General features: G+C 56.0%; 3 protein-coding genes across 5 annotated transcripts in view; 1 reads left to right on the forward strand and 2 right to left on the reverse strand.

The window, feature by feature from the left end:
- The window catches only part of IL17REL (interleukin 17 receptor E like), a 21798-nt gene extending 3111 nt beyond the window's left edge, over window positions 1–18687 (forward strand). Inside the window, exons 2-15 of one of the 3 annotated variants that reach the window (XM_009217544.4) lie at window positions 1913–1940; window positions 10411–10560; window positions 10780–10889; window positions 11051–11165; window positions 11418–11462; window positions 11687–11826; window positions 12024–12095; window positions 12170–12224; window positions 13230–13402; window positions 13470–13514; window positions 13789–13846; window positions 14063–14226; window positions 14467–14547; window positions 14742–18687. In XM_009217544.4, the coding sequence (XP_009215808.1) occupies window positions 1913–1940; window positions 10411–10560; window positions 10780–10889; window positions 11051–11165; window positions 11418–11462; window positions 11687–11826; window positions 12024–12095; window positions 12170–12224; window positions 13230–13402; window positions 13470–13514; window positions 13789–13846; window positions 14063–14226; window positions 14467–14547; window positions 14742–14936 (1431 nt within the window). In that variant the 3' untranslated portion in view covers window positions 14937–18687. The other 2 variants (XM_017945427.3, XM_031656171.1) reach the window with 2 other exon arrangements.
- A 27644-nt stretch (window positions 18688–46331) lies between these two features.
- PIM3 (Pim-3 proto-oncogene, serine/threonine kinase) lies at window positions 46332–49883 on the reverse strand. The gene is given in 7 exon segments (XM_031656172.1): window positions 46332–47480; window positions 47555–47661; window positions 47663–47726; window positions 48578–48947; window positions 49017–49067; window positions 49152–49261; window positions 49348–49883. Coding segments are annotated over 7 exon segments (975 nt in total). The 5' UTR covers window positions 49433–49883; the 3' UTR covers window positions 46332–47292.
- Window positions 49884–51015: 1132 nt separating this feature from the next.
- On the reverse strand, window positions 51016–60194 carry LOC116270716 (protein disulfide isomerase CRELD2). Its single transcript, XM_031656173.1, has 10 exons — window positions 59912–60194; window positions 59428–59510; window positions 58905–59015; window positions 58497–58588; window positions 56997–57173; window positions 56086–56181; window positions 54309–54392; window positions 53317–53412; window positions 52176–52343; window positions 51016–52009 (listed from the first exon to the last, which is right to left on the reverse strand). Exons 1-10 carry the CDS (start codon window positions 60038–60040, stop codon window positions 51915–51917), a joined length of 1131 nt encoding a protein of 376 aa, XP_031512033.1. The 5' UTR covers window positions 60041–60194; the 3' UTR covers window positions 51016–51914.
- Window positions 60195–60948: the final 754 nt, after the last annotated feature.

Raw genomic sequence — 60948 nt, forward strand, 5'->3', positions numbered from 1 at the left:
TGAGCCCCCAGGGATTCTTTCTCTCCTGGAGTTGGAGGCGGGGAGTCCAGGCCACCGTGGGCACCCAGAGGGGCTTCAGGGCACCTGGTGGGAGACAGGGAGGGCCGGGGACCCACGCCACTGCCCCCCTGCAGTTCCGCACAGGTGGCCTCACTGGGCCTCCCAGCGCTGCCTCTGCCGCTCCCTTTGTGCCAGGGCCGGTCTGGGCTGCCATCGCCTGCCCACCTGAGGCCTGCTCGGATCATGTTCCCCAGAGGCTGCCCCAGGTGAGCCTGGCCCCTTTTGCCTGGGCAGAGCCCTCAGCAGCCTGGGGTCGGCTCCGCCAGCCCCTCGTTTGAGGCCCTGCTCCCCACCAGGGGCCGAGGCGGGGTTTCCATCAGGACGCTGAGTCCAGCCTGTACTCCGCCCAAGGGCAGCGCATTTCGTGCCCATGGCGGGCGGAGGAGGGTCACGCATGGCAGTCTCTGGGGATTTACCGGGGTGGTCGGCAAATGGGTGGAGACAGTGGGGTGAGAACGAAGACTCGGAGGCCATCTGCAGGGTGGGGTCCTGGCCTGGACCCTGGAACAGAAAACAGCTCACTAGGAGCACGCACTAGGCTGAGTGTCACTCACTGCCGCCGATTCCACACTAGACTGAGTGTCACTCACTGCCGCCCACCCATGTGGCTCCCCAGGTTTTGCAAATGCCCTGGAAACTGTTGAGATGAGGGAATCCTGGGTAAACTCTCTGTAAATCTAAACGTATTCCAAAATAAAAAATATTTAGAAAGAGGTGTAGCCACCGGTAATACCCGCTCCACAATTCAAGGAACAGAAGTGGGCCGAGTTTTATTTTTCCATGCTCCACCTGGGCTAGGAGCAGAAGTCCAGGTCTCCATCTGGAGCTCCCCCCACCCCCACCCCAACCCGGACAGCCTGGGCTTCCCCATCCCGTCAGTAGAGGGTCAGCTTTTTTCAAGAATGGAGCGGCTGTGTTGACCACGGGATGCACAGTCCAGCGCCCCAGCTCAGTGGCCGCCCCAGGGGGCCTGGACTCTGGGGGTCCTGCCCTGCTTTGAGGGTGCCAGTGCCACCCTGTGCTCCCTCAGCTCCCACGCCTTTAGTGCTGGGGTGCCGGGCACCTCCTGCCTCACCCACGGGCTGTCTGGGAGCAGCCTGTCCCACAGGACCCTTCTGCCCCCAGGAAACTGGCCACAAGTCCTCGTGCCCCTCTTTGGGCACCCTTGGTCAGGTTGGGCTGGGGATGATAACAAATCAGGAGTGCAGCTTGGACCCCGACCATCCAGGGCCTGTTCACCGCACTGCACGCCTCCACCCCCCACCACCAGCTCAGCCTCACTTCCTTCCAAGTCCATGAAATTGACCTCTACGAGGCCCCCCAAGCACCCCTTGGATTTATAACCTGAACCCCCCACACTCTCCGGACCCCTCTTGCTCCTCTTGTTCCCTCTGTTATTTTCCCACCTCTTTATTTTAGTTGCATAAAATATAAGTTACTGATTTCCCAGTTTCAAATTGTTCTGTTTCCCCCTTCTCGGAATGTGAGCTCCCGGAGAGGCAGGGATGGTTCAGTTTTCCTCTGTTCACGAGTCCCAGCACCTAAGCAAGCCTGGCGCATAGTAGGTGCTCTCCCAAGCAAGCCTGGCACATAGTAGGTGCTCTGCTAGTGTCCACTTAACAAACGCACAAGTGGTTGGGGGACCTGGGGCCTGAGGGTCCACAGAGATTCAGACCACACTGTTTACTAAGTGACCGCCACATGCCAGCCTTGGGCCAGGCCCCTGACACTGAGGAGGAGCCGGGATTGAGGGCAGCCCAGGACCCCCAGGAGTGAGGGACAGGGCAGGAGCAGGACGGGCTGGGGAGGGGGTGCCCTCAGTCACTCACCCCTCTCACTGTTCTGTCCCTAGGGCTTTACCTGCAGGAGCCACAGGAACCGTGAGTACATCTCAGCCCTGGGGGTTGCTCAGGGCCTGGACTCCCCACCCCAGGCCACCAGGGCCGCTTTGTCCACCGTGGCAGGCAGGTCTGTCCTGCACTGTCCCCAGCAGCTGGGGTTCCCTTCTGGGCAGGGCAAACCACCATCACTCATCGATGTGTGTGTGACCCTGGCCACACCCAGGCAAGGCCGCCCCGGCTCCTGGCCAGAGGTGGGCCTGCCAGAGAGTCCCACGTCTCCACTTAACACACAATGCCTCTGCCTCGTTGCGTTCCAAACCCGCGGCCCGGTTGACAGCCCAGCAGCAGCAGGTGGAAAACCCCATCTCTTCTAGCAAAGCTTTTTCCCTGTGTAAAGTGATCCCTACTGGGCCTTTAACAACTACCTTGATTTTCTTTGTAAACAGCGTATCTGGCCGGGCGCGGTGGCTCAAGCCTGTAATCCCAGCACTTTGGGAGGCCGAGACGGGCGGATCACGAGGTCAGGAGATCGAGACCATCCTGGCTAACACGGTGAAACCCCGTCTCTACTAAGAAATACAAAAAATTAGCCGGGCGCGGTGGCTGGCACCTGTAGTCTCAGCTACTCGGGAGGCTGAGGCCGGAGAATGGCGTGAACCCGGGAGGCGGAGCTTGCAGTGAGCTGAGATCCGACCACTGCACTCCAGCCTGGGCTACAAAGCGAGACTCCGTCTAAAAAAAAAAAAAAAAACAAAAAAACAGCGTATCTATTTATAAAAGGGCTCTGAGTGATGCAGATGCTATAAGGAAGAAAGTTAAAGCTCAACGAAAAGCCTCCATATAGAAATAAGCAGTACTTACCTAGACCAACATTGCTCTGGACATTTTGGTTTGTTTGTTTTTTTTTCTTATTTTTGATTTTTATAAGCATAGACATGAGGTCTTTCTATCTTTGGTTGGTCAACCAAACCCAGGCTATTCCCAAATTCCTGGGCTCAAGCCATCCTCCTGCCTCAGTCTCCCAAAGTGCTGGGATTATGGGCATGAGCCACCGTGCCTGGCCTGTTCTAGACATTTGTGTAGCCAAATATACAGATATTTGCAGGATAAACAGATAAAAATTATTCTATAGAAATGAAATTACCTTATGTCATTTAAAGTATTTTATTTATTTTTACTTGAATTTAACAGAAAAATAGATGGCTAAACTTTAATTAAATGTTTCTTTGCCTCAAGGACCTCTAAGTTTAGGGGAGGAGATTAGACCAGCCTGGTCCCAGCGCAAGGATGAAATGCTAATTCACAAAGTGGACGATATTAACAAACAAACAACAAACGCAAAGCATGGCCAACGCGGTGGTCACACCTGTAATCTCAGCACTGTGGGAGGCCGAGGCAGGCGGATCACCTGACGTCAGGAGTTCGAGACCAGCCTGGCCAACACGGTGAAACCCTGTCTCTACTAAGAATACAAAAAAAAAGGCCGGGCGTGGTGGCTCACGCCTGTAATTCCAGCACTTTGGGAGGCCGAGGTGGGTGGATCACGAGGTCAAGAGATAGAGACCATCCTGGCTAACATGGTGAAACCCCATCTCTACTAAAAATACAAAAAAAATTAGCCGGGCGTGGTGGCTGGCACCTGTAGTCTCAGCTACTCGGGAGGCTGAGGCAGGAGAATGGCGTGAACCTGGGAGGCGGAGCTTGCAGTGAGCCGAGATTGCACCACTGCACTCCAGCCTGGGCGACAGAGTGAGACTCCATCTCAAAAACAAAACAAAACAAAACAAAAAAAGCTGAGCATGGTAGCACTTGCCTGTAATCCCAGCAACCTGGGAGGCTGAGGCAAGAGAATCACTTGAACCCAGGAGGCAGAGGTTGCAGTGAGCCGAGATTGTGCCACTGCACTCCAGCCTGGGCAATAGAGTGAGACTCTGCCTCAAAAAAAATAAATAAGTAAAAAAATACAATCCTGTTTAGTATTTCTAATAGATTTCCTATTGAGTCTCCTTTTTTAAATAGCTGATCACATATTCTGCAGCTAATGACAGCTTGTAAACCTATGCATTGGGTGGAGGGTGCAGATCTTGTGGAATTGGTTCAGATCTCCAGGGCAATGTTGAAAGAGGGAATTCCTGTCTGAGTCTTGATATTAATGGTATATTAATGGTAATGATTCCGAAGGTTTACTGCTCAGTGTTAAGTTTATTGGATGTTTGCACTAGATGTCCCTGATCTAGACAAAGAGGTACCTTTCTTTTCCTAGCTTGCTAAGCATTCTTTTATCATGAATAGGTATTGAATTTTATGTAAAATGTCTGCATCTATGAAAATTATCATATAGGTTTTTTACTTTAACCTCCCCCACCTTTTTTTTTTTTTTTCTTTTTTTGAGACAGAGTCTCGCTCTGTTGCCCATGCTGAAGTGCAGTGGTGCAATCTGGGCTCACTGCAACCTCTGCCTCCCAGGTTCAAGCAATTCTCCTGTCTCAGCCTCCTGAGTAGCTGGGATTACAGACATGTGCCAACATGCCTGGCTAACTTTTTTTGTATTTTTAGTAGAGACGGAGTTTCACCGTGTTGGCCAGTCTGGTCTCGATCTCTTGACCTCGTGTTCCGCCCACCTTGGCCTCCCAAAGTGCTGGGATTACAGGCGTGAGGCACCGCGCCCGGCCCCAATCTGCTCTTAAAAATCACCCATTGCATTTTAATTCTGTCGCGGTGGTTTTGTTTCTAGGAATTCCGTTTCTCTCAAGTGTGCCCGGTCCTTCGTCACAGCCTTTCCCACTGCCTGTATTTTCAAGCCTGTTTTTTCTTCTGCTTGGCCTGTGGCTGGTCACTGGAGGACACCGTGGGCCCAGCCTCTCTGCAGCGTCACTCCAGGCTCTCTGCTTCCTGGAGTGCTTGTTTACCTTCAGTGGCTCAAAGTCCCAGGATGGAGGGCCTTCCGGGGGGTTGGATTCCCATTGTTGCTGGGTGGCGCCAGGAGCAGTGCCTGACTGTCCGGCCGTTTAAACCAGATTCACAGATTGAGGTTTCATGGGTCTTCCTGGTGGGCCCAGCCTGGGCTGTGAATCTGTACTCGGTTTTGGGCTTTTGGGGAGCGTTCTACTCCCCGCTACTCCACTCAGCGACTCTGGAACTTTCTTTCTACTCCCCGCTACTCCACTCAGTGACTCTGGGCTTTGGGGAGAGGATCGGTCCAATTCTCGCTAACCCAGGTCAAGGCCCAGCTCAACCTGGGGAAGTTCTCCCTCACCATGTGCTGGAGCCTCCCCACAAAGCCCTCAGCTCCCACTGGGTTAGAAACCCTCCATCCCCCATCCCTGTAAAGCAACCTCCTACGCCCCACTTTCCTCAGCCCCCCATCCTGATACGTTTCGCAGCTCTCATACCTTTCTAGGAAGTTTTTTAAAAAAGTATTTTTTTTCTCCAGCCTAATTAGTACTTTTCAGCAGTTGAGTCGGTGTAAATGGCCTGGTCTCCCATATTAGGGAAGTGTAGTCCCAGCGTGTTTTAATTTTTATTTTTGTTATACTGTATTCTTTTTTTTAATTTTTCGACAGGTGTGGGGAACAAGGTTTTGCTTTGTTGCCCGGGCTGGAGTGCAGTGGCGCAATCTCGGCTCATTGCAACCTCCGCCTCCCGGGTTCAAGGGATTCTCCTGCATCAGCCTCTCCAGTAGCTGGGATTACAGGCTCCCAGCACCACTGTGCCCAGCTAATCATTGTATTTTTAGTAGACATGGGGTTTCACCATGTTGGCCAGGCTGGTCTCAAACTCCTGACCTGAAGTGATCCGCCTGCCTCGACCTCCCAAAGTGCTGGGATTACAGACGTGAGCCACCATGCCCAGCCCAGGTGTTTTTAAACACACACAGTTGTCCTCAGCCTCCTCCTCTGTCAACACCAGTTTGAATTCCCAATTCCCCACTGTGTTTCCCATTCTCCGCGCTCGCCGGTCCTTTCCGTAACCGATTTGTTCCTGTTGAGCTCCCTTCTCCTTCCTGGAGGAAGCACATCTGTCAGGCACTCTTTTGGTAAGTCTCTGGGTGTTATTTATGTGCCTTATTTTGGATGAGGCAAAACATTTATTTCTAAGAGTTTATGATGAATTGTAGTTTCACAGCTTTTTCCACACAGTAACAATGAATTCTGTTTTGTACCACACTAATCTTGTGTGTTTCTGCTTTACTCACCCTTCCTTCCACACAGCCTCCTCTTCATTTTGTCAGCTTAGTTGGGACAAGAGCCTGTTCTTATTTTTGTACATTTTATTTCTCAATGAGCAGCTTCTCCTCCTGCACCCGTTTCACTAACTCTGTACATGTCCTCATTTTCCGTGCTCAACGTGAGTCCTTCTCCTCTGTGGCTTTACCATTTTTTTTTTTTTTTTAACTTTCTGGTTTTGATTCCTTTCTTGGTTGTCTGGAATAAGTCTTTGTCTTTTTTCTGGAAAGGGTCAAAAGATGCAGATTTCTCATTTCTTGCATAAAGGAGGTTGTCTTTTTTTTTTTTTTTTGAGATGGAGTCTCACTCTGTCACCCAGGCTGGAGTGCTGTGGTGTGCTCTGTGCTCACTGCAACCTCTGCCTCCCTTCCTCTCCTACCTCAGCCTCCTGAGTAGCTAGGACTACAGGTGCGTACCACCATCCCCAGCAAATTTTTGTATTTTTAGTAGAGACAGGGTTTCGCCATGTTGGCCAGGCTGGTCTCGAACCCCTGACCTCTGGTGATCTGCCTGCCTCGGCCTCCCAAAGTGCTGGCATTAAAGGGGAGTTGTTGGCCGAACACACACGGATGACAACATAGACACCGAGTTCTAAGGCACAGTCATTTCTCTGAAGATTGCTGCATACCAAGCCCCAGGGAAGATCCTCCAAGGGAAGGAAACACCAGCCTTGGGGACGAAGCTCTCCTCACTCCCCTCAGTCCCCGCCCCACTCCCTAGCACAGCCTGGCTTTTTATCCCCAAACCATCCGGCTTTATTTTATTTCTAAATTTTCAATTTATAGCTATTCTTTGCTAGTATATAGAAATACAGTGGTTGGGAGGCTGAGGCAAGTGGATCACTTGAGGTCAGGAGTTCAAGACCAGTCTGGCCAACATGGCGAAATCCCGTCTCCACTACAAATTAAAAAATTAGTTGGGTGTGGTGGTAGGCATCTGTAGTCCTAGCTACTCGGGAGGCTAAGACACGAGAATCACTTGAACCTGGGAAGCAGAGGTTGCAGTGAGGCGAGATCACACCACTGCATTCCAGCCTGGGCGACAGAGTGAGGCCCTGTCTCAAAAAAACACAAAACATGGCCGGGCGCGGTGGCTCAAGCCTGTAATCCCAGCACTTTGGGAGGCCGAGACGGGTTGATCACGAGGTCAGGAGATCAAGACCATCCTGGCTAACACGGTGAAACCCCATCTCTACTAAAAATACAAAAAAATTAGCCGGGCGTGCTGATGGGCACCTGTAGTTCCATCTACTCGGAAGGCTGAGGCAGGAGAATGGCGTGAATCCGGGAGGCAGGGGAGCTTGCAGTGAGTGGAGATCGCGCCACGGCACTCCAGCCTGGGCGACAGAGCGAGACTCCGTCTCAAAAACAAAAACAAAAACAAAAAAACACAAAACACAAAACAGAAAAACAAAAAGGAAATAGTGGATTTTTGTATACTGATCTTGTATCCTGCAACTTTGCTAAACTTATTTATTAATTGCAGTGCCTTTTTTGTAGATACTAGCGTTTTCTACAGAGACAATCATGTCATCTACAAAAGAACACAACTTTACTTCTTCATTTCCAAGCAAGAAGCCTATTTCTTTTCCTGCCCCATTGCATGGAGTAGGGTCTCCCCTGCAGTATTGAGTCGAAGTGAGAAGAGCAGGGATCCTTGTCTTGTTTTTGATCTGGGGGGCAGGGAAATAATCTATTCTTTCACTATGAAATGTGATGTTAGATATAGGTTTTTCACAGATTGTGTTTATCAGTTTAAGGAAATTTCATTCCCTGTTTGCTGAGATTTTTATTTAAATCAGGAATGGATGGTGAACTTCGTCAAAAAATTTTTCTGTGACTATTGAGATAATCATAAGTGATTTTTAAAATTTTGTTGATTGGGTGCAGTGGCCTCTCAAAGTGCTGGGATTACAGGCGTGAGCCACCGTGCCCAGCCTTTTTTTTTTTTTTTTTTTGAGATGGAGTCTCGCTCTGTCACCAGGCTGGAGTGCAGTGATGCGATCTCGGCTCACTGCAACCTCCGCCTCCTGGGTTCAAGTGATTCTTCAGCCTCAGCCTACTGAGTAGCTGGGATTACAGGCGCCCGCCACCACACCCGGCTAATTTTTGTATTTTTAGTAGAGACGGGGTTTCACCATGTTGCCAAGGCTGGTCTCGAACTCCTGATCTCAGGTGATCCGCCCGCCTCGGCCTCCCGAAGTGCTGGGATTGCAGGTGTGAGCCCTGCCCGGCCACTCCCTCAAATTCCCTGGGGTGGTTCTTTCTCCACCTCTGGGTGTTCCCTCACATGCGTGTGTTCATGAATACTCCACTGAGTATTATTAGCAAAGTGGATGCTCCCCAGAGTTCTCTCTCTGCATTATCCTCTCCCCTCTCATACTCGGTCCTGAAGGCCCTGGCTGCCCAGACCCTCCATCCCAGTTCCTCCTCTCAGGGAGTGTGCCAAGCTCCACTTGGGACTTCACCCCCACCACTGCCTGGAAACACTTCCCAGACAGTGGCACATTCCCAGAGCTCACTGTGACTGTTTCCTGTCTCCCAGGACTCGCTGGCCCTGACTTCCTCATGCCCACTGTCTTGAAACCATTGCTCATGGATTTTGCCTTGGTTTCCCGCTATCTCAGGCAGGAGGGTAAATCAGATTGCTGTGAGTCTCTCTGGTCTGCAGTGGGAATTTGCAAGAGTTGGATTTCTGGCTGGGCGTAGTGGCTCACACCTGTAATCCCAGCACTTTGGGAGGCCGAGGCGGGCGGATCACCTGGGTCAGGACTTTGAGACCAGCCTGGCCAGCATACTGAAACCCTGTCTCTACTAAAAATACAAAAATTAGCCGGGCGTGGTGGTGCATGCCTGTAATCCCAGCTACTTGGTAGGCTGAGGCAGGAGAATTGCTTGAACCCAGGAGGCAGAGGTTGCAGTGAGCCGAGATCACGCCACTGTGCTCCAACGTGGGCATCAGAGCGGAACTCCGTCTCGGAAAAAAAAAAAAAAAGAGAAAGAGTTGGATTTCTTACCCATAGGATGTTCGGACCTCTTCGTTCCCATTGCCCCTTTGAGGCACAGAGTTACTGGGTGGAAGGTCTCAGCTGTCAGTTGTCTAGGTTCTTGCCGTGTTGAACAAAGAACTGAACAAAACACACAAGTAAAGCAACAAAAAATAACGGAGTAAAGAGGGCACAGATTTACTGAAGAGAAAGAGCACTCCACAGAGTGGGAGCAGCCTCAAGCAAGCGGCCAAGGACCCCGATTGCAATGTACCCCAAGGTTTTCATAAAGCTAAAAGAATTTGGTAACACCCCTAGCTGCCCTGTGGAGGTTTCCAGTGGGTTACACCCTGTGAAGGATGAGTCTGCAACAATCAGAGACTGAAGTGGAGTCTCATTATCACAGGAGGGAGGCTGTGGCCTGTGTGCTGCCTAATCTTGCCTGGAACTGGCTGCACCTGCTGTTCTTTTGCTTATCCCTTCGTTCCTGGTTACCCTCATTCCTTCCTCTCCTGCCTCAGCAGGGTGCCGTGTTCAGTGTGGGCTCCGCTGAGCAGCAGCTGCCCTGTCTCACCAACAGCATGAGGTCCCATGCCTCAGTGGCCAGGCCTTCTATAAAGAGGGTGGCAGTCCTCCTGTGGAATGCCGGGTTGCCAGGCTCTGTGGCTCAAGTGAAGTTCTGCTCTGAGTCCCACCTGCAAACCTGGCTGAGCAAAGGCAGCAAAATTGCTGAGCCCCTGGTGCCCCAAATGATACCCCAGCTCCCCGTTGCGCAGGTCTGATGCGGCTGCCTGGAATGGTGTTTGGTCTCCGAGCAAAAGGCCCTGGAGGCAAACCCTCCCTGCAAGGATGTGGCCACTTCCCTGTGGACAGAGGTCTGGGCTGCAGCAACTTTGCGGTCGCCTCCCAGGTGTCCCAGCAAGCCCGTGTTGGCCTTTTCTGCTGTTCGTCTTTGAGCAGAGGCGACAGAGCTTGCCGGCAAGTCAAGGTGGGCTCCCTGCCCCCTTGCTGGCCAGGTGGGGCAGCAGCTTCTACTGCTCTGATGCAGACTGGTGTGCAGCCTGCCCCACTGCCCTGGGCCCACTGCTGGGGTCCCACAGACATTTCAGAGTGTGTCTCGGGGTGGGCTCACTACATGCCAGAGGGCTTGCTCCCCACTTGGCTTGGGGCAAGATAGTAAAGACCCCCCAGCAAAGACTGTGCAGTCCCAGGGCTCTCTCGCCCTTCACAGAACCAACCACAAAGCCTTTCCAAGCACCAGGGAACTCGAGGCCTCACACGCCTTCTCTATCCCCAGGGAACATTTTTAACAGCTTCTGCCGGCCACGCCCTGTGTCCATGTCCAGGTCAGTCCTGGAGGCCCTGACGTCTTACACTGCCATGCAATGTATCCCCTCTGACGGCTGCTCATTGTTCCTGCGTGTACGCGCCTCCATCACCCTGCATGGTGAGAGGTGGCCTCGAGGGTGGGAGTAACACCCACAGGTCCAGCAGTGGGCCCAGGTGCCTTTTATTCCCATCAAACCCTGGGCAGCCTGGTGAGGGAGCGGGGCGCTGCTAACCGCACTTCACAGAGAGAAGGCAGAGGAACAGGGTCCCACGGCCCCGTCTGGAGCCAGGGGCAGCCCTACTCTGACGTGCCCTGCTGGGCCCTTCCTCCACCCAGAGCACCTGCGGGGCCTGGAGGCCTGCACCGTGAGCCTGGACACCCAGGAGACGCAGTGTCAGAGCGTGTGGGTGGCCAGGGTCTCCCACCGGCAGCAGATGGGGCAGCAGGTGAGGCCAGGGCAGGGCTCTGCCACCCACGTCCCGAAGACTGGGCACCGCTCCTCCTGGGCGCCATCCCTCGCTCTGAGCTCCAGCCACGCAAATGGAGCTGGCCAGCTGGGGAGGGCAGTGCCTCTGAGTCCACGCAGCTCACACCTGCACCTGCTCAGCTCCAGGTGTACTTTGGCTGCTTTGCGGTGAGCGTGGCCCAGCACCTCTATGTCACCCTGAGGACCATCCCTCATTTCTGCGGGGTCCAGCTGGATCAGAAGCACCTCGTGGAAGGTAGGGTCCCCAGGGCCCCCCTGGGCACAGCTGCCGTTCAGCCTCCAGGGCCTGGCTTGGGGTGGGACTTCCCAGGGCAGGGGCCTGGCCCTCACACTGGACAGATCCCCGCAAGGCCTTTGGCTTAATTCGAGGTCGCATGGCGGAGGCACAGCGCGGGGTGGGGGCAGGGGGGGCGGAGGGGGCGGGTGGAGGAGGATTGCCCCCAGGGCAGGGCAGCCCGCACCCCGCCATTGCCTCTGCGCTTTGCAGACTGCGGAGAGGAGGACGTCGGGAGGAACGTACCTGACTGCCTCGGTGAGTTCCCTCCTTCGACGCCCAGGCGAAGACCCCTGGACGCTGCGACAGGCTTCCTCTCCCCGGGGTCTTCTGCACCGTTTGGGAAATCCTGAGGGGCCCTCGGGTGGGCGGCTGCCAAACGCCTGAACCAAACAGGAGCCGCCACGTCGGGGCTCTCGGGACAGAGCCCCGTGTCGGTGACCCCTGGTCCCAGCGCGGCCCCGACTTGCGGCCTCCTGCAGCCGGGAAGCTCAGCTACTGGGTGGACCGGAGGCGCAAGGCGATTCTGGTGCAGGTGCCCAGGGCCTCTGGGAGCCCCGACTACTACGTGCGGCTCTGCCACAAGCGGTTCACCTGCGAGGACGTGGGCGCCCCGGTGCAAGTGAGCGCCTGCGCCCTGCGCCCTGGTCAACCTTAGGCCCCGCCCACCTCCCGTCCCCGCCCCGGTCAGGCCTAGGCCCCGCCCACCTCCCGTCCCCGCCCACCTCCCGTCCCCGCCCCGTCAGGCCCAGGCCCCGCCCACCTCGGACCACCCCCGCCCTCCCGCGCAGCCCCTCAACCGCCCTTTCTGGGTTGCAGGTGACCGCCAACAACGTCTCCCGGGTCGTCTCCTTGCCCTACAGCCAGGAGTTGCCGTGCCTGTGCCTGGAGGTGTGGCCTGTACTTGGGGCGGGTGGGGGAACACAGGGGTGGGCGGGCTGCGCTGACCCCAACCCCTCCCACAGGGCTGGTCTGCGACCCCTGACGCGGTGCGGATCCAGATCTGCCCCTTTGAAAACGGCAAGTGTCCTGCGATGCCAAGGGGCGGGAGGGTGGGAATGGCTGCGGCCAGGCTGATCCCACCATGAGGACTGACGTGGGGGGATGAGATAAGGGGCAGGCCCAGCCTAAATCCCTGGGCCTGTCACCAAGGGAACCTGTGCACAGATGTGGATGTGCACGTGTGTGTGTGTGTGTGTGTGTGTGTGTGCTCACGTGGCCCAGCTCACCTGGGAAAATCAAGGCTGTCAAGAGGGGCTGTCTGAGGGGCACAAGAGAGATGCCCAGGCCGGCGCGGTGGTTCACGCCTGTAATCCCAGCACTTTGGGAGGCTGAGGCGGGCGGATCACGAGGTCAGGATATCAAGACCATCCTGGCTAACACGATGAAACCCCGTCTCTACTAAAAATACAAAAAATTAGCCGGGCGTGGTGGGGGGCGCCCGTAGTCCCAGCTACTCGGGAGGCTGAGGCAGGAGAATGGCGTGAACCAGGGAGGCGGAGCTTGCAAGTGAGCTGAGATCACGCCACTGCACTCCAGCCTGGGGGACAGAGTGAGACTCCGTCTGAAAAAAATAAGAGAGATGCCCTGCTCTCGGTTCTGCTCAGCGACATTGCACACACACATGCACATGTACCCATGCACATGCACGCCCATACACATGCACACACACGCACACGCACACCCATGCACAGGCAGGCACACCCATGCATATACACACCCACACCATGACACGCACCCATGCACATACACACCCATACACATGCACACACATACACACGAATACACCCATGCACAGGCAGGCACACACACCCATGCCCATGGACACGCACCCATGCACAGGCACACACATAGGCGCACACACCCATGCACACACATGCACAGACTTGGGACAGGGCTCAGCAACCCATAGGAGGACTGCTCTGGACCCTGGCCCAGTGGTCACTTGAGTGGGTGATAGACCCCATTGGCCTGGCAGCAAGAGTAGGGGCCAACTGACCTGTGTTTGGGGGAGGGTTCCTGTAGACACTGAGGCACTGGAGGTGCTGTGGGACACGGTCTACTACCACCCAAGGAGCCAGACACTGAGCTGGGAGCCCACCTGCCCTGTGAGTGGCCATGTGAGCCTGTGCTGGCGCCCGGGGCCCGGGGCCAGCTGTCGTAAGCTGCAGCGATCCAGCCAGCTGGTGCATCGCAGAGTGAGTGCCTGCTCGGCAGGGATGGGGGTGGGCATGGATGCCACAGCCTGACCCCAGCCCTCCTCAGGTGCAGTACCCGCTGGTGGACACCCAACCCCAGCTCTGCCTGAAGGTGAGGGGCTGCCACAGCCTGCCAGTGCCCTATTTGGGGAGGGGCCAGGGGGCATCAGGACAGGAAGTGGGGCAGGGGCCCTTGCCCAGCCCTGGAGCCCACCCTCCCAGCCGTCCCTCAGAGCCCCCTTCTGGTCTGACAGTGGGTGAGCTAAGGGCCTAAGGAGGGGATCTGGGCCAGAGCACCCTGAAGCTGACCCAGCCTGTCTCTGTCCCTGCCCTGTCCCTGCCCTGCACACACTCCACCCTCCTGCACCCCTCACCCCACTTTGCAGTTCTCCACCAGTTGGGGGTCCTGGGTGCGGTGCCCTTTTGAACAGCGTCGCTTCCCAAGTAAGTTCTCCATGGGGCCTGCACAGCGTGGACGCAGCACAGAACATCCTTTATGTCACTCTGTGTTGGTCGGGGAGGTGGGATAACGGTGCTGGGCCAGTGAGGGACCAGGTGGGTTGGGGGAGGTACAGTGGGCAGGCACTGGGCCCTCTGGGGAAGGAAGGGAGGCAGTGGGGTGCTGGGCCAGATGGGAGTCTCACCCTTCACTCCCCACAGCCTGGAAAATGACCATCCAGCCTTCGCCCATGAAGGGCTACCTCCGGGCCACCTTCTTCTCGTCCAGCCCCGCCCACTTCCAGGTGCACCTGTGTCACAGGAGGAAGTCACAGCTCCCTGCCTGCCAACCCGCACTCCAGGCCAACCCGCTCCCTCCAGCCTCAGTGAGCCGAGAGAGGGGCTCCATCCTGGGGAAGTGTGGGGGGGGACAGCAGGACCCCATCACTTCCCTGTAGTGGTCTCTGCCCCACCTGGGCCCTGAGCCCACCCAGGGTCTAGCCTACCTGGCAGGGAGGGGTAGGGGGCCAGCCCTGCTTTGTGCTGAGAGGATGTGGGAGAAGGACAGGGTTTAGCCTGATCTGCCCTTCCTCCCACTGCCTGTGACCTGCCCTCCCCCATCCCAGGGTGACCCCGCAGCCGCCCCTGCCTTTGCCTTCCTGGACCTTCCCAGGGAGGAGGCCTGTGCCCCAGGCATCTGCATCCAGGTGGGTGTTGCTGCTGTGCCCAGCCCCTACCCATCTCCTCCACTGCAGGACCTCAGTTCACACCCCCCACTTCCCATCCCCATCCTCGGGGGAAGCAGGAGGCCGTGTTGATGGAGCTCAGTTCACACCCCCCCTTCCCATCATCCTTGGGGGAAGCAGGGGGCCGTGTTGACGTAGCTGCCTTGTGCCTGCAGGGCTGGAGGACCGATGTACACTTCTCCGTCCCCCAGCAGCTCTGCAACCTCCGCTCCAGCGGGTGCCCAGCTCTCAGGGGCCACAGGAGGCTAAGGACTAGACCCAGGCACTCCCGGCCTCCCACAGTGGGCTGGGTATGGCGTGCACTGAACAGAAGACTGGGTGGGGGAGACGGGGAGACCACCCAGCCCTGAGACAGGTCAGGCTTCCGTGCCAAACCCAGGCCTGTGCCCACCACTGCCCTCCAGCCTCGCAGTTCCCTCCACCACATACCGCTGGGCCTCCCGCACACCCTCTCTGGTCTCACTCTGTCACTGGCCTTGCCTCCTCCTCCCTGGGGGTCCACGTTCCCTGATCGGAGCTCTGGTTCCAACCACCAGCGACTTGGGATGTCCCTTTGCCAACGAGCCACTGAGGCCCAGGCTCCCAGGACCCAGGGTACATCAGGACAGGACTCTGCCCAGTGGACAGAACTAAGCACGTGTGTCCGGGTGTGGTCAGGAGCGTGGCTCTGCCTTGGAGTCCAGGAAGGGTCAGAGCTGGCACTCCCACCTGCACCCTCCCTGTGAGCTCAAGAGCTTGCCTAGCTTCAGGTGGGGTGAATCGCAAGAGCCACAGAGGTGGGAGGGGTGGGAGGGGGTGGACAGGACAGCCAGGCACCCAGGGCCTCTGGAGACCCTTTCCAGGGAGCACCATTGGGCAGGCAGGGGTCTCTGGAATGTGTCCTCAGCTCAGCCGAGCCACAGCCATTTCAGGGCAGCCTCTGGCCTGCTGCCCACAGGACATGCCCAGGGCCATGGCAGGACCCGCAGACCTTCAGCTCCCCCTTCTCCCAGCAATACATTTTGGCCAAGCCTGGGTCCCCCTCCCCAGCAAAGGTCACCTCCAGCAGCTCACAGACGAAAGGGGCAAAGGACACCTGCTGGTCAGGTGTCCCTGGGGCTGGCACCTGCCACTGTGGAGTGCCCATGCTATGCTGGGCAAGTCCACGGCCCTAGGGACAGGCCTGGAGGCAGCAGGAGGACTGGGCCTGGCTCAGGTGGGGGGATCTGGGGGTAACACACACTGCTTTTGGGGCCAGGGTGGGCTCCTCCTTCACTTGTCTGCTGAGCCTCCCTGGAGACAGGAGGCTGCTGTCCACAGCCACTGACCCCCAGGACTGGGCAGCCCCCTCCCCTTCCCTCACATTGTCTCAGCCTCGCACAGTGGGGGCAGGGCTGGGAGGGGGTGCCCCAGCCAGTACCACCTCCACATCTCTCTCCAGTTGCACCCACCCCCATGGGATGGCAGCCTGAGGCCAGGAATCTCCTCAAGAACAAGTAGGTGCCAGGGACACATTGCTGGGGGGCAGGAGGCCAAGGCACAGCCTCGGACAGCTGAGCCAGGCCCCCCTCAGAGTGTGGGGTGGTTTCACCTGACTGTGGGGCCCAGGCACCTGCTGGCTGTCCTAGGGCTATAGCTCCATGGGGCCCTCAGGGGCTCTGGGTCACAAAAAAGACCTTCAACCCTGTCCTGAGTCCCCTGGGAATAGCAGGAGCCGGGTGGGCTACCCCTTCCCTGAATGGCCCAGGTGCTGGACCCCAGCCTCCCTCTCAGATAATTCATGGTCATGGCCACTGTCCCTGGCCCTGAAGACAAGGCCCTGGCAGCTGCCCAGAGCTTCCCCAGTGCTCTGGAGTGCAGGGTGCAACCCCACCCTTCCTGTAGCTGACCAAGCCCGAGGTGGTCAAGGATCACCTGTTTCTGCCCGGGGTACCCCACACTGGCTGGAGTCCACCTCCCCTATCTGTGCATCCTTGGGTGCTGAGCTTCACTGGGGCACCCGCCCCACTTGGACCCCTCCAGAGGGTCTCAGCTTCCCTAGATCCCAGCCCCACTCACCCAGCAAGGGTCAGTCACTTCCTGTGGTCTCAGAGGCCACGTGCCTGGGGGCCACCTGCTGGGATGTGTGGTTCTGAGACGTTCCAAGTGGCACATCCAGACCCCAGCCAGGGGTCCCTAGCAGTGGCCTGTGCAGTGGGCCGTGAGGTTGGCCCTCGAAGACCTCTTGTGTGGGTCACATAGGCTCCCTGGCTTCCCCGCTGAGCCGCCCTCTGGAGCCTGGACGTCTCACCTGAGTGCTGTGCAGGGCTGCGTGCCCGGCCTGTCCTGGCGGTGGTCGCACCCCATCTGCAGATGCACTCCCACCGCAGTCTGGGCCCAGGCTGCCGTCTTCCAGCCTGCCATGGGCCCTGGGCCTTCTTTCCCTTCTTGCAATGGAGGCTGCTCTGCCCCACAGACTGGAGAGGGGACTGCAGAGCGAGCAAGTCCCCTCCACTCAGTAAACGCTGGTCCAGGGGTAGCTGTTAGAATGGAGCTTGGGCCTGGCTGGATGGTGACGGCATCAGGGACAAGTCTGGACTGTGGGCGTCGTGGAGCCATCCCCATGAGGCTGGACCCGAGAGTACCCCAAAGGCGTGGGAGGCCACACCCCATTGGGCATGTCGGGGGCAGGGAGCACCTTGGGACTCAGGGGAGGGGCAGGGTCTCTGGGAGTGGATTTGGGGTCAGCTAAGGTCAGTGTCACATGGTGTGACCAGACATCCTCATCCAAGTGTCCCCATAAAGGAGCAGTGGTGGGGACACCCTGGGGATGCAGAGGTCAGGCCAGGTCAGGGGCTTGAGAAGCTGGGTTTGGGCACAAGGGGCAGGGAGGCCAGTGGGGGCATGGAGAGGGTGTCCCTCCCTAACCTGGACATCGGGGGCATGGGGGGATGCAGGCTGCCACTTGCCCAGGTGCCCCTCCCTAATGTGGAGGAGGTAAGGGGCACAGTGGGGGTGGGGGGCTCAGCACAGGCTGCCACTCTGCTCTCTCTGTGTCTCCTCTGGATACCCCTGTCCACCCCCAGCCAGAAGACCAGTGTCCCAGCTCAGCAGGGCAGTCCCCACCCGAGGTTCCTGCTCCTACCTCCTGGACCACCCAGGGGTGCTCCCTGTGGTGCACAAAGACCCCTGCTCTGACCCGGGGCTACTCCGGGAATCCTGGCCAGTGTGGAGGTGGAGCTAGGGAGGATTTGCCAGAGCAGGGTCACGGAGCTGAGCTCCTGCCTGACTGGGTGTGGGCTCCCTCAAGCCTTCCACAGATGGGGGAAACTGAGTCTTCTGGGACTCTTAAGAGGCTGTGTTCAGATCTCAGCTGTCCTACTGTCCCTCCTAGACAAGGGAGGCACCTGCTGGAGGATACACGCATGCTGCCACCAGGTGGCAGTGGCTCTCAGTGCCGGTGCTGAACCGGGTCAGGCGCCCCAGCACCCAACACGGAGCGCCCATAGCCCAGTGCACTCACTGCCTCCTCGGCCAGGGTCGCTGCCCTCCCTCCACCACCACCGCCGGAAACCCACCCCCACACCTGCCAGGAGAAAAGTGCTGAGCACCCCGGGCCCCAGAAATGGGGGGTGCAGTAGGGGCGGGCGGGAGCAGCTGCACGAGGGTGCACAGCCCTGCTCACATCTGGGCCACAGTGTTAACACGGGTGAGCCTTGGACACCCGCCTTCCTCATTCACTCATCATGCACAGCTGAGCAGGCCCGGGACCCTGGGCACCGACCCAGCACTGGGAACAAACAACATTGGCAAAGATCCTGGGCCCTGCAGCTGGGGGACCAAGTCTGGGGCTGCCTGGCACTAAGGAGGGTCTTGGGTCAGAATGTCAGTGCTGACACCAGGACAGTCCCGGGCAAACTGGGATCATGGAGCTGACCTTTGCATGGGAGAGACAACCAGAGCCAGGTGGCATATGTGAGCGAGGGGGCGTGGCTGGTGCCAGTGTGGGGTAAAGAATGAGGCTGGGAGGGCGATTGGGAGTGTGGGGAGCTGCAATCTAAAATAGGGTGGGGCTGGGCGTGGTGACTCCTGCCTGTAATCTCAGCACTTTGGGAAACTGAGGCAGGTGGATCACTTGAGGTCAGGAGTTTGAGACCGGCCTGGCCAACATGGGGAAACCCCATCTCTACTAAAAATACAAAAATTAACCAGGCATTGTGGTGGGTGCCTGTAATCCCAGCTACTCAGGAGACTGAGGCAGGAGAATCGCTTGAACCCGGAAGGCAGAGGTTGCAGTGAGCTGAAATCACACCATTGCACTCCAGCCTGGGCGACTGAATGAGACTCCACCTCAAAAATAATAAACTAAAAATTAAAATGAAATAAAATAGGGTGAGGCCAGGCACAGTGTTGCACACTTGTAATCCCAGCACTTTGGGAGGCCAAGGCAGGAGGATTGTTTGAGCCTGGGAGATTGAGGTTGCAGTGAGCCATGATTGCACCACTGCACTCCAGCCTGGGTGACAGAGCAAGACACTATTTCAATAGATAAATAAAATATAAAATTTCAAAAATAGGGTGGTCCCTGGGAGGCTCAGACAAGGTAAAGTGTGAACAGAGACTGCAGAGGCAGGGCCTTTGCGTTGCCCGGCTCTAACAGGTCCCTGACTGCTTTGCGGAAGAGCAGCGAGAGTGAGCTTGTGGAGGGCAGGCAGGTGGGGAGAAGTGCAGACGCCGAGGCCATCGGGGTGTCCTGGCACATAGGTGTGAATAAAAGAGACCAACGTTTTGGCCTCAGCTCCTGGTGGACAAATTTGTGTGCACAAATTTGTGGAAAAATTCTTTGTGGACAAAGGATAGAAAAAGTCATCCATCTGCTCACTGAAATAAATGCATATCTGATTTCTTCCTTTGGAAAGGCTAATCAGAAACTCAAAAGCATGCAACTGTTTGTCACTTATCTATCCATGACTCAGAAGTCCCCTCCCCAATTTGAGCTGTCCCACTTTTCCAGACAGAACCAATGTACGTTACATATATTGATGTCTCATGTCTCCTTAAAATGTATAAAACCAAGCTGTGCCCAGACCACCTTGGGCACGTGGCATCAGGACCTAATGAGGCTGTGTCACGGGCTCACGTCCTCAACCTTGGCAGAATAAACTTCCTGAATTGACCCACACTTGTCTCAGATATTTGGGGGTCACAGATACATCTTTATATATTTTATGTCCATTAACACAGATTTATAATTACTGTTTTATGAATTGGTCTTTCAAATCATATAGAAAAAAACAGGAGTTACAAACCAAAACTATCATAATCCTTGATTTTATATTTTCTTGTGTAGTTTACCTATACTACTGCCTTCTGGTCTCCAAGGCTTCTGATGAGAAATCTGCTAAAAATCTTATTGAGGCTCCTTTGTACGAGACCAGTTGCTTCTCTCTTGCTGCTTTCTTTGTCTTTGTTGTTTTCTGACAGTTTGACAACAGTGTTTCTCACTGTGGATCTCTGAGTTTATCCGGTTTGCAGTTTGTTGAGATTCTGGGATATGTAGATTCATTTATTTCATCAAATTTGGGGAGTTTGGGGATACTATTCCTTCAAATAATTTTTCTTCCCTTTTTTATTTCTCTTCTCCTTTCGGGACTCCCATGATGTGTATGTTGGTACACTTGATGGTGTCTCAGGTCCCTTGGGTTATTCCATTTTTCTGCATCATTTTTCTTTCTGCTCTTCAGAGTGGATAATTCCAATCACCTTGTCTTCAGGTTCCATGGTCCTTTCTTCTATGTGCACAAATCTGACATTGAACCCCTTGAGTGAACTCTTCACGTCTTTCTTTTCTTTTTTGAAACAGTCTCACTATGTTGCCCAGGCTGCAGTGCAGTGGCATGAATGTGACTCACTGCAGCCTTGGCTTCCTGGGCTCAAGCAATCTTCCCACCTCAGCTTCCCAAGTAGCTGGGACTATAGGCATGCACCACCACACCTGGCTAATTAAGAAAAATACTTTTTTTTGTAAAGACAAGGTCTCACTATGTTGCCCAGGCTGGTCTTGAACTCCTGGGGTCAGCATCCCAAAGTGTTGGCATTACAGGTGTGAGCCACCATGCCCAGCTGAATTCTTCGTTTCTGCTATTTTGTTTTTCAGCTCTATATTGTCCACTTGGTTCCCTTTTATAATTTATGTATCTTATTGAGATTGCCTCGTTTCATGCCTTATTCTTCTGATTTTCTTTAGCTCCATGTCCATATTTCCCTTTAGCCTATTGAATATAAATACACACACACACACACACACACACACACACACATATATATATATATAGAGAGAGAGAGAGATGGAGTCTTGCTCTGTCACCCAGGCTGGAGTGCATTAGCGTGATCTCAGGTCACTGCAACCTCCGCCTCCCAGGTTCAAGCAATTCTCCTGCCTCAGCCTCCTGAGTACCTGGGATTACAGGTGTGCGCTACCACATCCGGCTAATTTTTGTATTTTTAGTAGAGACAGGGTTTCTCTGTGTTGGCCAGGCTGGTCTGGAACGCCTGACCTCAGGTGATCTGCCCTCCTCGGCCTCCCAAAATGCTGGGATTATAGGCATAAGCCACCACACCAGGACTGCTTATTGAATATTTTTAAGATAGTTGATGTAACATTTTTGTCTAGTACTTCCAATGTCTGGACAGCTTCAGAGATGACTTCTATAAAATTACCTTTTTTTTCCTGTGATGGGTCATACTTTCCTGTTTCTTTGTATGCTTTGTAATTTTGTGTTGGAACTGGACATTTCAAGTATTATAAGGTGTGTCTGAGTCCACTTGTGTTGCCAAAGGAGCACCAGAGGCTGGGTAATTTATAGAGAGGTTTCCTTTGTTCCTGGTTCTGCAGGCTGTACAGGAAGCATGGCACCAGCACCTGCTTCTGGCAAGAGCCTCAGGCTGCTTTTACTCCCGGTGGAAGGTGAAAGGGAGGTGGCACATCACATGGTGAGAGAGACACAGAAACAAGGAGTGAGGTTCCAGGGTCTTTTTAACAAGCAGATCTCAGAGGAGCTGCTAGAGGGAAAACTTACTCTACCATGAGGACAGTGCCAAACCATTCACGAGGAGTTCACCCCATGACTCAAATACCTCCCACCAGACCCTGCCTCCAACAGTGGGGATCCAATTTCCACATGGGATTTGGAGGACAAATATCCAAGCTATATAAATGTGGTTAACTCTGAAAATCAGATTCTTCCTCCTCAAAAATTGCTGTTGAGGGCTACAATTGTCTTTTTTTTTTTTCTTTTTGAGATGGAGTCTCACTCTGTTGTCCAGGCTGGACTGCAGTGGTCCAGTCTCAGCTCACTGCCACTTCCGCCTCCTGGTTTCAAGCAATTCTCCTGCCTCAACCTCCCAGTAGCTGGGATGGCAGGCACCCGCCACCAGGCCTGGCTAATATTTTCATATTTTTAATAGAGACAGGGTTTCACCATGTTGGCCAGGCTGCTTTCAAACTCCTGACCTCAAGTGATCCACCTCCCTCAGCCTCCCAAACAGCTACGATCACAGGTGTGAGCCACTATGCCCAGCCAATTATCTTTTTTTTTTTTTTGGAAGACAGAGTCTCACTCTGTTACCCAGGCTACAGTGCAGTGGTGCAATCTCAGCTCACTGCAACCTCCACCTCCTGGGTTCAAGCAATTCTCCTGCCTCAGCCTCCCAACTAGCTGGGACTACAGCTCCTGCCACTATGTCAGGCTAATATTTTTGTATTTTTAGTAGAAACGGGGTTTCATTATGTTGGCCAGGCTGGTCTTGAACTCTGGACCACAGGTGATGAGCCCGCCTCAGCCTCCCAAAGTGCTGGGATTACAGGTGTGAGCCATGGTGCCTGGAAATATGTTTAGTGACTTTTCCAAACTATGTTTGCAAAATCTGTATCCCTTCTTATGAGTAGTCATTTAAGTTTATTTCATTATCTCTGCAGTCAGCCAGTGATCTAATAAGAGATTTTCTTAAATGTCAAAAAGAAGTATATCTCTTTACATCTTTATACAGGCCACATTAAGGAACTAAAAAAAAAGAGAGAACTAAAATAACCCAACTCTAGCAGGAAGAAGAGAATAATAAAGATTAGTGTGGGCTGAGTGCAGTGGCTCGTGCCATAATCCCAGCACTTTGAGAGGCTGAGGTGGAAGGATCACTTGAGGCCAGGAGTTTGAGAACACCCTGAGCAGCATAGCAAGATATTGGTTCTACAAAAAATTAGAATTAAAAAATTAGCTAGGCATGGTGGCATGTGCCTGTAGTCTTAGCTATTCAGGAGACTGGGGCAGAAGGATTGGTTGAGCCCAGGAGTTTGAAGTTACAGTGAGCTATGATCATGCCATTGCACTCCAGCCTGGATGACAGAACAAGACCCTGTGTCCAAAAAAAAAAAAAAAAAATGTGTGTATATATATATATAGTGGAGATTAATGACATATAATGACATGGAGAATAAAAAAATAGAGAATATCAACAAAAGCAAAATTAGTACTTGAAAATATCAACAAAATTGACAAACTGTTAGATTGACAAAGAATAAAACAAGACTAAAATCACTAAGATCACAAATGAACTGGAAACATTACTACTCATTTTACAGAAATAAAAAGGATTACAAAAGAATGCTATAAGCAACAAATTGGATAGCCTAGATGAAATGAACAAATTCTTAAATGCACACATACACCAAAACTGACTCAAGAAATACAAAATCTAAATAGACCTATAACAAAGAGATTGAATCAATCATCAAAAACCTTCTAACAAAGCAAGGCTCAGGAGCCAAGAGCTTCACTGGTGAACTATACCAAACATTTAAAGTAGAATTAAAGTAGAATTATCAAACTATTCCAAACAATTGAGGAGGAACAAACACTTCCTAACTCATTTTGTAAGGCCAGCATTACCCTGATATTAAAGCCAGAATGGCACTACAAGAAATAACATTACAGACCAATGTCTCTTATGAACATAGATGCAAAAATTATCAACAGAATACTAGCAAACTGAATTCAGCAGTGTATTAAATGGATATATGCCATGACCAAGTGGGATTTATTCCAGGAATGCAAGGTTGGTTGAACATGCAGAAATCAATGCGATTCAGCACATTTATAGAATGAAGAGAAAAAAAACACATAATTTCCTCAATTAATGCAGAAAAAGCACTTCACAAAATCCAACACTCATTATATAAATGCTCAGTAAACTAGGAATAGAAGGGAACTTTCTCAACATGACAAAGTCCATATATGAAAAGGCCACAGCTAACATTATATTCAATGGTGAAGGGCTGAAAACTTTCCCCCTAAGATCAGGAACAAGACAAGGATCCCCACTTTCAACACTTCTATCTAACATAGTACTGAATATTTTAGCCAGAGCAATTAAACAAACAAAAAAGCATTCAAATCAGAAAAGAATTAAAATTATCTCTATTTGTAGGTGACACGATGTTATATGCAGAACATCTTAAATAATTCACAAAGAAAAACACTTTCAGAGCTAACAAACTAGGCAAAGATGCAAGGCACACAAAACCAATACACAAAAATTAGTTGCATCTGTATACAATATCAATGAACAATCCCAAATGGAAACTAAGAAAATAATTCCATTGGCCGGGCGCAGTGGCTCAAGCCTGTAATCCCAGCACTTTGGAAGGCCGAGACAGGTGGATCATGAGGTCAGGAGATCGAGACTATCCTGGCTAACACGGTGAAACCCCGTCTCTACTAAAAAATACAAAAAAACTAGCTGGGCAAGGTGGTGGGCACCTGTAGTCCCAGCTACTCGGGAGGCTGAGGCAGGAGAATGGCGTGAACCTGGGAGGCGGAGCTTGCAGTGAGCCGAGATTGGGCCACTGCACTCCAGCCTGGGTGACAGAGCGAGACTCCGTCTCAAAAAAAAAAAAAAAAAAAAAAAAGAAAACCCTATCCTAAAATTCACCTGGAATCTCAAGGGACCTGAATGGCCAAAATAATTCTGAAAAACAGCAAAGTTGGATTCATACTTCCTGATTTCAAAACTTACTACAAAGCTACAGTAATCAAAACTGTATAGTATTGGCATAAGGATAGACATGGAATAGAATTAAGAGTTAAACTCTCACATATGATCAACTGATTCCCAACAGGGGGAAAAGGCCATTCAATGGGGGAAAGGACAGCGTCTTCAACAAATGGTGCTGAGAAAATGTTAACCACATGCAAAAGAATGAACTTGGACCCTGACCTTAACCCATATTCAAAAAGTAACTCCAAATGGATTAAACATTAAACTTAAGAGCTAAAACTACAAAAACTTTTGGAAGAAAAGACAGGAGAAAATATTGGATTTGGCAGTGTTTTCTTTCCTTTTCTTTTTTTCTTTCTTTTTCTTTTTCTTTCTCCCCCTTCCCTCCCCTCCCTCCCTTCCTTTTCTCTTTCTCTCTCTGAGACAGAGTCTCACTCTATTGCCCAGGAGTACACTGGCATGATGTAGGTTCACTGCATCCTTCACCTCCCAGGTTTAAAGTGATTCTTCTGCCCCAGCCTCCCGAGTAGGTGGGACTACAGGCACATGCCACAGTTTTGTATTTTTCAGTAGAGATGGGGTTTCACCATGTCCGCCAGGCAGGTCTTAAATTCCTGACCTCAGGTGTTCCACCCACCTCGGCCTGCCAAAGTGCTGGGATTACAGGCATGAGCCACCGTACCCAGCTAGCAATGTTTTCTTAAACATAATGCTGAAGGCTGGGCACGGTGGCTCATGCCTGTAATCCCAGCACTTCGGGAGGATGAGGCGAGTGGATCACCAGGTCAGGAGTTTGAGACCAGCCTGACCAACATGGAGAAACCCTGTCTCTACTAAAAATACCAAATTAGGCGGATGTGGTGGTGTATGCCTGTAATCCCAGCTACTCGGGAGGCTGAGGCAGAAAAACTGCTTGGCCCCAGGAGCCAAAGGTTGTGGTGAGCCGAGATCGCGCCATGGCACCCTAGTCTGGGCAACAAGTGCAAAACTCTGTCAAAAAAAAAAAACACCAAAAAACAAAACAAAACAAAAAAACGCTGAAAGCACAAACAACAAACGAAAAAATAGATAAATTGGATTTCATGAAAATTAACAACTTTTGCCGGGCGCGGTGGCTCACGCCTGTAATCCCAGCACTTTGGGAGGCCGAGGCGGGCGGATCACAAGGTCAGGAGATGGAGACCATGGTGAAACCCCGTCTCTACTAAAAATAGAAAAAATGAGCCGGGCGCAGTGGCGGGCGCCTGTAGTCCCAGCTACTCGGGAGGCTGAGGCAGGAGAATGGCGTGAACCCGGGAGGTGGAGCTTGCAGTGAGCCGAGATTGCGCCACTGCACTCCAGCCTGGGCGACAGAGCAAGACTCCGTCTCAAAAAAAAAAAAAAAAAAAAGAAAATTAACAACTTTTGTGCATGAAAGGACACTATCAAGTGAGTGAAAAGACAAAAGACAACCCACTGAGTGGGAGAAAATATTTGCAGATCACATCTCTGATAAGGGTCTAGTATCTGGAACATATAAAGAATTTCAACAACTCAACAACAAAAAGACACACAACCCAACGAAAAACTGGACTTGAACAGACATTCCTCTGGAGAAGATACACAAATGGCCAATAAGCACATGAAAGCGCTCTCAACATCGTTAGTCATTAGGACCGCAAATCAAAACCACAGTGAGATTCCACTTCACATCCATTAGGACGGCTATTACTAAAATAATAATGTGGGCTGGGCACGGTCGCTCACGCCTGTAATCCCAGCACTTTGGGAGGCCGAGGTGGGTGGATCACTTAAGGTCAGGAGTTCGAGACCAGCCTGACCAACATGGTGAAACCCCGTCTCTCCAGGGGAGCGGGGCCGCGGGTGGCAGCCGGCGAGAAGGGGCGCCCGGGTGGTGGGGACGGGCTGCGGGGAGGACGGAGAGGGCGTTCCGGGCGCGCGGCAAGAGGCCCCGGCCCTGAGCCTGAGCCCGAGCCCTGCCGAGGACGGGAGTCCGGCGCCGCCTCCACGCCACGTGGTGACGAACCGGCTCGAGCTGGGGAGCGGGGCAGCCACCTGCCTCTTGGCGAAGACTGACGTCGCTGGGCGTTTTGCGGAGAGTCCTCCTGGCTCCGACCCGCCCCGACACCTGCCCGCGACGGAGCAGACACCACCCGACCTCCCGCCCGGATTTCTGGGTCTGGCGTCCGCCCGCCCGGGGCCCTGAGGGAAGGCGCGGGGGTCGCGGTTCCGGAAAAGGCGAGAGGAAGCAGCTACGGGGGCGGGAGGAGGGGCGGGAGGAGGGGCGGGAGGAGGGGGCGGGGCGGGAGGAGGGGGCGGGCCCGGGGGGGGGGGAAGCTCGGGCGTGGCTTACAGGCGCGGGAGGGCCGGGCCGGGCCCGCAGCTGCTGTGGGTGAGCGACGGCCTCCCTGGAGCCCCGTGGCGGCGGGAATAAGGGCGGGGCGTGATGCTCCCTCCACGCGCAGCAACCGGGAGCCGGGCTCAAGGTCTCCCGTCTCCCCGCCCCCTCGCTTGAGCGTTTATTGGGGGAGGTGTCTTTGAGGACAAGCACCTGCGTCAGCCTCAGGTTCCCAGGACTCGTGTTCCCCTCGCAGCTGAGCCACCCCAAGGGGGCGTTCCCAGAAAGACCCTCCCTTCACCCCAGGAGGGACCCCCACGGGCGCCTGCGTCTTGCGAAGCTGGCGGTTCCACTGCGTGGCAGCGCTGCTTCCCTACCCCGGGCAGTGGAGGGAGCCGGGTGGACACAGGCCCAGGGTGACCCTCACCACCTGGGTGGCCGCAGGGTGACCCTCACCACTTGGATGGCCGCAGGGTGACCCTGACCACCTGGGTGACCACGGGGTGACCCTCACCACCTGGATGGCCGCAGGGTGACCCTGACCACCTGGGTGACCGCAGGGTGACCCTCACCACCTGGGTGGCCGCAGGGTGACCCTGACCACTTGGATGGCCGCAGGGTGACCCTGACCACCTGGGTGACTGCGGGGTGACCCTCACCACCTGGGTGGCCGGGGAGAGCTTCCCCAGCTCTGACCTGTGCCTTTTTATCCACGAACGAGGACCCGAGGGCAGGCTGCCCAGCGGGCAGGGCTCCCACCCGGGCAGGGCCTCAGGCAGCTCCGCGCACCCTGGAGCAGTGGGAGGTGCCGGTTCGCTCATCTGGAAATGCCCCCGTTCCCAGCTCCCCTAGGCCTTCCCAGGAACACCCAAAACGGTTCAACTCAGAATAACGATGACCAGTTATTCCAGCACCATTTGCTGAGGGAAGTCTCCTTTCTGCACTGGATGGCCCCTTTGCCAAAGGTCAGAGGAGATGGTGAGTTTCTGTGGCTGTATCCGGACTATCTTTTCCTTCTGTGGATCTGCGCCTCTATCACTTTGGCGATTCCACGTGGTCGTGACTGCTGTGGCTTTAGAGTAAGTGTTAAAATCAGATAGTCAGCCGGCCGCGTGGCTCACTCCTGTAACCCAGCACTTTGGGAGGCTGAGGCAGGCGGATCACCTGAGGCTAGGAATTCAAGACCAGCCTGACCAACATATCAAAACCCCATCTCTACTAAAAATACAAAAATTAGCCGGGCCTGGTGGCGGGCACCTGTAATTCCAGCGACCCGGGAGACTGAGGCAGGAGAACCGCGGAGAACTGCACTCCAGCCTGAGCGACAGAGCCAGACTCCATCTCAAAAACAAAGAAAATCGGATAGTCTGAATCCTACAACTGTTTTCTTGCTTTCAAATTTCAGTTATTCTAATTAATTACCCTTCCATATAAAGTTTAAAATCAGTCTACATGTACCAAAGGAAAAAAAAATCCTGCTGGAATTTTGCCTGGTTTTGTGTTAAATCTGTAGATCCCTTGGGGAGAATGGACCTCCTTACTATGCTGAAACTTCAAATCCACCAACCCAATAAGTCTTTCCCTTTATTTGATTATTTTCAGGAGCATTTTATAGTTTCCAGTGCACAGGTTTCGTAAGTTGTGTTGGATTTACATCTAGGCATGTTTTGGAGCTATTGTAAATTATAACCTTAAAATTTTTTTGGCTTCCTATTGTTCATTGTTTGTATATGGGAATAAAAGTTTTTATTTATTTATTTATTTATTTATTTTTCAGACAGAGTCTCCCTCTGTCACTCAGGTTGGAGTACAGTGGCATGATCTCAGCTCACTGCAACCTCTGCCTCCTGGGCTCAAGTGATTCTCCTGTCTCAGACTTCCTAGTAGCTGGGAATACAGGCACCCGCCACCACATCCCGCTAATTTTTGTGTTTTTAGCAGAGATGGGGTTTCATCATGTTGGCCAGGCTGGTCTTGATCTCCTGACAAAGTGCTGGGGTTACAGGTGTGAGCCACTGCGCCAGGCCATGATTGATTTTTATGTGTTGACCTTGTAACCTGCAACCTGGCTAAAGTCATTCATTGGTTCTAGGTTTTTGGGTTTTTTTGTTTTGTTTTGTTTTTGTTTTTTGTGACAGAGTCTCACTCACGCTGTCGCCCAGGCTGGAGTGTTGTGCTGTCGTGCAATCTTGGCTCACTGCAGCCTCCGCCTCCCAGGCTCAAGTGATTCTCCTGCCTCAGCCTCTCAAATAGCTGAGACTACAAACACCCACCACACCCAGTGATTTTTGTTTTTAGTAGGGATGGGGGTTTCTCCATATTGGCCAGGCTGGTCTTGAACTCCTGACCTCAAGTGATCCACCTGCCTCAGCCTCCCAAAGTGCTGGCATTACAGGTGTTAGCCACCGCACCGGGCCTTGTTCTTGGTTTCTAATAGGTTCTCTGGAATTTTCTACATAGATAATCATGCTTGTCTGCAAATCAGGACACTTTCATTTCTTCCTTTCCAGCTGATATGCCTTTTATTTCTGGTCTCGCCCTTTTGCAGTAGCCAGAACTTCCAGCAGGGTGTTGATAAAGAGGGTGAGGGTGGAAATCCTTACCTTGACCCTGGTCTTAGGACCGGGGGAAGGCATCTAGGACTTCACCATGAAGTATGCAGTTAGCTGTAGGATATTTGTTGATGTCTTTTGTCAGGCTGAGGAAATTTGCTGGACGTAGAAGTCTGAAAAGTGTTGTGTCTTTTCTTTGTAGCCCTTATGAGTTCTGATGAGAAATCCAGCCATTCAAATAATTTTTCTTTATAGATAATACATCTGTAGATAGATAATACATCAAATTTCTCTGGCTGCTTTTAAGATTTTTATTTTTATTTTTGGGGCAGAATCTTACTCTGTCACCCAGGATGGAGTGCAGTGGCACAATCTCACTGCAACCTCCGCCTTCCAGGTTCAAGCAATTCTTGTGCCTCAGCCTCCTGAGTAGCTGGGACTACAGGCGCATACCACCATGCCCGGCTCATTTTTGTATTTTTAGTAGAGATGGGTTTTTGCCATGTTGGCCAAACATGGCAAACATGTTGGCCAAACATTGCAGGAGGGTTTTGCCTCCTGCCTCAGCCTCTCAAATAGCTGGGACTACAAACACCCACCACGCCCAGCAATTTTTGTATTTTTAGTAGAGATGGGGGTTTCTCCATGTTGGCCAGGCTGTTCTTGAACTCCTGGCCTCAAGTGATCTGCCCACCTTGGCCTCTCAAAGTGTTGGGATTACAGGGTGAGCCACCACGCCCGGTCTTCAGATTATTTTGTCTGTAGTTTGCAGCAATTTAATCTTTGAAGTGTCTTGGAATGGATTTCTTGGTTTATCCTGGATGGAATTTGCTCTGCTTCTTGAATCTGTTGGGTCTTTTACAAAACTTGATAAATTTTTCAGCTGTTACTTCCTCGAATGTTCTTTTAGCCTCATGGTCTCTCTCCTTCTAGGACTCCAGTGACATAAATATTAGCCCTGTTACTGTCCCACAGGTCCTAGAGTCTCTGTTCATTTTTTAAAATTATTTTTTCTCTCTCTTGTTCAGATTAATTTCTGTGAACATACCTTTGAGGCTGTTGACTCCTCTGTTACCTCCATTCTGCTGCTGAATCCATCCAGTGAGTTTTTTCTTCAGTTACATTTTTCGGTTCTGAAATTTCCCTTTGGTTCTTCTTTACATCTTCGATTTCTTTTCTGAGTCCTTCTATTTTGATATTTGTGTCAAGACTGTTTGCAGTTGCTGGTTTGAGCATTTTTACAACAGCTGTTTTAAAGTCCTTGTCAGATGATTCATGCGAGCCATCGTATCATTGGTGTCCGTTGTTTTTCCATTCATGAGTTTAGATATTCGCTTTCTTCACATATCAAGTGATTTTTGTTTCTATCGTGGAAATGTTAAATGGTAAATGATGATTCTCTGGGTCTTTTTTTGGTCATTCTTATTTTAGTCTCTTGTGCAATGTGGTTCCAGTTATCAGTTCATTTTCCAAGCCTTTGCTGTTCTATTCAGGAATAACCTTCGTGTGCACCACCTACTGGTCACTCTGAGACCTCAGGGGAGGTCGGCCTGTTAGATCAATTCTCCAAGCATGTGATATGCTAATTAGAAGATCCACACACATGCAGATTAGGAGTGAACCCAGGAGTTGTAGGCATTTTATTCACAACAGCATTAAAAAACAATAAAATACCAACCAGGCACTGTGGCTCACCCTTGTAATCCCAGCACTTTGGGAGGCCAAGGTGGGTGGATCACCTGAGGTCAGGAGTTCAAGACCAGCCCGGCCAACATGGTAAAACCTCGTGTCTACTAAAAATACAAAAACTAGCCAGACGTGGTGGCACACACCTGTAATCCCAGCTACTTGGGAGGCTGAGGAAGGAGAATCACTTGAACCCAGGAGGTAAAGTTTGCAGTGAGCTGAGATTGTGCCATTGCACTCCAGCCTGGGAGACTTAGGGAGACCCTGTCTCAAAATAATAATAGTAAAATACCTAGGAATAAGTTTAATGAAAATAGTGCAAGACTAGTACGCTTAAAACTATATAACATTTCAAAGAGATATTGAAGATCTAAATGAATGGATGGACAGTCAGTATTCATGGATTATAAGACTCAGTGTTTAGATGACATTGCTCTCCAAATTAGTTTGTAGGTTGAATGCAATCCCTATTGAAATGTGAACAAGCTTTTTGGGTTTGCTTGTGTTTTTTTTGTTTTGTTTTTTTTTTTGGCAGAAATTATCAACCTGATCATAAAATTTATATGGCAATGCAAAGGATCCAGAATAGCCAAAATAATTTTGAAAGGGAACAAAATTGGAAGATTCACACTTTCCATTTTAAAACTTACTATAAAACTACAGTAATAGAGTGCATGCTGGCATGAGAATCAAGATATAGATCAATAGAGAATCCAGAAATAAACCCAAAAATTTAGGCTCAGTTGATGTTTGACAAAGGTGCCAAGGCTTTCAGTTGGGGAAAGGACACTCTTTTCAACAGTTGTTCTATGACAGTTAGATATCCACATGTAAAAAGATGAGTTACCCCTACCTCACTCCATACACAAAAATTAACTTGAAATGAACCAGATACCTAAACGTAAGAGCTAAAGGCATGAAATGGTTAAAAGGATGCATGAGGGGAAATCTTCGTGACCGACCTTGAGTGAAGCAAAGTGTTCTCAGATGCAAGACCAAAGGCAGGATCATGAAAGAAAATAGAGATAAATTGGATTTCATCAAAACTGAAAACAGTGTCCTTCAAACAACATCATTAAGAAAATAAAAATTGGCTGGGCACAGTGGCTCACGCCTGTAATCCCAGTACATTAGGAGGTCAAGGCAGGAGTATCACGAGCCCAGCAATTTGAGACCAGCCTGGGGAACATAGTGAGACCCTGTTTCTACAAAAACAAAATAGAAATGTAAAAAATCACGCCTGTAATCCCAGCACTTTGGGACGCCCAGGCGGGCAGATCACCAGAGGTCAGGAGTTTGAAACCAGCCTGACCAACATAGTGAGACCCTGTCTCTACTAAAAATACAAAAATTAGCTGGGCGTTGTGGCATCTGCCTGTAAACCCAGCTACTTGGGAGACTGAGGCAGGAGAATCACTTGAACCCAGTAGGCGGAGGCTGCAGTGAGCCAAGATCACGCCATTGCACTCCAGCCTGGGCAACAAGAGTGAAACTCTGTCTCAAAAAAAAAAAAAAAGAAAAGTTTTTTGCTACATATATTTTACAATTAATAATAAACATATTTTTAAAAATAAGACAACCTGGCCGGGCGTGGTGGCTCACACCTATAATCCCAGCACTTTGGGAGGTCCAGGCGGGCGAATCACGAGGTCAGGAGATCGAGACCATCCTGGATAACACAGTGAAGCCTCATCTCTACTAAAACTACAAAAATTAGCTGGGCATTGTGGCATCTGCCTGTAAACTCAGCTACTCGGGAGACTGAGGCAGGAGAATCACTTGAACCCGGGAGGCAGAGGCTGCAGTGAGCTAAGATCGCGCCATTGTACTCCAGCCTGGGCAACAAGAGTGAAACTCTGTCACAAAAAGAAAGAAAAGTTTTTTGTTACATATAGTTTACAATTAATAATAAACATATTTTTAAAAATAAGACAACCTGGCCGGTCATGGTGGCTCACGCCTATAATCCCAGCACTTTGGGAGGCCGAGGTGGGCAAATCACGAGGTCAGGAGATTGAGACCATCATGGCTAACATGGGGAAACCCCATCTCTGCTACAAATACAAAAAAATTAGCCAGGCATAGTGGCGGGCGCCTGTAGTCCCAGCTACTCAGGAGGCTGAGGCAGGAGAGTGGCGTGAACCCAGGAGGCAGAGCTTGCAGTGAGCCGTGTTCACACCACTGCACTCCAGCCTGGGGGACAGAGTGAGACTCCGTCTCAAAAAAGAAAAATAAATAAATAAGACAACCCAAGTAAAAAGAGAAGGCAAAAATTTTATTAGACATCTCAACACAGAAGATATATAAATGACTTTGGCTTTTAAACACATGAAAAGATGCTCAACATCATCAACTACCGGGAAAATTCAAATCGAAGCCCAGTGGGAGCCAGCTCTGGCACATGCCCATGGGTGAGGCTCGCTCCGCAAAGGGCAGTAGGGAAAACGCCCAGTGGGCTGCCACTTCACACACTAGCATGGCTGTAATAAAAAAGGGCGACAATAAGAAGGGGTGACAAGGGCGTGGGAACACTGGAAACTTCATACGTTTCAGACATATGAAAAATGTATAGCTGCCAGGCATGGTGGCTCACGCCTGTAATCCCAGCACTTTGGGAGGCCAAGGTGGTCGGATCACTTGAGGTCAGGAGTTCAAGACCAGCCTGGTCAACACGGTAAAACCCAGTCTCTACTAAAAATACAAAAATTAGCTGGGCATGGTGGTGCATGCCTGTAATCTCAGCTACTCCGGAGGCTGAGGCAGGAGAATCACTTGAACCCGGGTGGCAAAGTTTGCAGTGAGCCCAGATCACGCCACCGCACTCTAGTCTGAGTGACAGAGGGAGACTCTGTCTCAAAAAAAAAAAAAAAAAAGAGAAAAGAAAAGAAAAGAAAGAAAAAAGATAGCTGGGCATTGTGGCAGGTGCCTGTTATCCCAACTACTCATGAGGCTGAGGCAGGAGAATCACTTGAATCCAGGAGGCGGAGGTTGCAGTGAGCGGAGATCACGTCATTGCACTCTAGCCTGGGCAACAGAGTGTGACTATGTCTCAAAAAAAAAAAAAGTATAGCCAATTTCTTCAGAAGTAAAATGTATATTTACCATATGACCCAGCAATGCCATTCCTATGTCTCCACCTGAGAGAAATGACAACATATGTCCACACAAGGAAGTATACCTTAGCCTGAGCAACACAGTGAGACTTTGTCTCTACTTAAAAAAAAAAAAAAATTAGCCCGGTGTGGTCATGCTCTCCTGTAGTCCCAGCTACTCAGGAGGTGGCTGATGCCAGCGAATTGCTTGAGCCCAGGAGGTGGAGGCTGCAGTGAGCCATGATCACGCCATGGCACTCCAGCCTGGGTGACAGAGCTAGATCCTGTCGCAAAAACAAAAAACAATAAACAATTCTACCTCGATGTTCATAGCAGCTTTATTCATAACAGCCAAAATGTGGAAACAGCTCGAATGTCCATCAACTGGTGAGTGGCTAAACAAAATGTGGCTTTGCCGTACAATGGGAGAGGATTATAGGAACTACCCACCCATGATGCTACAGTGTGGACCAGCCTCAAAGGATTATGCTCAGTGAGAGCAACCAGACACCAAAGACTACCAGTTGTATGATTCTATTTATACGGAATGTCCAAAAAAGGCAAATCTATCAAGGCGGAAAGCAGGTTAGTGTTTGCCTAGGGCTGGGGGTGGGAAGAGGAAGTGACTACTCAGGGCTGTGAGGGGACTTCGAGGCGATGGAAATTTCTAAAATTGGAGGGCGGTGATGGTTGCACTAAAATCACTGAGTGGTGGGTGGATTCACTGAAACTGCTGGTAGTGGGTGGATTTTATGGTATGTAAATCACACCTCAATAAAGCTGTTTTAAAAATACCTTTCACAGATTTTATTAGATTTCCATTTACATCTGAGAAATGTTTAAAGTGACTCAGTATTCATATCAGAGGAATTTTTTTTTTTAATTAATTTAGCCAGTGGAAAGAAATGAGCCTGCCCTGCCCCTGGTTGGACAAGGACTCCTATCCCCACCCCTGCAGCAGGTCCTGGCCCCACGGTCTCCCACCATGGCCATGGCCCCACGGCCTGTCCCCACCCCAGCAGCAGGTCCTGGCCCCATGGCCTCCCCCAACGACCATCCGGAGCCCTGCCTGCACCTGCCGCCCCTGCCCCCACCCTCTGCCTGGCTCCTCCTTAGGGAAGGAAGTCTTTCCTCAAAGGAATTTCCACCACCCTCCCTGCCTCCCAGCTGGGTTCTGCCACCACACCACACACACCACACACAGCACACATCACAAAACACATGACACGCACACCACACACACCACACACACACCACACATCACACACACACCACACACACCCACACACACCACACACATCACACACACAGCACACACACCACACACCACACACACCACACACACCACACATCACACACACACCACACACACCACACACACACCACACATCACACACACAGCACACACACCACACACCACACACACCACACACACCACACATCACACACACAGCACACACACCACACACACCACACACACCACACACAGCACACACACACCACACACACCACACACAGCACACACACCACATCATCACACACACACCAATAATACTAACCACAATACCACCACACACATCACACACACACACCACACACAGCACACAATATACCACACACACCACACATCCTCACACACACCACACACACCACACACACAGCACACCCAGCACACACACCACACACAGCACACCCAGCACACACAGCACACACACAGCACACACAGCACACACAGCACACACACCACACACAGCACACACGCCACACATCACACACACACCACACACACCACACACACCACACATCACACACACACCACACACACCACACACACCACACACAGCACACCCAGCACACACACACCACACACAGCACACCCAGCACACACACCACATCACACACACACCACACACACCACACATCACACACACCACACATCACACACACACCACACACACAGCACACACAGCACACACAGCACACACCACACACATCACACACACCACACACACACCACACACACACAGCACACACACCACACACACCACACACAGAACACATCACACACACAGCACACACAGCACACACAGCACACACAGCATACACCACACACACCACACACCACACACATCACACACACACCACACACACAGCACACACACCACACACACCACACACCACACACACAGCATACACTGCTCACACTAATAACCACACACACCACACATCAACACACACCACACACACAGCACACACACCACACACACACCACACACACCACACATCACAAAACACATGACACGCACACCACACACAACACCACACATGATATATACACACCACACACCACAAAACTCCATACACACCACACACACACCATACACAGCACACACCAGTAAACGCATGACACACACACCACACACAACACCGCACATGATATATACACACCACATACCACAAAAAACACCCACACACGCACAACACACCATGCACAGCACATACCAGTAAACGCATGACACACATACCACACACAACACCGCACATGATATATACACACCACACACAAACACCACACACTACAAAACTCCATACATACCACACACACACACCACACACACAATACCACATGATATATACACACCACACACCACAAACCCATACACACCACACACAATACTAACGTATATATACACACCACACCACAAACTCCACACACACCACACATACACCACACACAATACCACACATGATATATACACACCACACACAAACACCACACACCACAAACTCCATACACACCACACACACACCACACACAATATGATATATACATACCACACACAAACACCACACACCACAAAACTCCATACACACCACACACCACACACAATACCACACATGATATATACACACCACACACCACAAAACTCCATACACACCACACATACACCACACACAATACCACACATGATATATACACACCACACACAAACACCACACACCACAAAACTCCATACACACCACACGCAATACCACATGATATATACACATCACACACAAATACCACACATCACAAAACACACAACACACACACCATACACGAGATATACATACCACACACACAAACACCACACACCACAAAACATCACACACACACAACACACACCATACAAACAGCACACACCACACACAATACCACACATGATATACACACACCACACACAAACACCACACACCACAAAACACCACACACACATAACGCGATACACACACCACACACAACCACACATCACATACTCTATACATAACACCACACGATACATACACAACACACACCATACACAACACACACAATATGCACACACTACACACCATACACAAACACCATATATACAACCACACATCTTACACAAACACTACACACCACAGACCACACAATACACATAGAGCACACACACACACACACTATACACATCACATACACATCAGACCACACACACACACACCACACACACATACCACACGCACACACACACCCCATCTGCTGGGACCTCCCAGAGGGTGGCCACTGGCCTGCGAGGTTACCAGGTGGCTCTGGGTGGGACCGGGCCAGCCGTGGGGACCCCAGGCCAGGAAGGGATTTCTCAGGTGGAGACTGTTCGGTTCTGCCTGGGGTTCTCTCCAGTGGGACCAGGGAGGAGGAGGCAGGGGTGGGAAGGGACCTAGCACCTCATGGGGACACAGATGACTGGGAGGAGGTAGGGGTGCAGCGCTAGAGGGACACAGGAGGCTGGGGGCGGTGGGGCTGGGTCTGGGATGCGAAAGTAGGGGTCTCAAGGTGAGTGGGCCGTGGCTGGTGGTTCACAGGGAAATAAAAGAAATGGGTGGAGGGGTTCAGGGAGTTTTAGGTATTGGGGATTCTAATGGGTGGAGGGATGAACAAGGAAGGCACCCAGGGGCCCACTTGGGAAGCCCCCGCAAAACCCAACGTGGGTGCCGAGGTGGTGGAGACGCCTCGACGGTGCCCCCAGCCTGGCTGCCCATTCCCACCGCAGACCCCTCTCCGCAGGCCAGAGCTCCTCCACGCGGTGCCCCGAGGTCCCCAGAGACGAGGGCCTGAGCTGTGGATGGGAGGAAGGGGGCACCCACTCCCCACCCACCGGCCAGTGAGCAACCTGCTCGCCTTCTGCTACCTGGGCCGACCCTACTGACTCGCCCCAGGGCAGGCCGTCTCCAGCTCCTTTTCCCCAGGAGGCAGGAGACCCGAGGGGCAGAACCCCACGGGCACCCCACAGCCAGACGCAGGGCGGCCCCGCACCTGCCGCGCAGCCCTCCTGGGACCCGGCTCTCCGTGGAGTGCTGGCCTGGGGCCCCGTCAGTGCTTGCACCTGTGGTCCTGGAGACAGTGCGCCCGCAGGTGCCCTGGTGGGTGGAACCTTGGCCCCTCTCCCCTCCCTCCTGCCCCAGGGCCCCCTGCCGACCCAGGCAGCCCACGGCTCATCTGGACGCCGGGCGCAGCGGCCGCAGCAGGGCCTGGAGTCAGGTGCCGGCCCTGGAGACCGCGTGTGGTGGGGACGGGGACACAACGTACCGAGGCTGGGCCAGGGTGTGGGGGCGGGGAAGTCCGCGGGCCACAGCTCCGAGTCCTCACTCTCTCCCCGGACCCCGCGCCATGCCCGCTTGGGACAAGCGCGTCCTCGGCGCTGGGGAGGGAGGGGCCTCGCGTGGGCCGCGTCCGTGGGCGGGGTCCTTTCGGCCAGCCCGGCCTCCTCGGCTCCCGGGTCAGGCCGAACTTTTACCTCCCGATCCGCACAATCCTCCCCCGCCTTAGAGATCTGGCCGGCTCCGCCTGCGCCGCTCCCTAAAGCGCGTTCCCGCTCCCCACGCGCCCCTGTCTCTGCGCCGCCCCCCGGCCCCTGGATCCGCCTCCTCCTGCGTCCTCGGCGCCCGAGAACCCACCCCGGCCTCGCGTTCCCCTGTGCGCGCTCGCAGCGGATCCCCTAACTGTGGAGGACACAGGGCCCGGGAATGTTCTTAAACCCCGTCCGGGGCCCCGGACGGTCCAGCTGGCGTCACACATGGGAACACACGTGTGCCCCCAACGCTAGGACGCGCCTGTGACCGACTGGTCGGGGTCCCGGCATCCTTGGACAGGACACGCAGGTGGGCAGGGCCTGTGTGCTCCGCTGCCTCTCCGTTCACCTCTCAGCCCCAGGCTCCCCCCCTGTCACCAGCGTCCCCCTTCCCCGCCTCCGGGAGGTGCTGAGTCACAGGAGGCGCCCCCACGTGCTGCTGTGCCCTTTGAGTGAAGGGAGGGTGAGTCACGCGGTGGCAGCAGCCACGTCATTTGGGGGCGGGAGAGGGGAGAACTGCTAGTCTTGGCTCCAGGCTCTGCTTAGGACAGGTCCTGCCCAGGTGCAGACACGTGCATGCACACACACGTGCGCACACACAGGATCACACACTCTGGAGCACACACATACATGGTAGACACGTGCCCACATGCATATACACACAGACATGCACACACGAAATCACACCTGCACACAGATCCACACACATACATGCACATGCACAAAAACCCAGAGACACACACTTGGAGCTTGTATAGATATACACACCCACCGACATTTTCGCATGTGTACAGCATAGATCTATTGCGGTGTCTACACATCATAGAGTTGCCTGCATTCCTGGGTGGCCCTGTAGACCCTGCTGGTCCTTTCCAGAGGGAGGACAGAGGTGGTTGCTTCAGGATAGAGCTGGGACTCCAGGACGCCCCAGGGCCAGGTCCTGTGCTGGCAAATGGGCAGTCCTGTGGGCACCAGAGCAGCCCCTGGCCTGCTCCATGGCTGGCATGGGCCACCCGGAGGCATGCCTGCTGACCCCTGCCCAGTCCTCACAGCGGGAGCTAAGGCCTGTAGCCCCAGGGCTCTGCTCAGTGCCCTTGTGCTTCTGAGGCCCCTTCTTTCTCCCCTCAGCTCACCCCACACAGAACAGACTGTTGAGGGGGACCCTGGGCATGGAGCAGACCAGGAGGCAGGGCCTAGGGCGAGTGCTGGATGGGACTGTGGTCCTGGCACCTGCCCCTCCGCCTGCCTCAGGGCCTTTGCACCTGCTGCTCCCACTGCCAAGCCCCTCTCCCCAGAACTCCGCAGAGCTGCCTGTGCTGTCTCCCAGGCCCCGCTCGGGAGCACTCCTGTGCAAAGGCTGACAGTGATGGTGGCCCCAAAGAGCCCTCACCATGCTTCTGCTGCATCTGGAATCATCCTGCCACATAGTCATACCTCTCAGGTGCAGTTCCCTGCCCAGGGAATGTCTGGTTCCCTCCTGAGTGAAAAGTGGGAGGGTTTGGTGAGCAGAAAACCAGACAGGGGCATGTAGGGGTTGGGAGTCTTGGGTGCCCTGCGCCCCATGGATGTGCACCCACAGCACAGCATGGCTTTGCACTCCCAACGCATTTCCAGGTCCCTGGTCCTCTCTACACTGACCTGCTCCCCCATGGGATATGAGGGCCCATATCTCATGTCCTTTCTAGACATAGGGCTCCAGTCCCGACAAGCTTTCAGGGCACATCAGAGTTTCTGGCGCATCTAGTGGTCCAGGACCCCCGGTCCCTGGTTGCAGGCAAACAGCTCTGCCTGGCCTGGCCCAAGGGGTGGAGCCAGTCACTGGAGCTTGCTGGGTCTTTGTCCATCCCTGACCCCTGCCAAGGCTGAGAGAATACAGGACCCAGGGCACCTGCAAACCAGAGCAGGCCCGGCTGCCTGATGGGAGTGTCTTCCCAGGTGCGGTCCAGGGCGGTCCCACAGCCTGGACCCCGGCAGGACGCTCAGAGGCCTCAGGGAACGCTCAGACCACCTTTGGGCTGGGTCTGGCCCAAGGACTGGGGCACCAGCACTTCCCTTCTCCATGCCCCCTGCCACCTGTTGGAGTGGCCAGTGGGGTGGGGGTCACTGATCACAGCAGTTCTGGTGAGGGGCCCAACAGACGCTGCCCAGGAGCTCCTCCGGGACATCCGAGCACCTGCCCTGCATAGGCCAACCCCTAGAGTCTGGAGGAAGCCCGCAGAGCCAGCCTCAGCATAGTGGCCACAGGAGTTCAGGCCAGGAGAGCAGCATGGGGCTGCAGCACGTGCTGGGCCTAGAGGGCCACCGGTCCCTCAACTGGCCCCCACTCATGTCAATAGAGCAGCAGAGGGCAGCCCAGGGCCCTGCAGGAGGTGGTGCTGCAAAGGTGGCCAGCTCACAGCCAGCCACACCCTGGCCTTCCGGGGGAAGACGGGGCTCCCAAAAGCATGCCCACCCCAGACCAGCCTCCTCCTGGCTTGCAGACCTGAGCCTGGTTGGCCCCTTATGACTTCGGGTGGGTGCCTCGCCTCTGGGCCTCAGTTTCCCCCACCTGGATCATTCAGAGCTGGGTCCAGGTGACCCATCCCCAAGGGAGACCCCTTGCTTGTTCATGGGGAAGCAAACACCCACCACCCCCCATCCTGGCCGGCACCTGGGGCACGGCACCCCTGGGAGATCCTGCAGGGACCTGGCCAGGAGGACGGGTCTGGACCTGGTGCTTGCAGGTGCCTCCAGCTGCCCCCAGCTGTCCCACTGCTTGGGGCCAGGAGGCTCTGTGGAGGGCAGGCGAGGCAGGGAGGTCTGTGCTGCCCTGTGTCAGGTTTTGCAGGTCCCTGGCATCTGCAGGACACCTTCCTCTGCAGGAGCAGGATCGCTCATCAGAACGAGGCCTGTGTGTGGAGCCTTGGGTCTGGGAGGGGCTCCTTGAGACCCAGGTTGTCTCAGGTCCAGGATGGGGCTGGGCTACGGCGGGACCCTGGGCTCTGGGGCTGGAGGGGAGGGAGACAGGCTGCCCTAGGAAGGACTGTCTGGGAGACAAGACCTCTGAAACTCCAACCTGCCCTCCTCCAGGCTAGAAGCTTCCTGGGTCTCTTTCTCCACCCTCTGTCCCTCGCCTCCAACTCCCAGGAGACTGTGCCCAGCCCGCGTCTCCCCCACCCATGTCCACATCAGCTACCTCTCTCCACACCTGGTCCAATTATTCTGTGCACGGCTGGTCCTTCGCTGATTTGCTGTCTAAAGGTGTCCTTTAGAAACATTCTGCCGAATTCTGGAAAGCGTCCTCCTGGGGGAGCAGGCCGCGCTCCCCGTGTCACACATGACCGCTGTCTGCTGGGAGGAGTGCGCCATTCCAGCTGTCCGTGCAGGCTGGGCCACACGGATGCCGTCCTGGCTCTCTTGGCAACCTTGGAACAGATTGGTTTGTCCACAGGTCAGTAAATAGGTCAGGGTCGAGGTCAAGGCTGACCGTGCCCCGCAGCCTGCCTGGCACCCACATGGGGGGCAAGATTCCGCTCCGAGGTCCATTCTTCTCACCACCCTGACTTACCGCCTCTCCTGGCCTCCTCACCCTCTGGGCCCAAGGCCAGCCCAACTTCCCAGAAAGAAAGACTGGGACACAGCCTTTCTGTAGCCATCAGGGCCCTGTTCAGTGTCTGTCTTCCAAAGCAGCTCCAGAAACGAAACCTTGGCATGGCTTTGCTGCCACAGCTGCGCGGCAAAGGGAAGTGATCCCTGGCAGCCCCTGAAAACCTTCCCCCACCCCCTGCCGGGCACCCAACTGGCTTGGGAGCCCCTGAACTGTAGCGGAAGCAGCACAAAAGGAAACTGTAGGAAGCCACCTGTGCAGCTGTGTGGGGCTGTCCTGTGGGCAGAGGCTGAGCAGCTCCCTGGACTGGCGGTAGTAGCCTGGACAGGCAGGGGCTGAGGGCTGACCATCACCCATTTGACTCTCGGGCCGAGCCCGTGGTGTGATATGACACCAGCATCACACTGGGCCCCGGGAAGTCGGGGAGAGAAAGGGAAACGGAAGGGGGTGCTAAGCCCACACCGGGTCTGAGGCACCCAGGGTCCTCCAAAGGAAGCAGTCAGGTCACCCAAGGCTGGATGGGGGCCGCTGGGGGATCTGTGTGGGCAGCGTCCAGGTGCTGCTGGGCCTAGGGTCTCAGGCAGGTGTTAGGGAAGGTTGAGCCAGTCTCCCCACAGAGCACAGGGGAGACGAGAGCTTGCTGGGTCTCAGTCCATCCCTGACCCCTGGCCAGGGCTGAGAGTACAGGGCCCAAGCCAGATTCCCAGCCCCGGAATTTCTCAATGAGTCCTTTCTGTTGCAGAGGCTCCTCTCGTAGCAGATCCTCCAGCACGTGGCTTCCAGGCCCACTGCTTCCCAGGCAGCCCTGGTGAAAACGTGAGCTTTCATTTCACAACCGAACAGCCTCTGCCCCCAGGGTTCCCGGCAGTCAGGCCTGACTGGGCAGGGCGGGTGCAGGGCCTGCCCCTCCAGCCTGGCCACTGCCCTCCTCCTGGCCAGGGCTCCCAGAAAGCCTCCCAGGGCAACGCCCCAGATGCCAGGATGGCTAGTGAAGGTTTGCTCCCCCATGAACAAGCAAGGGGCCTCCCTTGGGGATGGGTCACCTGGACCCAGCTCTGAATGACCCAGGTGGGGGAAACTGAGCCTCAGAGGCCAGGCGCCCATCTGGTCATAAGCAACCAAGCAGGCCCAGGTCTGCAAGCTAGGAGGAGGGTGCCCTGGGATGGATGTGCTTGGTTGCCCCGTCTTCCCCTGAGAGAGGCTCAGGGCGGTGGCTGATTCTGACCTGGACTCTGGTCCCAGATCCTGCAGGCAACAGGTCCAGACCTGTTGGTGTACACCCTGCAGGGGTGAGCATGGTTGGGGAGATGCATCATCTCTCAACCCGAGTGGCTAAGAGGTGCTACAGCCCTGGAGGCTCCCAGGCAGGGTGGGAGGGTCCCAGTCCATAGGGAAGGGGCCTGAGCACCCCCAGCCAGATCCCGCCTAGGAGCCCACAGAGGCCCCGCGGGAACACAGTGGATTCTGCTGGGCTTCAACCCCAAGGGAGGGGCCGGACCTCAGGGTCTAGGGTGGGGACCGGGGGGAGGAACCAGGCCTAGGGTCACTTGGATCCTGCCAGAGCCGCAGGGAGCGTCTAGGAGAAGGGTGTGAGGGAGCCCAGACAGCCGTGGTGGGGCTGGAGGGGCCAGAGAAGGGTTGGGGAGGCCCTGAATCCTTTCCCCTCATCCTGCACCCAAAGTCAAGTGGCCCAGCAGAGCCAAAGCAGCTGTGGTGGGCCGGGCCCACGGGGGAGCTGATTCCTGGCGCTGGGGCTCTGGAGCTCTGCTTGTCTCTGGACCAGGATGGCGCCCTCAGAGACGTCTCTGGAAGCTCACTGTGGCCCCCCAGGAGTCAGAAAAGGCCCACAGGCATCCTCCACCAGCTCCCGCCACCCCTGGGTCAAAGGTGCTCAGCCAGGCAGACACTCCAGGCCGAGCCTGAGGGATGGACCCGCGCTGGCTGGGCCCTGTCTCCTCCTGAGTCAGGGAGTGTAGGGCTGTGTCCAAAGGCCCACCATCCCCTGTGCTAGAAGGCCAGAGCTGTCTCACTGGGAGCCTCAGCCCAGCACTCTGCACCCATTCCCAGAGCCCTAGCCCATGTCCCCACCCTGTAGGCCTTGGCCCCTTAGAGGGGTCCCCAGCCAGCCCTCAGCAGCAGTGTGTGGGGCACGGCAGTGGGAGGGACCAGAGTCCTATTCTGACGTCTGCCCGTCTCCACTTCTGGGCTTCAGTTTCCGAAAGCAACCCAAGTGAGGCCATGTTTGAGAGCTGGGCTGGGAATGCCCATGGAAGTTGGCCTGGGAGCAGGTGGGCGCAACTGCCTGGGACTGCTGCTGCCCGAGGGCCCTATTTTGGTGGTGGGGGGTGGGGTAATGGGAAAAGCCTCACTGGACCAGGCTGGACTCAGGGCACGCCGGCTGGGCCAGGTCTATGGGAACTGGTGGCTCATCCTTCCTGGCACCTCCTCATTTCCCCTGCTGGGCTGAGGCTATAGGGTGATGAGGGCCCCGAGGGACCTGCCTGAGCAGCTGCCCTCCAGGCGCTCCTGGGCCTCCGTAGCAGAGGCCACAGACACCCGCTGATGCCCTGAACAGTCACAACCTGAGCCGGGAACCCCGACCCCCGCCCTCTCTGCCCTGCCTGCTCTCCAGAGGAAGGGTGACTCCTTTTCTCCTGTTTCAGTTTCCCAAACTTCCCGTTTCTGCTTGCCGCAGCCTCTGGCCTTGGACCTGGGACATCTTCTGTCCCGCTGTGCAGCCTGCCTGGGGCTCTTAGGCAGGGGCTCTTATTTGGAGGGGCAGATGGGAGGCAGGGTGCAGACAGGGCTCCAGGAGCCAGAGAGCCGAGTGGGTGAGCTTGGCAGACTGGGTGATGTCCCAGGTGCAGGCCCACTGCCAGCATGGGGCACCCCACAGCCCAGCACGGGGTTAGCAGTTGAGCAGAAGGAGGCCCCTGAGGTGGGGTGGGGGAGCAGTCTCACTGGGACCCTCCACCCAGGCCTCCTCTACCCACCAGGAACATTGTGGCCAGGCCCATTGCCACACCCGGACCTGGTTCATACCCCACTGTCTCACCACACACCTGCCAGGCCAGGGTCTATGACTGAACACCCCGATACCCTCCACCAGACCCCCACCCGCGGCCCTCCCATTAACGCCTCTGCACTGCCCGGAACACACTCCCACCCCATGTGCCTGGCAAACTCCTCCTCATCCTTCAAAACCCCCAGCCACCGTCTGAGGCAGCATGGACTCCCTCCCCACCCCCATACATCTCTGTTTCCACCAAGGGTACAAATCTGGTCATTCCCACCGGCAAGGCCTCCCTGGGCAGGGGCTGCAGAGATCCTCCTGGGACCACCCAGGGATGACCTCCTGACTGGTGGGGCTCCCTGTGTCCACCTCCCAGAGGCACCCCAGGAGCCAGCTGCTCCTCTCCCTGGGTGCAGCATGTAGGCACACAAGCCACATGCAGTAGCCTCTGGCACTAGGGAGGCTGGCACCCAGCTGGGCCTCCCCCATTTTCCCTGTGGGCAAAACTAGCAGCCCCACAGGAAAGCCATCAGGTCACCCAACAGCCAGAAGCCCCTTTCTCAGAACCGCCTCTCTCCCCGCAGGATGCCCAGCCCAATAAATACAGGATTATCCACTATGTACAAAAAAATTTTAATTGAAATACCTGTATAAAAAAATATGATCTCCAGACATCTCACTTTTGAACTGAAAGAACCCCCATCTGCGATGGCCGCACACACCGCATTCACAGAAACACAGGTGCTGAATAAATTAAACGCTCAGGCTCTGGCCCCACCCCAGCTTTCAGAGCCCACAGGCGGACTGTACAAAGTCAATAATTTAAAACCCGCACCCCGGGCACAGTGCCAGGAAGTGTCCGGGTCACCCACTCCCCTTAAATTAGCCACTGTACAAGTTCATCTTCTGACAGGCGGGGCCAGGACAGACGCCAGGCACAGGAATCAGGGCCTGGGGTCCCTGGACCACAGCTACCCCCTCCCCTGCCTCCCCACTGTCCCCTGGGGCCTGGGAGAGGCAGGCTGCTCAGAGGAAGTAACCTCAACAAATAAATTAAACACTAAATAGCCCCGGTGGGCCGAGGGCACCTCCAGGGGGGTCACACCATAAATAACAGAGTTGGCGGCAGGTACGGCTCGCGTGGGCGGGCGGGCCCAGAGGCCCGGACTTGCATTGTGTGTGCGCAGGACGTGCCCAGACGCACACCGCAGGACTGAGGGCGGGAGGCGGGCTGGGGACCCTGCGCCGGCGGAAAGAGCTCCGGGTCGGCAGGCAGATGGAAGGCCCCTCCGGCCTCCGGACAGAGCAGCACAGAGGGGCGTCTGGGGTTCAAGTATCCACCCAGGGCAGGCGGGACCTCGACCGGAGCGTCTTTGGACAGACAGAGCTTGAGAAAACCAAGTCCCGCGACCAGCGTTCAAAAGGCACTCAAAGCGAAGGTCACCAGGGGTCAGAGGTCACTGCTTCCGCAGGAGGAGACGGCCCACGCAAGAGAAAGTCAGGGTCTGGGGGCCCTGCGGGTTTCTGGCCAAGGCAGGTGTGGTCCCTTTAGCTCCCTAGCTCGGGTGTAGCTCCTCACAAGCTCTCGCTGCTGGACGTGGTGCTGGCCGCTTCATCAGGGTCGAGGGTGCACAGCCGCAGGTCACAGCTATCCGGGGCGACCCCGTCAACCCCCAACATCCAGGGATGGGCCGCAATCTGGTCCAGCGACGGCCGCTCTGAGGGCCGCAGAGACAGGCACCACCGGATCAGCTGCTGGCACTCCCCAGTGAGCGGAGAGGTCAGGGAGGGCCCGGGCAGGGCGAGGCCCCCACCCCCGCCTCGAGCCCCCACGCACCTGGGGAGACCCTCCTCCGGAAGAGCAGGCGGCCGCGGAGGATCTCCTCGTCCTGCTCGAAGGGGATGTCCCCGCACACCATGTCGTAGAGCAGCACGCCCAGGGTCACACGTGCCGGGAGCGCCCGCAGCGTGGCAGCGGATCCACTCCGGGGGGCTGTACACTCGGGTGCCTAAGGGGAAACGGCGCCTAGCACGCCCACCACAGGGCAGAGAGCCGTCAACGGGACAGCGACGCCCTGCTGGTTAACTCCTTGGCCTGAGTCACAGGAAGCAGAGCCAGGCCTCAAAATCCTGCTCGTCATCACCCTGGAAAAACCCCAGCAGGCGATGGGGGGGCTGGGGAAGGGGCCGCGGGGGAGGAGCAGGTCACATGAGCAAGGGTTCAGCTTTCACAACAAACAGATGCGCTGTGAGGCTACCCGGGGCCACCGCGGGTCCCTTAACGCCAGGCCTGCCTGCGGGAACGAGGCGGGGGGGAGAGGGGAGGGAGAAGGAGGGGCGGGCGGGGAGCCCCGGCTTCCCCGAGCTCCGCAATGCGGGGATTTCTGCCGCGGCGCCCCCGCACTCCGCACGCACGCAGCTCCCGCCCCCACGCAGGGGAGGCCCCGCCACTCCAATCACGCCGCGGGGGCCTCCAGGCTCCCAGCACAGACTCAGCCCAGCTGCGCCCTCCGTCACGCACGAGCCCTGCAGAGACTCCTCCGCTACTGCCCCCAGCCGGGGGTCTCTCGGGCCGGAAGGTTGTCACGCGCTTCCCACACCGGGGCAGCAGGCCCCGTACCCCCAACCCGGCGGAGGGAGAAATATTGAGCGCGCCCCTAGCCCCCACCCAGCACGATCCTTCTCTTGATCCCTCGCTCAGTCCTGCCCAGGGCAGCGCGTGGGCCGCTGCCCCCACGAGAACAGACCCAGGGCGCGCGGCCGCCCAACAGTCACCAGCCCCTCCATGCGCCGCCCCCCGCAGGCGTTAACCCGCCGGCACGGCCCCCCGGAACGTTCCCTGCCCCGCGCCCGCGCTCACCGTCGAAGTCGGTGTAGACCGTGTCCTTGAGCAGCGCGCCCGAGCCGAAGTCGATGAGTTTGAGCTCTCCGGAGCGCAGGTCCACCAGCAGGTTTTCGTCCTTGATGTCGCGGTGCACGACCCCGCAGCTGTGGCAGTGGCGCACGGCTGCCAACACCTGCGCGAAGAAGCGGCGCGCCAGCGGCTCGTCCAGGGCGCCGCGCTCCGTGATGAAGTCGAAGAGGTCCTGCGCCGGCTCGGGCCGCTCCAGCACCAGTAGGAAGCCGTCGGGCCGCTCGAACCAGTCCAGCAGGCGGATGACGCCGCGCGCGCCGCCCGCCGCGCCCACCTTGCGCAGCAGCACCACCTCCAGGGGCACGGTCGCGCCGCCCTGGGGGACACGGCGGTCAGCGAAAGCCCCGCGCCCGACCCCGCCGCCGCCGCCCGCGCCCCAACTTACCAGGCTGCCCCACTCGGTCACCCGCTCCTTCACCACGTGCTTCACGGCCACCTACGGGGAAGCGGGAGGTCAGGCCCGGCCGAGTGAGGCGCGAGGCGCGCGAGAACCCTGGGCCCGCCCGGCAGCCCGACTCACCGGGAGCCCGTCGACGATGCGGCTGCCCGCGTAGACCGTGCCGAAACCGCCGCTACCCAGCACGGCGCCCACCTGGTACGCCTTCTCGAAGCTCTCCTTGTCCGCCTTGGCTGCAGGGAGGCGCGGGTGGGCTGGTGCCTGGGGTGCCCCCGGTCCCTGCTCCTGGCCCTGGCCCCGCTGGCCTCCTGCGCGCACTCTGGCTGCAGGATCTTCACTGGGAGGTGGTCCACGCCGCCGGGCCCGCAGAGGTGCGCCAGGGAGCCGAACTTGGAGAGCAGCATCGCGGGCAGCGGCCTCCCCGGAGCCCCGAGCCCCAGGCGCCGAAGCCGCGGCCGATCCGGGCGGGCGGCGCGCCGGGAACACCGGCCGTCCGAGCCCGAGGCGGTCCGCGCGGCGCAGTGGGCCCGGGAGGCCCGCGGGGACCGCGTAGACGCGCAGCAGGCAGAGCGCCTCACCCGCCCCGGCCGCCTCGCCCGGGGGTTTTGGGCCGCGGCGCCGCGTATCCCTCCGCGGGGGCGGGGCGAGCAGGGACCCCGCCCCCTTCCGCCCGGGGCCCTCGCGGCGGTGGCGGCCGGGTGCTCGCGGGGGAGACGGCGGGGCAGCCGGGCGCCTGTCCCCGGGCGGGCGAGGGCCGGGTGCGGCAGGCGTGGGGCCGCTCCGGGACTCGTTGTCGTAGCGTAGCCGCGGAGGCGCACGGCGTACCGCGTCGGTCCACTCGCCGCGCTCACCCAAGCACTCCGCGCACGCGCAGCTCCCGCGCGGGTGGCGGCCGTGGCGCCTCGGGCAGCGCGAGGAGGGGCCGCACGAGCCAATGGAAGCCGGGGTTTTAAAGGAAATCCGGCGCCCCAGCCAATGGCGGGGCGAGGGCGGGGAGAGGGCGGGGAGAGGGCGGGGCGAGGGCGGGGTGAGTCGTTCCCTGGCCCCACCCTCAACAGCGCCGAGGAAGGTCACCCGCTGGCCCCGAGCAGGGTTCTCGGGGGCGTGGGAGTCCGGGAGGCGACTCCAGATCCTCCCAAGGCCTCGAGGTGACACACGCTGCGAGTCTGGGTCCCTGGCTGTCCGCGCTCCCCGTCGCGCACGTGGCCGGCCGCGGGGAGGTGGCGCTGGCTCCTCTGGGACCCCTCCCAGCGGCAGCGCCCCTAGTCTCGCAGCCCGGCGAGGGCCGAGAGCGCACCTGGCTGGAGACGTTTCCTCCTCACCCTGGACTCTGACCTCATGACCTCACGCCCGCAGCCCAGCCCGAGGGCCTTCCCTGGAACCTCTGCCCTGGTGGCCGGTGCCTGGAGTGGCCTGTCTGACACGGTCCTGGCTGCCCTCTGGGCTCTCCAGCAGCTGCTGTCCACCTCCACCAGGGAGCCCACCGTGACAAGGCAACAACGTTCAAGGCCTGGATAGCCAGGGTCTCATTGCCCTGATCTGGACTCTTCACCCTGTCGCTCCCTTCCCTGCTCTCTGTGCAGAAGTCAGACTCACCTGTGTGGTTTGGTGCAAATCCACAGATTGCCAACATTGGTCCAAGGTCACCGGCCTGAGAGCAGCTCAGGGCTCCAGGACGTGAGTGGCCACCTGCCAGCCCCAGGGCTAGTGGGTTGAGAGTTGGGGCCAGAGCTTCCCAGGGGCTGGTCCTCTGGTACTGCCAAGCCGCTCCCAGTGGCTCTTGGTGGCCCAGCCGGTCTAAGGAGCAGATATCCTGGGAGTGCCCGTGTGTGACTCGTCAGCTGCACACACACCTGCCTCGGAGCTTCCAGCCTCCCCCAAGTCTGACCTCTCACCTCTACAGGGGGGAGGGAGGAGCAAGAGGGGACCGAGGGTGAGGGGAAGGAGGGGCAAGAGGGGACCGAGGGTGAGGGGAAGGGGGGCAAGAGGGGACCGAGGGGGTGGCAGACAGCCTTGTCCTCTTGCCTATCTGTCTCTGCCGACCCCTCAGTTCTCCTGCCTTGCTGTTGCTGTTTACTACGATGCTTCTAGAGGTGGAATTGCTTTTATTTGTCCTGCTCAGGAAACAGCTTCTGGAATCTGAATCCTGCCTTATTCATTCTGAAAAACCCTTAGCCAACATCTCCTTGAATGCTGCTTCTTTCCCACACTCTGTATTCTAGAATTCTGTGAGGACTGTCATGGGCAGAGCTGTGTCCCCCAAAAGATGCTGAAGTCTTTACTCCCAGCACCTGGGATTGTGACCTTGTTTGGAAATAGGGTCTTTAGAGATGGCTAAGTTAACACGAGGGCATTAGTGACTGGTGTCCTTACGAAGAGGGGAGGTTTGTACAGACACCACATGCGACTATGTGAAGACACGGGGAGCAGGTGGCGTCCCCAGGCAAGGACAGAGGCCCGGAACAGACGTGCCTGCCCAGCCTCCCAAGGAAGCAGCCTGCTTGCATCTGGGCCTCTGACTTCTGGCTCCAGATCTGTGAGAGGCACATTTCTGTTGCTGGAGCCCGAGTCCCTGGTTCTTGGTAAGGCAGCTCCAGGAAACAGGCATGGGGGACCTGCTTGCCCTTCACCACTTCCTGCCAGTCCCTGTCTTTGTGGCACCCTGGGCAGCTTCCCCAGATGACTTTTCCAGCTCCTCAGCTGCCTCTTCTGTGTCTGCTCCTCCTTGCCTGCTGAGGTTTGAGGTTCAGAGACTTCCCTTTTCATCGTCTTAACTTCCGTTTGAGCTGTGAACCTGGGGCTTCATCCTCAGGAAGCTGGTACCTCTCTGCCCAGTGTGCCCACACAGAGGTGTTATGCACCTGTCTTCCGGGAACCCCCCTCTCACTATCCCAAGGCCACTGTCTGTGTGGATTTCAGACCAAGCAGCCAGTCTACCTGCAAGCCCTGAGGTCCAGGGGAGGCAGCCCATGTTGGGGGAGCTCGTGTGGAGGGAGCCCGTGTGGAGGGGGCCCGTGTGGAGGGGGCCCGTGTGGGGGGGGGCCCGTGTGGAGGGGGCCCGTGTGGAGGGAGCCCGTGTGGAGGGAGCCCGTGTGGAGGGAGCCTGTGTGGGGGGGCCCGTGGGGGGGGGGCCCGTGGGGGGGGGGCCCGTGTGGAGGGAGCCGCGCCACTCACCAGCCTCTGCCGGCGGCACACAGGCATCTTCAGTTTCTTCGAAGCCATCGGGACACACGCAGACGTAGCTCCCTGGAGTATTGTAGCAGTTTTCGTTTTTCCTCACACAGGCTTTTTCTGCTAGTGAGCACTCATCTACATCTAAAATTAAAAGACTCCGTTTTAATAATTACTCCACTTAGCAGATGTGCAGCAGACTGTGAAACTCATTCATTCAGATTCACTCACATAAAGAAAGCACAACGATGACAAACGTCACGTTACAGAAAGGAGCAAAGGTCAGGAAAGGCTTCAAGAGGGCAGAATTTCATGTCTCAAAGTTGGGCCCTCAACTGGTAGAAAATGCAGAGAAGAGACCTCCAGGTGAGGCCAGAAGGCTGGCATGTGCCCAAGAAGCCCACTTTCTTTTCTTTTTTTTTCTTTTTTTATTTTTTATTTTTGAGACGGAGTCTCGCTCTGTCGCCCAGGCTGGAGTGCAGGGGCCGGATCTCAGCTCACTGCAAGCTCCGCCTCCCGGGTTCACGCTATTCTCCGGCCTCAGCCTCCCGAGTAGCTGGGACTACAGGTGCCCGCCACCGCGCCCGGCTAAGGTTTTGTATTTTTAGTAAAGACGGGGTTTCACCGTGTTAGCCAGGATGGTCTCGATCTCCTGACCTCGTGATCCACCCGCCTCGGCCTCCCAAAGTGCTGGGATTACAGGCATGAGCCACCACGCCTGGTCAGGAAGCCCACTTTCTCCACCTGGATTCCAGCCACGCCCAGGCTCACCCAGGCAGCCCACAACCATGGCAGGCCTGGCCTTAAGCCTCGAGGCAAGCACCACCCAGGAGCTAGAGAGAAAGCAGAGGCTCTGGACCTGGGGAACGAGGCCACTGGGGAGAGGCTGGTGCAGCAGTGCCATCCACACCAGGGTCGGCCATGCAGAGCTCATCCCCCACCCCCACTGCTTCTGCATCTCGTGGACCTCAGGGTGAGTGTGCAGTGACCCTGGGGAGCTGCGTCTGCAGGACGGGTCTCAGCTGCTTCCCATCCCTGGCAGCACCTCCTGGGGCCATTCACATCATGGTCCCTTGGGAAGGGTCCACCTGCGTCCAGCACAGACCCTGTCACTGACCTGCACACTGTCCATGCTCCCTCGCGTAGCCGGGGATACACTCTTTACAGTTTCCTGGGCCTTCCCCTGTGCAGCCCACACAGCTGGAGTCACACTCTGCAACAGGGAGCCAGCGTCAGACCCCCACACGCCGGGGAGCCTCTAGCATGGGACCCCCACACGCCGGGGAGCCTCTAGCATGGGACCCCCACACGCCGGGGAGCCTCTAGCATGGGACCCCCACATGCCAGGGAGCCGGTGTTGGACCCCCACATGCTGGGGAGCCTCTAGCATGGGACCCCCACACGCCGGGGAGCCAGCGTTGGACCCCCACACGCCGGGGAGCCTCTAGCATGGCTTCCAGTGTAGTGGCTCACTGAGGGTCCTGCTGTCTGCACTCCCAACAGTGAAAACTGCCCGGGGCTGTCACAGAGGCTCCTTCCTGCTGCTGGGACTGGGGATCGGCACAACTCTTCTGGGGCACTATGGCCCTAAAAGACACATTTCCTTGACTGAACGATTTGGAAATTAATCCAAAGAAAATCATAAGGAATGTGAAAAGTTTTACCTTCAAGAGTATTCACAGTTGATAACAGTTGAAAAATTGTTATGACGTAAATGTCCAGCAATAGACATTGTTTTAAACGTATGAAACAATGGCATGCTCCAAAATCATGAACATGATGGAGAAACCACAGGACACAGGACAAGCTGCTAGGTGGAAAACACTGACAGGTGCTGTGGAAAATCACACAGGGCACGTTGTGGGGGCGCTGGGGGGCACGAGCAGGGTGCGCTCTCCGGGGAACTCGTGGGTTTTTAATTTTCTTTAACTTACTTGAATTTCCTGATTTTCCTACAGCAAATACCTATAACTTATTTTGCCACACTAAGTGTTCTTAGAGCAGGCAGGAGGTATATAAGTGATGCTAAGAAGTCATAAATGAATGTTTACAAAGACAGCAATGAAACCCAGGAGGGACCCGGAGTGCAGGCCCGCCCGCTTGACCCACCTTCGCACGTGTAGGAGCCGTTGGCATTCTTACAGAACTGTGCGGCGCTGCAGGGAGGTGTCTCGGCCGCACACTCGTCCACGTCTGGAACAGAATGGCACAGCTGTGAGCGGCCCAGGACGGCCTGGCCAGGGAGCAGGAGAGGAATGATCATGGCCTGATACAGCCCACGGACAGGACCGGCTGGGGAAGGGCAGGGAGGAGGGCAGCCCCTGGGGGGATCATCTCAAATGCCCTCCTCGGAGGTCCCATGTGGCAGGGGAGGGGATAAGGCGATGGCCAGGCCCTGTCCTTAGAGAGTCAGTGCCAACTGTGGCAGGGGCCCCGTGAGGATGGTGACGCATCGCGTGAGGGTGAGACAGTGAGAGCCTCCACACCTCACACCCCCACATCCCTCTCCCTTCTCCCCAGAGCTGTGGAACCTGCCAGGGGCTGAGCTCCAATTTTTTTTTTTTTTTTTTTGAGACAGAGTCTCGCTCTTTTGACCGGGCTGGAGTTCAGTGGTGCGACCTTGGCTCACTGCAAGCTCTGCCTCCCAGGTTCACGCCATTCTCCTGCCCCAGCCTCCTGAGTAGCTGGGACTACAGGTGCCCGCCACCACGCCCGGCTAAGTTTTTGTATTTTTAGTAGAGATGGGGTTTCACTGTGTTAGCCAGGATGGTCTCGATCTCCTGACCTCATGATCCACCTGCCTCAGCCTCCCAAAGTGCTGGGATTACAAGCGTGAGCCACCACACCCACTCGGCACCTGGACTGCGGGAAAGCCACAGCTACTTCCAGACCCTCCCCATGAAGCCAGAGCCTTTGGCTTCTCCAGAGCTCAGAGGCGCTGCAGGGCTGGCTTTGTAAGTGCTGTGCCCATAGCCAGGCTGGCGGGAAGAGACACAGCTGAAGCAGGTGATGCCCACCATGTGGGGGACAGGGTGGGGTGAGCATAGCACAATGCTGGAGACGTCCAGACCTGGCACCACTTAGAACCTGGAGGCCTGTGTTAGGAGGTGATGTCCCCCTCCTGGCTGAGCACTGCCAGGCACGGAGCTGGCTTGTCACACTGGTGTGAGTGGGGGGCCGTACCCCTCGGACAGCAGGAGCTCGTGGGCAGCCCCCTGCCACCCTAAGCTTGCCGTCTGCGGGAAAAGGCAGTTTCCATTGCACATGCCAGCAGCACGGCCCTGCCCTTCTGCCTGCTCCCCAGACCTGGCTGTGCCACTGTGCCCTGCCCCTTCCCACATCCCTCGGGACCCACCAGCCTCCGCCACCATGGGTGCAGCCAGGACCACCCTGATATGCCCCATCCGTGTGTCTTCTGAAACCCGCACAGAGGGATACAGCTGGCCCCTGCCGGCGGCCTCCCACCCAGGAACACACTCGGGTGAGTTCCCAGGAGCTGTCAGCTGACTCGGGGCAGCTGGCACCACAGGTCCACAGCCCCAGGGCCACCTGACAGCAAGGACACTGTGGCCCCGATGCCTGCCCAGTCCAGAAGGTACGAAGGAAGTCCCATGATCCTTCCTGACCCGTGCATGGTGGGATCACAGGTGTGGGAGCCTAGGGGTCCACTCAACGATCCCCCTCCCATGACCCAGAATGAGCAGAGATGGGGAGGGCCGTGAACCAGGAGCAGCTGGCGGGACGGGGACGCAGAGGCTGGGCAGAAGCGGACCTTGGGGAGCCCCCACCCCTCGACCCCTCCTCACCCACGCAGGTGCCCTCCTCCACCCCCGGACCCCTCCTCACCCACGCAGGCGCCCTCCTCCACCCCTGGGCTGCTCCTCACCCACGCAGGCGCCCTCGTCCATCACCCAGCCCACTTCGCACTCGCCGCAGTCTCTGTTGGTCGGGCCCGAGCACGTCTTGCAGGACTCGTCGCAGGCTGGAAGGCAAAGGCGGGCCTGGGTACGAACCCCACTCTCAGGTGCCAGCTTGGGGACAGGGCTTGTTTAAAAGTGAGGAATTTAAGGAGAAAAAGCAACATGGGGTTTTCAGTGCCCATGAATTTAAAATTCTCAGCAAATCAGGACTCCAAGGAATTTTTAATAACCTGGAGAAGGCAGCTATCCGTACTCTGGAGCTGTAGCCTGGCTGGGTGTGCGTGTTCCGGATCCACACGTGCCCCATGCCATGCCAACATCCAAGAGACAGACGGCAAGGGGTGTAAGAACCAGAGAGGCCGGTCCTGACAGGCGATCCACAGGTCTGTCTGCCCAGAATAGCCTAGGGGGCTACCGGCCAACCATGCACTCATGTCTAAGACGTCAACACACCCAGAGTTTTCCTACATATCAGTGGCAACCAGGGAGAAAACGTCCTTTGGAAAGATGCCACTCATAATGGTCTGCAGGGATTTGACAGGTGCTGCTCTCCGGGCCGGTGCACGGCCCACATGGTACCTCCAGGACCTGTGCACTGCGTGGCCCATCACAACTCAAGGTCGGGGCAGATCTCGAACTAAAGAGGAAGGTGAGTAGCTTCTCCCTTCTGGGGGCTGTTATGGGACAGGAAGCGCCCCTAACAACCCCTGCCTCTATCTTCTGACGTTTTAATTCATCCTTCTGGGCCCCCGAAGCTTCCCTGGACATCCGGGGTTAGGATATCAGCAGGCCCCTGTTCCCATCTAGGCAGGCAGCTCCAGCAAGCAGCTGTTGTCATCCTGCCTCACCCCGGGGCCGGCCCAGCCGTAGCCCGTACCTGTGCAGACGCTGTGGGTCTCGTTCCGGAGCGAGCTGAAGTAGCCGTCCATGCAGTCAGTGCACAGTGGGCCCTGGTACCCCACGTGGCACCGGCAGGACCCGTCACCCTGTCTGCTGCCGTCTCCGCTGCAGTGGCCATTCCCGCTGCAGGGCCTCTGGGACCCACCCTGGCATGCTTTGGGGGACACAAAACCATGCTCAGAGTACACCTGGTGGTGACTGGTGGGATGTTCTCACACAGAGAGAACACACTGCACCCAAACCCTGTACGATTCTGAGGACGTACATGAGCCTGCAGGCTTGGAGTGGGTGTTGGGGGAAACTGATTTCCTGGGGTCTGCAGGGCTGGCGGTGGATGGCCTGAGTGGAGCAAGCCACAGGCTCCTGGACTTCACTACGGCCACGTGCTGCATGATGACGTTTAGGTCAACAAGGGACCCTGCATGGCACAGCTGTCCCCTAAGATGATAATAAAGCTGAGCAGCTCCTATTGCCTAGTGACATCACGATACGCCTTATTACCTGTTCTATGTTTAGATGTATTCAGGTGACACATTCTTACCACATGTCGCAATGGCCCACAGTACTCAGGACCCTCACGTGCCACGCGGGTGTACGGCCTGGGAGCAGTAGGCTCTGCCAGGCAGCCTAGGTGCGGAGCGGCTGCACCACCTAGGCGTGTGGAGTGCACTCTGCCATGTTGGCACCATGACAAAGTCGCCTAATGATGCATTTCTCAGAACATGCCTGGTCGTTACGCATGACTGCACTTTGTGTGGCTTTGGGCAGCCTCAGCTGAAACATGGTGATGGGGACACCGATGCATCAGGGGCGGAGACTGCAGGGAGAGTGGGAACATCAGCTGCAGCCTCCAGTGTTCGCCAGGGATAGACGCAGAGGCTGGCAGGAGGCTGACGGGGGGCAGGTCGGGGGTCTAAACCTGAAACTTCTGCTACCTGATCCTGCTTGACCACGTGATTGCCTTTTATAAACGTTAAACCGTGGCTTCAGTTTCTGCACACTTCTTCACAGAAGAGCCCTGTCCTGCAGCACCCATTAAGGCTCAAGGCCGTGCACCCAGCCTGATAGACACCTAGTGCCCTGGGCTCTCTGCAATGGCAGCCACAGAAGCCGTGGTGTGGTCCCCTCTGTGTACACAGGGAGAAGCCCCTGGACAGGTCAGTCAGGACAGACTCTCAGGTGAGTGGACTCAGCTGTGAACAACCTGAGTCAGTGAACCCCTGAGTTAACAGCACAGCTGGGATGACATACTCAGAGTTTTACACTAAAGCGTGAGGTGAGTGGTGAGGCTGCAGCGGGAGGGTGCGAAGTGCTCCAAGTTGGGTTGGGGATGGGGGAGGCAGCCGTCCGGCAGGGTCCCAGACCCTACAGAAAGCTGATGTCCCCCAGGTCCCCTCTGTGCTTTCATCCCCCAAGAATTGTGAGAGGAAGAGGGGAAGTGACGTAGGAGATGGGATTTCCCTAAGCAGAAACGCACCGAGACAGTCAGGACCGTAGGTTCCTGGAGAGCAGCACAGTTTCAGCGTCTTCACACAAAACCACTCGAATAAGTCAGGATACTCGTTCTTCCTGAGGATGGAGGAAAACATTCACTGAATCCCACCAGACACGGCTCTTTAAAACAAACATGCAGCTGAACACAACATAGGCTCTAGAGTATTGCAAGATCCAGGAAACAAGAGTCTAGGTGTGGACAGAATCTTCTCGTTAATTTCCTGGTTTTGATCACTGACCCTGGTGATAAAAAAACAGTAATGCAGGGGTAAGGTGGGTGTGAGGCAGGTGGGAGCTCCATACTGTTCCCGTATCTTTCTAAGTCTGAGGTTATTTCAAATTCTAAGTTGGAAAATAAAAAGTATCTTCTAAGAGGTTTTAAGGCACTCACAGCTGCAGCCACCAGGCTTCCAGGTGTTCCTCCTGTGCCTCCAGCATCTGGTTGCATTCGAAGTCGCTGCTCTCGCACAGCCCCTCCAGAATCTCCAGCAGGCGAATCTCGCTGAAACACAGGCCCACGCGGGCCTACGGTCAGTACCACAAGCCAGTGAAGAAAAATTCAAACCAACACACCAGCCCGGGTGCAGGGGAGGGGGCCGGGATTCCAGGCAGAGAGAGTAAGGGGACCCCACTGTCAGGGGGCCAGGAGCGGTTCACACAAGTGGGGCTGGTGTTCCAGTTTACATTTTAAAAAGCCACTGTCTGTTGAGGGGGTAGGGACCAGAGCAGAAGCTGGAAGGCCAGAGAGGATCCAGCCATTAGTCCTCAGGCAGAAGCCAAGGCAACTCAGACAGGTGACTGGTGCCTCGGGGGCTGTTCTGTCTCCCTGTTATTAACACAGGCACCAAAGGCAGGACACGGCTTCCCAGGACAGGGTCAGGCCAAGACCCACAGGGCTGCTCCAGAGCGCCCACCTGGACTCATACTTGGACAGCGTCTTTTCCTCCCAAGCTGTGTTCCCGCCGCCAAAGTTCTTCTTTGCGGTGTCCACCAACCCCTGCGAGGAGACAGTGCCCATAGGGCTTGGTACCACCTGACCCCCCGCCCAGGGTGAGGGCGACCCCAGGTCGAGGGTGAGGGGACCCCAGGCCCACGGTGGGGTCAACCCTGGGTCCACGGCGGGGGTGGATCCTGGGTCGAGGGTGAGGGGGACTCCAGGACTACGGAGTGGCGACTCTGGATCGACGGTGGGGGGACCCCAGGCCCACGGTGGGGGCGACCCCGGATCCAGGGTGAGGGGGGCCCTAGGTCTAGGGTGAGGGGGACTTCGAATCCAGGGTGAGGGCGACCCTGGCTCCAGGGTGAGGGGGACCCCGGGCCCAAGGTGGGGCAACCCCGGATCCAGGGTGAGGTGGACCCCGGGCCCACGGTGGACGACCCCGCCCGGCCCCTGCCCACCTGGTTAAACTTGTCCACCAGCCCCCGGCACCGCTGGCAGGGCGTCGGCTTCTTGGCGGCCTCCGGCGCGGGCAGCAGCAGCAGCAGAAGCGACAAGAGCCCCAGCGCGGCCCGGCGCGGCAGGCGCATGGCGGGTAGCACTGCGGGCAGACGCAGCCGGAGCTCCAGGTCCTGCGGCCGCGCGGCTCCGGCCTCTCGGCCGCCCACCCGCTCCCAGCCGCGCCGGCCGGTCCCCCTGGCTACTTGACGGTGCCGGCGAGGCCCCGCCCCGCTCGCCAGCCCCGAGCCGCTATTGGTCGATGGGACCCGCCCCGGCCTGATGTGGACCAATCCGAGCTCGCCACGAGAGGCGACCAATGGGAAGGGCCCGGGTCAGCGTCCGCGGGGAGGCCGGGGGCGGGGCGTGCAGGTCCAACCCCGCCTCCCGCGCCCCGCCCCTTGCGCGCAGCCCGCGGCGGCCATGTTTACTCAGGGCACAGAGGGTCCTCGCGGCCGCAGCGGCCCGGGTTGCGGTGGCCACTTTAGATTCGGGCAAAGGCTTCGCTCTGTTCTGTTTCCGCCGTCCTGCTTCCTGCCGAGGCCGGCCTAGGCAGCCGCGTTCCGAAGGACGCCGCCGGGAGCTGCGGAGGTCAGTGCGCGCTGCCGCGACCGGGGCCCTCAGGCGGGCGCGCGACGAGACCAGGGAGGAGGCGGGCGGGGGCGCGACCCGAGCTGGCGCTGGCGTTGGATTCTTGAGACCTCACCGCGTATGTCCACGCGTCACAGCCCGGTGCTCCTTACCTGGGGCTGGACCCCTCACTTGGGGCCGGGCTCCTCACCTGGGGCTGGACCTGTTACCTGGGGGCCGGGCCTCTCACCTGGAGCTGGACCTGTCACCTGGGGGCTGGACCCCTCACCTGGGGCTGGGCTTCCCATCTGGGGCCGGACCTCTCACCTGGGGCTGGACCCCTCACCTGGGGTCGGGCTCCCTACCTGGGGTCGGGCGTATTGCTGGCGTCTGCCCTCAACGTCAGAGGTTCCAAGTCAGAGGTTCCTTG

The sequence above is a fragment of the Papio anubis genome, chromosome 16 (genome assembly GCF_008728515.1).
Source record: "Papio anubis isolate 15944 chromosome 16, Panubis1.0, whole genome shotgun sequence".
In the NCBI taxonomy this organism is placed as follows: domain Eukaryota; kingdom Metazoa; phylum Chordata; class Mammalia; order Primates; family Cercopithecidae; genus Papio; species Papio anubis.

Coding starts and splice junctions, on each gene's coding strand:
- LOC116270716 (XM_031656173.1), bottom strand. CDS start 60,040: ATGCGCCTGCCGCGCCGGGCCGCGCTGGGGCTCTTGTCGCTTCTGCTG. Junction 58,589..58,904: donor GAAGCCTGGTGGCTGCAGCT/GTGAGTGCCTTA, acceptor CTCCATCCTCAG/GAAGAACGAGTATCCTGACT. Junction 53,413..54,308: donor CGGCTCCTACACGTGCGAAG/GTGGGTCAAGCG, acceptor TCCCTGTTGCAG/AGTGTGACTCCAGCTGTGTG.